The following is a 72089-nucleotide window of genomic DNA, read 5'->3' on the forward strand; positions in this document are numbered from 1 at the left end:
AATAACGTATCAAAGTTGGTTTATTCACTGTAAGAAACATACTAATGTAAGATGTTAATAAAAAGAGAAACTGGGTATAGAGAATACAGGTACTCTCTGTACTATTTTCACAATAATTCTGTAAATCTAAAACTATTCTAAAATTAAAAGTTTAGGAGTGCCTAGGTAGCTCAGTCGGTTAAGCATCTGACTTTGGCTCAGGTCATGATCTCATGGTTCGTGGGTTCGAGCCCCGTCTCGGGCTCTGTGCTGACAGATCAGAGCCTGAAACCTGTTTCAGATTCTGTATCTCCCTCTCTCTCTGACCCTCCCCTGCTCACACGGTCTCTCCTTCTCTCTCAGAAATAAATTTAAAAAACGCTGCGATTAGTGGCTACCTAGTGTGGATTGACTGACAAAACAAATGTCCTGGTTTACATAGGAAGAACACAGAATATGCAAAATCTCTATATCAAGTCTTTCATTATGGATAATATTTTTTTCATTTTTCAGTTTTTTATAAGTTTATTTATTTTTGAGAGAGAGAGAGAGAGAATGCATACAAGCAGGGGAGGGGCAGAGACACAGATTCTGAAGCAGGCTCTAGGCTCTGAGTTGTCAGCACAGAGGTCAACACAGGGCCCTACCCCTCTATCCATGAGATCATGAGCTGAGCCAAAGTCCGATGCTAAATCGACTCAGCCACCCAGGAACCCGGAGAGAATGATAAATTCTTAATCTTAATCTATCAAGTACCAACATCAATTCCAGAAAAATATTCAAACAGTTATTTACTCCAGGTTCAAGCAATATATTCTAACTAATAGAAAGCCTTTCTGGTATGAGGGATTAGCGGGTTTCTTCTCTAATTTCCTCAATCTGACTCCTGGGCTCAGCCCATACAAATGGGTTGTTAGTCCCCAGCTCTGTGAGGACAGTCTAAAAAAGGTGCCCTCTCTCCTTGTCTTCACCTTGCCCTTTGCATTCTTTTGCTCTGCCTTTTCTTTTGTTCCTTCACTCCACTTCCTCTCCCCAAATCCGTCCATGCCTCTCCTTTGATATATACAGAGCAAGTTTCTTTTGTTCCATCTCTGCTCCATGTTCAAGTCCAAAGAATGGAGGAGAAAATGGAGAGGACTAAAAGGCAATCAAACTCTATACCCAGAAATAGTTAACTTCCAGTAGCAAATCTTCTCTTATGTTATTGAGCCAATAGGGAAGTCCTCCAAAGGCCTCCTTCTACAACCCAGCCTCAGCAAGGGCCAGTCTTCAGCAAAGGAGGTGAGGACAGGAACAAGAAGGACCATCACTATAGATGCCATTTCTAGAAAAATAGAAATATTTTATGTGTAAATTTTTGAGGCATGGAACCTATACACATATGATTACAGAATTTTCAATCAAGAAAACTGCTCCTGGTTTATATAATACATGGAATATGGATCATTATTCTGTGATGTTCCCGGAAGTGACCCAGAGGGACCTAACCACAAGAACAAGCCTGAGACTCACCTCCTAAAATTAAGACTCACCATGCTGGTTTCAACATGTTCTTGCAGAACAGAAAACACAGCTCAGAGGGCTTCCTGGGCTTTTCCACATTTTCTGATCTTATGGGACCAAAACTCCCCAAAATCTAGGCAGCTTGGTATTTCCTATGGCTTTTACTACCATTATTTAATCGCAGTCATTGTCACATGGTTCCAGAACGTAAGCCCTTACTTCTCCCTAAAGTAACTGGTCTGATCTTTAACAAAGGAGGCAAGACTATGCAATGGGAAGAAAAAAAAAAAAACAAAAAACAGTCTTTTCAACAAATGGTGCTAGGAAACCTGAACAGCAACATGAAAAATAACGAAACAGGACCACTTTCTTACACCACACACACACACACACACACACAATTAAAATGGATTAAAGACCTAAATGTGAGACCTGAAACCACAAAAATTCTAGAAGAGAGCACAGTCAGTATTCCTCTGACATCAACCTTAGCAACATTTTTCTAGTTATGTCTCTTGAGACAAGGGAAACAAAAGCAAAATATATTACTAGGACTACATCAAAATAAAAGGTTTCTGCATAGGAAAAGAACTATCAACAAAACTAAAAGACAACCTGCTAATTGAGAGAAGATATTTTCAAATGACATATCCAATAAAAGATTAGTATTCAAAATATGTAAAGAACTTATACAACTCAACACACACACATACACACACACTCACACAAATAATTTTTTAAAAATGGGCATAAGACACGAACAGACATTCTTCCAAAGACATACAGATGGCCAACAAACACATGAAAAGATGCTCAACATCACTTATCACGGAAATGCAAAAACCACAATGAGATATCATCTCACACCTATCAGAATGGCTAAAATGAAAAACACAAGAAACAACAAATGTTGCCAAGGATGTGGAGAAAAAGGAACCCTCATGCTGTTGGTGGGAATACAAACTGGTGCAGCCACTGTGGAAGACAGTACTGCAGTTCCTCAAAATATTAAAAATAGAATTAACATATGTTCCAGTAATTCCGCTACTGGGTATTAACCCAAAAATACAAAACACTAATTTGAAAAGATATATGTATCCCTATGTTTAATTCAACATCATTTACAATAGCCAAGATACGGAAGCAACCTCACTGTCCATTCATAAATGAAGATATGGTGTGTGTGTGTGTGTGTGTGTGTATATACACTCAGCCATAAAAAAGAATGCAATCTTGCCATTTGCAACAACATAGATGAATCTAGAGGGTACAGTGCTAAGTGAAATAAGTCAGAGAAAGACAAATACCATATGGTTTCATCCATATGCAGAATTTAAGAAACAAAACAAATGGACAAAGAAAAAAGAGACAAACCAAAAACAGACTCTTCACTTTAGAGAATCATGGTTGCCATGCATAGGATTGTCAAATCACTATATTGTACACCTGATACTACCATAATATTGTACATTAACTAAACTGGAATTAAAATTAAAAGGAAAGAATATAAACTGATGTGTGTTAAGTCATCAAATTAAATGATTTTTTAAAGAACAGGAGAGACTGGCCATCACAAAACATTATTTCTTACCCATCATCATATACATATTCACTAACTTTATATGGTCCAAAGTTGATGGAAACTTAAAGGACAAAAAGTAGGGGGAATCTATCTCACTGCCAAGAAGATGAATGATGTTACCTATAAAATAAATTCAAGGACATGCCATACTACAATCCAAACACTGTACATTTCCCTTATAGTCAGGTCTTGTGCTTTGCTGACAGACAGGAAGGCATGAGGTAGGAGGCACATCCCCGGCAAACTGTATGACCAAAAATAAAAATAAAAATAAAAAAGCCAAGGAGCTCTTGGGTGGCTCAGTCAGCTGAGTATCAGACTCTTGATTTTGGCTCAGATCATGATTCCAGGGTTGGTGGATTGAGCCCTGTGTCCAGCTCCACGCTGAGCATGGAGACTGCATAAGATTCTCTATGTTTCCCTCTCTCTCCCTCTGCCCCTCTCTCCCACTCGCACTTTCTCTCAAAAAAAAAAAAAAAAGAAGGAAGGGAAGGAAGGAAGAAAAGAAAGAAAAAAAGAGAGAGAGAGAGAGAGAGAGAGAAAGAGCGAGCCAAGAGAACCATGGAAGCTAAATTCCCAAATGGAAACAGGCCACAGAAGGAAGACAAGCCACAAGGGACCCCTGAACCTAAAGTCCACTGCCCTGTGCAAATACAGCACAGTAGAGAGTCTCTCCTGTGTCTATGAGGGGCAACTCTCTAATAATATGGTACAGCATTACTTATATACATATTATCTACCTAATAACATACGAAATTTATTTGATTAAATACGTGGGCTATACCAAAGTCTATGCTAGAGACATTACCCAAATTATCCCATTTAATCATCACAGCATCCCTACGAGGTAGATAGTATTATTCCCAGGGAAAGCACAGTGGGGAAACTCCCCGAAAAGAATTGGCGAACGTGAACTCGCAGGCTCACACTGGGGTTCAAGGGAAATAGATTCGTGCTGGGGACGAGCCAATCATCCTAACTGGCCCCAGGGCCATCTCACCAGGGACTGGCTGCAGCAGAGCTGGATCGAGGCACTGCCCAAACCCTGGGCCCCCTCACATCTGGATTCTCGGCGGGGCTGGGGGAGGGTAAGTAACTCATCTCTGAGGAGGAGCCCTCAAAACAACAGAAGTCTGAGTTCCATTATAAAATACACCAGAAGTCTACTAATGGACCTTGCAGTAAAATGTCTTACTTCGGTTTAGTCTGCAGTCAAGCGCCACACGTTTTGTTACGCTCTTACCTCATTCCAGACGCCGGGCCACCTGCAGCACGACGACGGGCAGCGGCACGCGGGGCGGGACGGGCGCGGGGGGCGGCTGCGGCCTCGCGCTCCCGTGCCTCCCGGTGAGCACCATGGTCACAGGTCCCCGCGCCTCGTGGCGCTCGACGGCTGCCCAGGTGGCCTGGGCCGCCTCAGGGGTGGGCCGCTGCGACCAGCCTCCCCTGGGCGCGTCAGTGGCTGGCGACAGCGCGGAGTCTGCGCAGTGCGCGCTGACCAGTGGGGCGCCGGAAGGATGGTGGCTGCGTGCTGCCTGACGCCGTGTGAGGATAGCTGCGCATGCGCCTGGCTCAGCTCGCGTAGCCCGCGGGCTGACCCGTGTACCTCCCCAGCGGGGCGTGTGAGACTTACTATTACGAATGGCCTGAGTGTTACGTGGGTGTAAAATCCATTTCACGAGAGAAGATGGAACCCAAGGGAGCGCTTAGCTGCCAATATGCAAAAACAGTGCTGGACATAAGCTACGGCGGGCTGGTGACGAGGGTGGCCAGCTGAAAAGCTTACTGTCCTGTTGCTTGGAAGTGCCCACCGTGCCTCTAAGTGCGAGATGCTCACCCACCTGCATGTCACCGCCCTGCTGAATATCTCACAGGGAACCTCTGAAGCCTAAAGGACCTACCTGCACAGTAAATGGATCCTCGTGGAAGACAGCCAAATGGCTGACTTTAGCTCTCACTTTCAGGAAGCGCTAGACTTCATTAACCATGTCAGTGCATTGGGAAGCAACATCGTGGTCCACTTTGAAGCATGGATCTCCCATTGAACTACCATCTGTGTGGCTTACCTTAGGAAGACAAAGTAGTTCTGCCTCAAGGAGGCCTTCAATTAGGTCAATCAGATGACTGTGTCTAGGCCAACTTTGGCTTCCAGGGCTAGCAGCTCCTGCAGTATGAATCTGAGATCCTGCCTTCCATGCCCACCCCTCAGGCTCCCTCCAGCTGAGAGGAAGCAGCCAGCTCTTAATTTACAGTCTTCTTGCAGACACTGAGCCCTGATGTGCAACGTTCCTACTGCACTTTTCCCACTTAAATGAGGGTGCCCATGCCCACCAACTTGATGGTCTCAGCTCCCTAGGAACCCCATAGCCACAGCCACATCCTGCTAAAAACTGTGATGGGGAAACAGCCCAGCCCCAAGAACAATCATGTTTTTGTTTTTTAAACTCAGGGACATTTCGGGGCACCTAGGTGGCTCAGTTGGTTAAGCTGTGGACTCCTGATTTCAGCTCAGGTCATGATGATCCCAGGGTCCTGGGACTGAGCCCCACATCCAGCTTCACGCTGGGTGTGGAACCTGATTAAGATTCTCTCCACCCCTCCCCTGCTCATGCTCTCTCTCTCTCTCTCTCAAAATAAATAAATTAACATTATTTTAAATTAAAAAAAATAAACTCATAGACATTTCCTATCTGGGGAGAACTGAAGACCTCACTCTCTCATGCTTCCACAGTGGGATAGTGAGTGGTCACCAGGCTTGCAGAGAACTTCAGAGTGACATCAGGGATAGGTTCTTGGGATACAAGGAAGGCCAAGCCATGAGAGTGCAGCCTGTGCTGACTACTGTACTTGCAGATTCCCTGTCTTCTCAGGACTGCCCAGTCCTTACGCCTCAAAGTTCACTTTTTCATTTCAAGTGTAAGTAAGGCAATAAAACCTGAAGCAATGTGAGAGAAAGAAGTTGCTAGACCAGGAAAAAAGGCAGTTTCAAAGCCAATGCATTTTGAAGAAAACACAATTTCCACCTTTTTATCCCCCTTCACTTTGGCAGTCTTGGTACCTATCTCTGTTGCTTCAGGGCATAAGCTGATCACCACCTAGCCAGCAAAACAACCCAGTAGGGTTTGTAGGGACATGATACAGATGCTGATTTGACCCCTCAGTTGTTTTTCAGACTCCCTCTTGGGTACAATGAAGCAGTTGGTTCAAGTAGCAAAGATGTTGACATTTCTGGGTTTTCTTTTCACTGTGTGTTCTTCCCTGAGTTTGGACTTTGATTATTATTTGCACTTTCTCATTGCACCTCTTCACAAAGCAACTCTTGTTGTTAGTTGAAAAGAGTTCTTCAGACCATACACCACAAATGACTCCTTTAAGGTGGTGGCAATGGGTGCCAGGAGGAAAAGGGTCCCTATTGTCTGGGTCAGTGGCATCGAAACAGTCATCCCACCAGCTTACTGTCCCTGTATGTGCTTGTCTCATCTCTTGTGACCCTTGTTTTCTTCCTTGCCCCTGGGCTTTGTCTTCAAGCTGTTGACTTCTGGGATTTGCAGATTTCACAAGGTGGTACTGCTTTTTCATCTGTTAGTTCTCCGGGGGAAAAAAGAGTAATTTCCTAAAAATCCATACAAATGTGAAGAAAAACAGTATATTATTGGTTGTTCTTATTTGTTTTTTTTTAATGTTTTTTTTTTTTTATTTATTTCTAGAAGAGAGAGAGACAGCGTGAGCAGGGGAGGGTCAGAGAGAGAGGAAGTAACAGACTCTGAAACAGGCTCCAGGCTCTGAGCTGGCAGTCAGCACAGAGCCCGACGCGGGGCTCGAACCCACGAACCGCGAGATCATGACCTAAGTGAAAGTCGGACGCTCAACCGACTAAGCCACCCAGGCGCCCCTGGTTGTTCTTATTTGTAATACAAAATAAAAATAGTTAAAGGGGGGAAAACACCTCCCATCCCACATCCCATTCTTTAAGAGCCATATTCTCTCTTTTTTTTTTTTAATGTTTTATTTATTTCTAGGAGAGAGAGAGACAGCATGAGCAGGGGAGGGTCAGAGAGAGAGGGAGTGACAGACTCTGAAACAGGCTCCAGGCTCTGAGCTGGCAGTCAGCACAGAGCCCGACGCGGGGCCCGAACCCACAAATCGCGAGATCATGACCTAAGCGAAAGTAGGACGCTTAACCGACTAAGCCACCCAGGCGCCCCTCTTTTGAAGAAATGATAATGGCTATAAATCAAGTATGCCAAACGATTAATTAGAACCACCCCTCCCAAACAACATGTTTGCTTAGAGACAATGTCTAGACGCAAAGACTCATGTTAAGGGAGGAGTTTCTGGCGGAGCAGCAGGTGGAGGATGAGAGAAAAGAGAAAGAAGTTATTATCTGATCTCTGAACTCGTATAACATGTTTTTTGTGCCAAACAAACAAACTGTGTTATCATCTCTGAATTTATCAGTGCCTGGCTGGTTATTTACAGTAAGGCAAAGCAAGCAAGGGAACATGAAAAATGTTTCAAGTACAGGCAAATAATTACCCACGACAATGGAGAGACAGTAGGGCTCAGAAAAGTGACGGATGTTCCAATTGCTGGACAGAGCTCATTCCTCAAGAATGGCTGCCCCATTCTGTGGACATTCATTGATGAGGAACTGAACAAAGTAGGACTGAGATTGGAAGAAATGGTTCCAGGATACAGAGAAAAGGATCAAGCAAGCCAAGGGCTTCGGGTAGCTGGGAGATGGGGTTAGTTACGAGGGCAGAAGACAAGCTATAACAATCTCAACCTCTACAGGGCGAAGGTTATCAGAGCCAGGCACAATGCTAAGAACAGAGCATGCACCCCAAGAATAGCTCACTTCTCCCCAGAGAGTTATGGAGGCCACCAGATTCCCAGAAGCAGCAGGAGACACAGCTGGTTCAGTATTCCAAGCTCAGGCCAGCATAGGTCTGAAACGAGGGGCAAGCCAGGCCTGAATTTCCATGTGGAGATTTGAAGGCCTGGGCTAAGGGGAGAAACAAAAAGTACAGAGAATGGGAACAAGACTGACATTTCTTTTTTAAATTTTTTTTCTAATTTATTTTTTGAGAGCGAGACAGAGCATAAGCAGGGAAGGGGCAGGGAGAGAGGGAGACACAAAATCCAAAGCAGATTCCAGGCTCTGAGCTGGAAAAAGCACAGAGTCCATCATGGGGCTCAACTCATGAACCTCAATATCATGCCCTGAGCCGAAGTCAGATGCTTAAGTGACTGAGCCACCCAGATTCCCCAACATTTCTTATCTTATTCTGTATTTGTTAGTATTAAAGGTCAAATAGTAACTACATAGAAACTTCATATTTAAAAAAGTGGCAAGGCCACCTGAGTGATTCAACTGGTTAAGCATCCGAATCTTGATTTCAGCTCAGATTATAATCTCATGGTTCATGGGATCAAGACCCACTGTCGGTGCAGAGCCTGCTTGATATTCTCTCTCTCTCCCATTCTTTCTCTTTTTTTCAAAATAAATAAATAAACTGTAAAATAATTAAATATATTTTAAAAAGTCGGCTGTAATCCCACTGACAAGCTGAAAATTTTTTATTCTACATCTTTCTTTTTTTAAATTGATGCTTTGAAATCACTTTCTGTTGTTTCTCTGTTTTTCTAGCAATCTGGAATATGAGGTCCAGAGCACATCCTTCATTTTCCTCTCTTGTTTTATGACTCTATTAGGATCCTGTTTTCCTTACTGATTTACAAAATTTAGCTAACTTAGGCTCTTCAATGCACAACGTTAGATCTAAATTATAGAGCTCTGTGATGTCAGGAATACTTAGTATGACTTACCTGGGATAGATATTGTAGGTCATAAATGGAAGGAAGGAAGGAAGGAAGGAAGGAAGGAAGGAAGGAAGGAAGGAAGGAAGGAAGGAAGGAAGGAAAGGAAAGGAAGAGAAGGAGGGAAGGAGAAAGGGAAAAGACGGAGGGAAGGAGGGAACCCTGGCTATTCTGGTGATTAAGAAGACAATGGTATAGAATCAGGTAAGGATTGGAAAAAAAGGTTTCAACATTGGGCAGGGCTCCATTCCCCATTCACCTTGCCCAGCCACTAAGACCTTCCCAGAGATAGCCAATAATGTTATGGGCAGTTTTTGACCCCCTGTAAGAGCTCAGGACACTCAAGCATTGGGTGGAGACCAGGCTCCATCTCTGTCATCTGAACACTATCCTGCTCAGTCTCTGGAAAGCCAGCTGTCCAAAGGATAGGCTACTGCCTTCTTCCATTCACCCAGAACCATCACCCAGAACAATTTAGGCCTCTGTCTTCTTGAACTCTACTTTGAAAAATCAAAAGCCACTTAACTCTTTCAGAAAAGAAAGCCAGACTATCACTGCCTGAAGCCCAGCTCTTCCTTTTGAGGAGGAAAAATTGTCTCTTTCCTTCCTGATGTGCTTACTGCCAACAAAATAAGACCTAATTCTCAAATAGGTCATCCTGCCAAAATGTTAACAATGATTGGTTGTGGCTGAAGTTGCAGGTGATTCAGATTTTCTTCTTTATGCTGTTCTTTATTTTCCAGCTTCCTACAGTTATTGTGTATTCCTCTTGTAGCTCAGAAAAAAACACTGCAACCCCCTTTACTGCAAATAAATCTTGCTTTGAGGATTGCCTGTCACAGAAACCTTCAGATGTTTCATCCTGGGTAAGGATCAGCTGCTATGGACCCCCAAGTACCTCACCTGTGCCTTCATCAATCACAGCCCTTTCATTCTTCATGGTCAGTAATGCCTTGTTCCTTAAATATCCAGGGACTAGTTCAACCACTAGCACATAGTAGGTCTATCTATTCATTACATTAGCAAGCCAATGAATAAGTCAGTGACTGAAGTCCCATATTAACCTGCTCAACTCTAGATTTTAAAAATCTTTCTAGTCATATAGGAGTTCATATCTATTAGAACAAATGTGGTCTATTAAGATCAAATTGGTTCTCCAAAAACTCAAGAATCCATGGTAAAATGTGAAAACTGGGAAACTCTTTGTCATAAACACCTAAAACTTGTTAGAAATATTTCTCAGGTTGCCTGGGTGGCTCAGTCACTCAAGTATCCAACTCTTAATTTAGACTTAGGTCATGATCTTGCACTTTGTGAGATCAAGGCCTACATGGGGTTCTGTGCTGAGAGCACAGAGCCTGCTTGGGATCCTCTCTCCCCCTCTCTCAAAATAAATAAGTAAACATTAAAAAAAAAAAAAAGGAAGGAAACATTTCTCAATTCCTGATTCAAACCTCTTCCTAATCTCTAAATTAGTTTTTAGAAATGTACTTACAAGTATGATAGCCTTGGGCTATAATGCATTATAGCTAGGAAAGTTCCAATTTGTTATCACCTGTTGTTTAAAAGTAACAGCCACCCCACAGCCAAGTAGGGGGACATACTATATCTTTTCTGCTTTGTTGCTTCCTAACAGAAAACTGATTTTTCAACTACAAATCACCAAGTGGGAGAGGTGAAGAGGGCTTGTGATTATCATAAATACCTAGCTCATTTCTTCACTGCACTTTTAGGGATTCCAAGAAAGGTCTCTTGTACCCAAACATTGTCTAAGACAAATGGACAATAGGCAAACAAAATTTTCCTGTAATAGGCCATCAAAATTTTCATTCCAAGGTAAGGCTGACCCAATAAGCACACGTCCAGGAAAGGGACATGGGCTAACAGCCATACCAAAGTTTAAACAGCATCCCATAGGGGCGCCTGGGTGGCTTAGTCGGTTAAGCATCCGACTTTCGCTTAGGTCATGATCTCACGGTTTGTGCGTTTGAGCCCCGCATCGGGATCTGTGCTGACTTCCAGCTCAGAGCCTGGAGACTGTTTCAGAGTCTGTATCTCCCTCTCTCTCTGACCCTCCCCTGCTCACTCTGTCTCTCTCTCTCTCTCTTTCCTAGAAATAAATAAAAAAAAATTAAAAAAAATAAAAAGTAAAAAAATAAACAGCATCCCACAGACCTTAAAGGAGAGAGAGGGCCTGCAGAGACAGGAAGGGAAGCTTGGAGAACTTAAGTCCATCTTGACCAGCCCCATTTTTGCCCAGAGCTTACCAAGCGTTTAGACTAGGTACAGGCTATTTAAGGTTGGAAGTATTAGGTTTGGATTTCACCTAAATAAAGTGGTTTCTGGTTTACTCTCCCCATGCACTCTACTGTGGAGAACAAGACTGAACAGCCTGATTAGGGACGCATAGCTGGGAACAGCACAAATGCAAAAGAAGACTTGCAAACAGGAGAAAGTGTGCTTTTCTGTTTTAGGAAACCTGCTGACGTAGGAAATGCTTCTGTTTTTCTGCAGAAATGCTGCCTTCAGTGGACAAAATTCAGCCACAATCAAGCTAATTGAATGCACAAATGTAATATTTTTCCAGGGCACCTCCAATTTAATGCTTGATGAAATCGTGTCTTTCGCATATATTTACAAAAGCTTTTCTTCATCCAGAAATGTCTGTTAAAATTGCTTATAGATGCTGAGATAGCAAATCACTCTTCTAATGTAATGAGATAAGTCATCTCTATAAACTTTGCTTGCTCAAATGTACTCACATAAAAGAAATCAGGCTACAAGCTTTTCTCAATAAATAGAATGAACAACTAGAACTTGATGGCTATAGCATGTTCTGCCTCATTGCTAAGGGATGTTTAAAATTGCTCCCTCTCTCTCTCTCTCGAAGCAGAGTTTTCATTTTGGTAGTTGATGGAAAAAGGAGGTCAAATAAACTGATGTGGATAAGAAGCCAAAGCCGTTTGTCAAAACATGGGAAGAGGCCTGGAGATTGGAGTCATTTAAAGACTAAAAATTGATTTAAAAGAGTTCTGTCCTCAAATCATTTTTCTTGCTAAATGTAGCCACTCTGTGAGTCAGGTTTTCCCTGCTTTAGCCATCTTTACTAATAATTTACACTAGAGGAACTTCGCATGCTGGGAAGATTCATATGCAGAGCCATTCGTGTATAGCCCAGTAAAACAGACCCAAAGATCAAGAGCCTGGAAAAACCAAGGCCTTCAGAGGTTTAGCCAGCTATTTCCAAGTAAAATTGGTCCTTAATCTGGAAGCCACCTCTGTGACGGAAAACTTAATGGGCCATCTTACACCATATAGGGTCACCATAGAGGGCTGTCATATACGGCCAGATGTGTACTGCACAATTCAAAAGGAGATACCATGCATACAGACTACAATGTGAAGGGGACCATCTGGAGTTGTACAGTGTGACAGCCCTGCCTAGATCCACAACACAGGTCAGAGGGGGAAAAAAAGGAATCCTCTTGTCCACAGTCATAGTTCAGTAAGTTTCCATGGCTATAGTACATGCATTACTTTTAACTCTTCAAAGAATAAAATCAAAGTTCTTATTATCAACTGACAAAATGCTAAAGCCTGCCTGGTGCCCTCTTCCTTCTCTTTACAAAGTAAAATTGTTTGGGAGACTATTCACATCTCCAGATGGTTCTTTATTGCAAGAATTGGTTTGGAGAGCTTGAACAAGGACAGACTGGAATCCAGAAGAATAAGAGGCCAAAATCCAAGTGCCCTATCAGTTTTGGATAATAGACAATCATTGTTTTATACAGGGGAGAGACAACGGCCAGTGTTTGGAATGTTTCTCCCAGAGCCTTTCTGGTGGCAATCTGCCTTTTGAATTTTCCCTCATGCCTGCTGGAAGGTCCAACCAGCCAGACCAGGGGCCAGGGTGCCCTAGACACGGTGGGTGCAGAAGCCTCCCACATTCTGGCTGCACAGCCTTGCCTTCTCCTACCACTTTCCCCTCTGCAGCCCGAAACACACTTGATGATGGGAAGAAACAAAGCCCAGGTACTTGTTGATATGAAACATTGCTCCTGACAGCTTCTGCCCAGCCCTATCAATTTTGAGTTCAATACCATAATTTGGGATTAAATGTAAACTTCCTGCTTCATATACAGTTCCTTGAACTCTGCCCCAAGTACACAGAAATGTCTATTTTGGGATTTGAGCATCAACTCTAATAAGTATAGTGGATACATTTGAGAAAGCACTAGTTTTGCCTCGCATCCTTTCTCAAGAATAGCTTAGCGGATGCACAGGCACATCATGGGCCACACGAGAGCCATGTTGCCTCTGAGTTTCTACCCGAAGTTTGACAAAGGTCAAAACAGCGAATCATTCAGCCCACAGATATATTTTGTTTGGTCACACAGTGTCGTTTTCATTGAATTCGAAGTGCTCAACGTGGGGCAGGCATTCATTTCTTCAGCACCCCCACTTCCCATGTTCTGTCCAACTAGCCATTTCACACATTCATTGCCATTCATTACCTGCAGTCCCTGCAGACTACCGTGTCCTACATCGGCCAGGTTCAGGTATTAGCAGTTGACACAGCATCCTCTGAGGAGGAAATAAATCCATCAGCTCCCTCTGCCTCCGGCCCTACACCCTGCATAGGGAAAGTTCCTGTGTAACAAGCTGTCCACAGTGGCCTGGGCTGGCAGACCATAAACAGCATCTTTGCATTATGAGACACAATAATACATATCATGTTTGCTGCAATCTTTCCATGAAAGGGTGGACCTGACACTGGGAGGTCCTAGGAATGGCCCCTGGCTGCTGGGAGGTGTGGGAGACAGAATTATTGCTGCCCTGAGTCTTTGTGCCTATAGTACCACTAGTGTGAATCACCTACTTGCCATTTCAACTTGGATTTTTGGGCAGAGTTCAAACGCTTCCTTCTCCTCTGGGTCTTCTTTCCCTATCCTCTCCCAAGCAATCACTTTCTTCTCTGTGCTCCGAATCCATTTATGTTATACTTCCTTCCAAGAATAGTGTAGCCTGACTCAGTGACAGATGAGTCCTTGAGGTTAGGATAGAATGCTATTTATTTCTGTAAGTCGAATGGCTTTAGATATATTTGCAATTATTTGCTAAATAGAGCCCACCATGCCACCCCACTCCTCTTCCCAGTTTGAGGCCATCACTGATTATTTGTTTTCACATAATTTACCTGCAGTCAGACAAGCAGACAGAAGTTTTCCTCCATAGGTACTATCATCCCCTGGGCATGAAGAACTGCTCAGTAGAATTTTTCCACTATAACAGAAATGTTCTCTGCCCATGCTCTCCAATACACAGGCTGCTAACCACATGTGGATATTGAGCACTTGAAATGTGGGTAGTGTGACTGAGGAAGTGAATTTTTAATCGTGTTTCATTTACATAAGTTTAAACGTAAATCGCCACATCTGGATAGTGGCTACCACATCAGACAGCTGAGTCCCAGAGCTTTATTCCTCTAGCGGACAGCTTTACCAGCTGAGCAATACAGCCCTGACGCATGTTTGATTTTTATTTTTTATTTTATTTTTTCCTACGCATGTTTGATTTCTAAACAATTAAGTTGAAAGCAAGGTCCACAAAGTACTTGTTTATAAAGTAAAAATTCAGTTTATTCATCTGTTTATGACACAGTACACAAGAGGCAAAGTGTTTCACATCATAGACTTCACTTCCAACTCCTTGGAATGTTCATTTCTTTGGCTAAAGAGAATAGACATGAGAAGCAGGCAATGCTTAGGCAACTGAAATAAAGATGGGGAAGGGGCAATGCTAACGTCATCCTCGCAGGGATGGGCATAAGGGGACTGTTAGTCACAAGCTATTTTCTAGAACTGTTAGCTGGAAACAAAGGAACACCGATCCTGGCGCTCATGCTGTCGTGGGCTCAGTCATCCCCACCACACAGGTACAGCAGCGCTTTCTGGTAGTCGCCCTTCGTGTCTTGCTATAAACGGCCAAGGAGAAAAAAGAAATTCAGTATCAGAAAAAAGACCCAGACTCTGCAATAACGTACAAGCAGGCTCAACGCAGAGAGAACCTCCCAGAGCAGCAGCAAAGACCTGCCCTCAGGGGATCTGGAACGAGGGGCGGCCCTTCGAGAGACATGATCACCAGAAGGGTGGAGAGAACGGAGTTGCTGGGGATGAACACAGCACGGAACCAGACCCACAGAACCCAGCTTGCTCCTACTGCAAGGTCCTGTAAGCTCCACCGCTTTTCTTTCTGGCCCTAGTGCTTCCAGAGAAGACGAGGTACTTTCCTGCCTCGCCGTAGGGTTTCCAGGATTCACAGGGTCACGTGGGAATAAGCTAGTGAAGTGAGGAAATGATTACTAATGGGCTCACTGGTCCCTAAACTTTAAACACGTGCCCTAATAAACTTGGGCCCACCAAACCCACCTCAGAATTCATCATTAGTAACCACGGACATGGCTTTGATATTTTCAGGATCTCTTGGAAAGGGGGGGCTGCTATGCCTGTCTAAAGGACACACCAGTAGCTGTGCGGGGAGCTACTCCTTGCATATGAATGCTCTCTCTCTCCAAAATAGAGAGACTAAATGGATGGGAGAGATGAAAGTTCTGAGTAACCAAATGTTGCCAGGCCTATCACTGAGAACTTTCAAAAAATGGAAACAGGTGACCCTTGAACAAGGCCAGGGTGAGGGGCCCCAGCAACCCCCCCTCAACAAAAATCTACACGTAACTTTTGACTCCTCCCAGAACTTAAGTAATAGCCTACCACTGACCAGAAGCCATACCTGTAACATGAAAAGTCATTTAACACACATTTGTATGTTATATGCATTATATACTGTATTCTTGAGAAATTGAAATATTAAGAAAATCAGAAGGAAAATACATTTTACACACTGCACTATATTTATCAAAAAAGGCCTATTGATTTTCAACCAGTGCAGTTCAAACCTGTGTGGTTCAAGGGTCAAGTGCATAATAAAATAAAATATAAAATCTAATTGATCTCAGGCTCTTCAGGAGGATGTCAGCAAGTCTTGCAGGATCATCCTCATGAACACCAATTATCACTGTAGAATGGCAGGTGTGGGAAGTGTAAAATATTTGCCTATCTCTATAAGATTCTAGGACAAATCATTAATGGCACTTTCTAAATAAACCCCTGATACCTGAGGACTAGCATCTCTTCCCCAGTGAATTAGAAAACCACCATTCTGTCATTATTCTGACAGGCCACCAGCCCGGGGCTCCAGGGCCTTGAGGACGGCCAGGCAGGGCCAACACGTCACCGTGGGGCTTACCTGGATGCAGTAGTACAGGGACTTGCCGTACTTCCTCTTGAATTCAGACCTAATTTTCAACATGTCCACTTCACTGCGAGAGACCATGATTCTAATCAGGACTTTATCGCGAGTCCCCTTGCCCTGAAAGTCAAGTTCATGTTCCAAGTTACAATTCACTGACAACATGAATCAAGTAAGTTTTCTTATACATGGAGCTCATCTGGGTTCTTGAGGCTGCCCTTTAAGAAAGTGCAAAGGTAACAATGAACTTAACTCCTTTAAGAAAAATGAGCATCTTGGAATTTCAAACACTCCAGAATGAAATCACCACAAACTCCCACTCTGTGCATTCAGTAAACGTGTACAAAGCACTAACTACTGTATTCGTTCAGTTTAAGAAGTGTGAGAGTTTACATTTATAACAAACAGTTCCTGGCTCTCGGGGCTTAGAGAACACAGGCCATCATGTTTTCACTGTGGCTCTGTGCCACTGTGAATGGTATAAACAATAAAGACCACAGAATTTATTTTCAGAGTCTCAGACAAGAGGCACTGAGGACAGGTCATATTTGACCCAGAACCCGAGGACGGGAGAGGCGGTGTGGACAGGGGGGACACAGGAAGGAGTGGGAGGGCCAGGAAGCTGGAAAGCACAAGGGACATCTGAGGTGTGGAAAATGGGATGGGATTTTGGGAAGAGACAGTCCACTCAAGAGTCAGTTGCGGGGTCACCATTAGAGTCGGACTGACCTAAGTTCAAACCTGGCTATGTAACTTCAGGCTAAAGTTTCTGAGCTCCAATCTTCTGATCTATAAAGAAAATGACACAAGCCACATGGGCTTTTTGGTAATGATTTAAGATGAAGTAGTACAAAGTCTCCTGTACAGTAGGTTGCTTAATAATCTCTCCTTTCCGCACCCTCCTACACTGTTGGTGGGAATGTAAGCTGGTACAGCCCCTCTGGAAAACAGTGTGGAGGTTCCTAAAAAAATTCACAATAGAACTCCCCTATGACCCAGCAGTAGCACTGCTAGGAATTTACCCAAGGGATACAGGAGAGCTGATGCATAGGGGCACAAGTACCTCAATATTCATAGCATCACTCTCAACAATAGCCAAAACATGGAAAGAGCCTAAGTGTCCATCAACTGATGAATGGATCAAGAAGATGTGGTTTATCTATACGATGGAATACTACATGGCAATGAGAAAGAATGAAATCTGGCCATGGGTAGCAACATGGATGGACCTTTGGGGTGTTATGCTGAGCGAAGTAAGTCAGGCAGAGAAGGACAGATACCATATGTTTCCACGTATAGGAGGATTAGGAGGAACTTAACGGAGGACCATGGGGGAGAAAAAGGGGAAAAATGGTGGGGGAGAGGGAGGGAGGCAAACCATGAGAGACTCTTGAATGCCAAGAACAAGCTGAGGGCTGATGGTGGTGGGGGACAGGGGGAGGGGGGTGATAGGCATGGAGGAGGGCACTTGTTGGGATGAGCACTGGATGTTATATGGAAACCAACTGGACAATAAACGATTTTCTTAAAATTTTTTTAAAAATTAAAAAAAATAAATTTTTGAAGGGAGAGAAGATAAAGTAAAGTTTCTAAGGAATTTGAAAGCAAAGCTTTTAGGACCTTGAGGGGCTAGCCGCTGCTAACATACAGCTACTTATAGTTTTTAATAAAACATAAACAGTAAGGCACTTAGACAGCCATGAGTTCCTTAAGGTCACGCTCTGCATGTTTCAGGTATCTGTCAGTGGGCTGCAAGCTGTAAGGAGACCTAATTTAAGCTACATTTCTCTTGCTTTTGTTTCCCCATCAGAAGGCATCACACTTTTTTATTTCAAACTAAATTGCAAAGCTACAGTAATCAAAACAGTAACATATTGGCATAAAAACTAACATGTATATCAATGGAACAGAGAGTCAGAAATAAGCCCATGCATATGGTTAATGAATGAATGAATTAGTTGTTTGTTTAAAATGGGAAGTTCAGGGGCACCTAGGTAGCTCAGTCGGTTAAGCATCCAACTTCGGCTCAGGTCATGATCTCACAGTAGGTGGGTTCAAGCCCCGCATCAGGCTCTGTGCTGACAGCTAGCTCAGAGCCTGGACCCTGTTTCAGATTCTGTGTCTCCCTCTCTCTCTGCCCCTTCCCCACTCATGTTCTGTCTCTCTCTGTCTCAAAAATAAACTATAAAAATTTAAAAAATAATAATAATCTCTCCCTTCCTTGCCCATCTTTACTCGGGGGTAATGGAAGGCCATCGCTGAGAAGTCTGAGCAAGAGTCAGACATGATTACCATCTGGCACTTTCTTTCCTACCTGCACACGAACACATGTTCAAGTAAGTGGGAGACAGAGACAGAGAAGACTGACATGTGGTTCTCTCACCTGTCAAATATAACCACAGCTGACTAGTACATTCCTGCACCCAGACAGCGGTGTCCCTTCCACCAGCCACTAGCCAAGGAGACTTAGTTCGGGCCACAAAAGAAGAAAAGCCCACTATGCAAATACAGGCCTCTCAGCCGGCTGCCCTTACCTTCATGGAGTCATACAGCCGGTCAGCAAAATACAGGGGCTTGTTCTGAATGCACTGGACTGTGGAGAGAAGAAAGGGGGTCAGCTAGTCCTCTCCTCACCAGAGAGGGGTAAGGCCCTGACCATGGGCTACAAATAAGATAACCTAATGTAACAGGAATGGGCTGCAAAATGGGAAATGCTAAGGGAAAACCTGGATCCTCTGAAGCTCTGCTCCACAGTGATTTTAAACCAGGGGAACTTGAGGGCCGCAGAAACCCAAGTGGATATGGAAGTCTCCCCAAAGGGCCCTTTTTCTTGTTATTTTATTCTTCCTGGGCAACTTCTCACTCTACCAAAATAAGTCTCCCTCAGTTTCATATCTTAAATTTACAGTGAAGATTATTCAACTACCCAAGTCATGTAAAGGAGCCACACTTCCCCAACACACTTGAATTAACAGGATGGCTACTTGTTACTTCTGCTGTGGCACAGTTTACTGAAAGCTGAGGTCTACTATGGATGGGAGTAGAGGGCCACACTTGCTCACCCAGGTTCAGGAAAGCATTTTCCAGGTCTCCTTTGACCTCCTTCTTGATGCTCTCCAGCATGTCATAAGGGCTGTAGCTCTTGTACCTATCAAACACTAAGGAAAAGCAAAAAATAATTACTATTACAGAGCTGCTAATCAAAGCTGTCAATGATTGCCCACATGGTTATGCACCATGATAAAAATAAACAAACAAATGAGGATGATCACAGCATCTAAGAAGGTTAGGGGTTGCCATGATGGACCAGAGCTGACACTGCACCAGATGACCTGGGACAGCTGTGCTGAATGGCACTGTCCTATATGGCACCGACCAGACCACATATTTTGAACTTCTTCAGCTCTGAGTGGAGCCTATTCTATTTGGAAGCAATAAGAAATAGTACATAGTGCCCAGGAAAGTCTACTTACTTCAACAAATATGGCAAGACAAAATGTTCCTAGACAAGAAGGGACAGCAAGGTAAAGCACCATACATGGAAAATATTTAGGAAAAAGAAGGATCCACAATGGAAGAGAAGGGCCAATGGAGTTCGTGATGGAAAATGGGTGAGATTATGGGGTGCAAAGCAGAAAGTGAACTTTGTTCTGGCAGACCCAGCAGGCCTGGCTGAGAGGACCATCCCGAGGCTCTATGACCTCCTCAGCACAGCACCCACCTTTCTGGAGGTGACACACGCTCCGCTCAGTCATGATGCTGATCCACTTCGGCACATCAGTTCCTTTCCTCTTCACTCCGGCATCATAGAGATCCTACAAACACAACCAACCAGGAAGGTTGACTACATGATCCAGAGTAAGGTCATAAAAAAATGTCATGAAAAAAACCCAAAACCTATACACTGAAAATGCCAACTGAGAAAGAATAGTTGCACTGAAGACACGGGCAGCAATGTAATATTAGATTGTTTGTGAGGTGGGTGCTGACACATTGATTTCCTTGAATGCCAAAGGAAGAACCAAGAGCTTCTATTCCTATACAGAAGGACAAGCAAATGTTCATAAGCACATCTAGCCCTCCTTCCTTTGATACTTTTGATAGCAAATAAGCTAACGGTTGTCTGCTGAAGACAGTTACAGATCAGGTACCCACACGCATGCTTCTCAGAGACTGAGGAAGTCTCATTTTTAGTTTCTGGAAAATTTAGGGGCTACAAGTTATGCTAAGAATGGCAAGGAGAAAGGAAGAAAGATTCATTCGAGGTTAAGGTACTCTTTAAGTGATCACCCACCATCTGGGGGTTGTAAAACCTAACTTCTACTGCTTTATTTAAAAACCTTCTCTAATTCCTGCTGACAGTGCTGTGTGAAACATACTGAATTTTAAAACTAAAATGAATTTAAATTAATTTTGTTCTGCAGCTCTTATAAAATGCTTTGAGATAGTTGTTGACCCTCTGAGAAAGGCATGCAGTTCACAGTGATGTGAATCATCTTAACAAACAATTCTTGGTGATTCTGAGACTAGAACATTGAAAAGTGTTATTCAACCAGACAGGGTCTCTGCTTCCCTCCCCTTTTCCCTCACCACAAAGGCAATAAGCCTTCCTGTCCCTGGCTATGCCTCCACCATTTTCTTCCACTCTGCCATGTTGTTTATGGAGCCAGTGCATACAGCCTTAGCACACCCTGCAAAATTTGGTACTTCTATACAAGCAAAGCCTAAACAAGCATATGTGAGTCAGGTATTGATCCTGTAATTAATACCAGCATCAAGAGGGAATATCTTATAATAACTACTGTTCCCAGAAAGTGAAAATGAAGCCCACGAACTCTTTGACCTTCCTCCCTCCCAAAAGTGGTGGCTACTTCTCTTTATACTAACTACAGGCTACACACAATGACCCACTTCTAACGAAGGGTATAACAGAAGCGACACTGTGTGACTCCTGACAGGTGATAATAAGCATTTGGCTTCCTCTTTGCTTTCTCTCTTGGATCACTCTTGGATCTGGAGAAAGCCAGCTGCCAGGCTGTGAGGACACTGGAGCAAGCCCTCAGAGAGGCCCATGCAGAGAAATACTAAGGCCTCCCGCCAACAGTCCTGTGGATGGGCAGTCTTGAAAGGAGGTCCTCCTGATGCTGTCAGGCCCTCAGATGATGCAGCCCTGCTCCACATTTTCGCCCAGGCTCATGAGAGGTCCTGAGCCAGAACCACCCAGCTGAGCCACTCCCCAGTTCTGTCCCACAGACACTGAGAGATGTTAAGTGTTTGTCATTGGAAGCCACTAAATTTGGAGGTAAACTGTTACATAGGATCGATAATTGCTATATAGACTGTCTAGAGATTTGCTAGAAAACAAACTCAAACCAAGAAGCTCTTACCCGGGCATCTTGGTCAATCAGTTCATAATCAATGACGGAGCCATCCTCTGCTCTTCTACCCTATGAAAGAAAACAAAATAAAGAACATCAAACAGGTTTCTTTTCGTATATTTTAAAGTTGCAAATGATTATCTTCTCCCCAACTCATGTAAGCCATTATTTAATTTACTGAACAAACACACACTTAAAATTTTTCTGGACTTGGGGTGCCTGGGTGGCTCAGGTCATGTTCTCAGAGTCTGTGGGTTCAAGTCCCACATCAGGCTCTGCACTGACAGCTCAGAGCCTGGAGCATGCTTTGGATTCTGTGTCTCCCTCTCTCTCTGCCCCTCACCTGCTTATGCTCTCTCTCTCAGAAATAAATAAATAAACATTAAAAAATGTTTTTTCTCTTCACTTTGAAGTCCAGACAAGACCAAGGATTGGTACAATAACTGAGGTAGTGAAGTGGGTGGGGGAGGGTACCTCACCATCATCAACCTCCCCTCCTGGGATAGGCACTTTATAGAATTTCCTCTACCTCCAAAAGAAAAAAAAAGCTAATGATCTTTAGTTCCTTCCCTCAGAGAGCTTACAATCCCAATGGAAAAAGAGCATGAAACAAAGATAAAACAACACGGTAATCCATGGCTTAGGAGATACGAAATGCAAAAGAAGGGAGAAAGCTAACAGCACAGTCAGCAAAGTCTGCGGACAATGGGATAGCGCTGAGGTGAACACTGAAGGATGTGTCAAATGAGGCTAGTGACGCAGAGGGGGAGAAAGCCATTCCTCATGGGAGCAACAGCACAGGGAGAGGCTGAGCATGGCCACAGGTCAGTGAGGTGCCGCCCAACTACAGGGGAAGGGAGGCAGGGGGAATCCTAGAGGGAAGGTTACGTTAGGGAGAGGCAGAATATAGGGAACTTTTATTTGTTTTTTTTAGTGTTGCTGTCTGAGAGAGTGACTGCAAGCAGGGACGGGGCAGAGAGACAGGGGAGACAGAGGATCCAAAGCGGGCTCTGTGCTGACAGCAGGGAACTCAGTGCGGGGCTCGAACTCACAAACCATGAGATCATGACCTGAGCTGAGGTCTAACTTAAACTTAAAACCAACCAAGCCACCCTGGATACTGGGAACTTTTAAAGGCAGTGGAGAGTCTGGATTTGATGAAGCAGAAATGGGTTGGATCAAGGGAGTGAAATACTGAAGGGAGCTTCAAAAGATGGGTGAGTGGTGGCCCACGGGGAGGCCTGTATGGAGTTGTCACAGTAATGGAGATGTGAGTGGGCATAAGGTTCCCGGAGAAAGTAATTTCTCTTCCCTCCTCATGCACATAGGCCTTAACTTGCACACTGGTCAGGACTCGGACTCAGAGGGAAATGCCTTGCATCCACATATGTGTTAACATTAAAAAATAAAAAAGACCCCCTCTCCAGGCAAAGGACTACCTGGGCAAATCCTCTCAGACGACGTGAGAGCAGAGAATGAAAGGAAAACAAGAGGGTCACTTCCCATGGGGTCCTATGCGGCTACAGACAGAGGCAAAGTGACCTTCCCCAAGTCATGCGGCGAGGGCTGCCACATAGTCCAGGCCAGGACTTGAGAGCTGCCTATTCCTCCTCTGGCCCCAAAGTCCACTTGACCATGAGGTTTCTCAGGATAAGAAATCCTATTATACAAAAATGACATCTCTGCAGTGACAGTGCAAACCCACTGTCAGAAATGCAGCTGGGATTTCTGATGCAGGCACAGAGGATTGAGTTAATTCGCTCCCAGGTATAAAATGTGGGATGTGACTTGCCTTGGGAGGAAACAAGGACAAAGAAATAAACCGGAAACCAACCTTTGCAAGGGCAACCATCAGCTTGCGGAAGTCACCAGATGTGTCAGAAATGATGTCCTTCTCCAGATCGGTCTTGTACACTGTAAAACAACACATCTGGTTTTATGCTTCCTGCCTGTGCAGCCAGACAGCCACCCACCCTAACTGCCCCCTGCCCCACTAAGCCTCTGAGAAGCAGAAACAGCTGTGGTATCATGGATGTATCCACTCAAATGAGGGCAGATGGTCGAAAATGATTTTTAGCCTCATAAAATCAGAGCTAAATGTTATTATCAGTGACAGGAGATAGACCAGGCTGGATCAAATCAGGCATTCTCAAGCTCACCTTTGATCAGTGACCTCTTTTGTACCTAAAATACTGGTTCCCAAACTCCTTGACTAGGAATAATGACTTTGAAAAGGAAAGATTCGGAGGGCTACACACACAAGCACGCACACACACAAACCTGTGCTTTGTTATGCACTGAATGAGCAAATGCACAATGGCAAAAACTTGTAAGATTAAATAGTACTTTTGAATGAATCTGTATTTTATTATTCAAAATAGCTTCTATATTGAAACCCAGTAACAGATACACATGTAAGCTGCATCATTTATTCTAGCCACTGCCTCCCGTAGTGCTTGGTGCACAGAGATCCACATGCCTAGTGCAATAATTATCCACTATCCAGAGTCGGGAACCTCTTAAGCAGAGACTGGAAAGCACCCAATACATTAAATCTACATACACTGCTTTCTACTTCCCCCACCAGACCCTTACAAGAAAAAAATTGTTTTCTCTCCTTTCCCTTCTGCCTATCCTTTTATAGAAGTTCTGGCAGAATATAATAACCAAAGCCCAGGCCACAGGAAGGTAGAAGAGAGGGATCTGGACACTGGCAAACCCCTGGATGGTCCAGATGGCATTTCTGCATATGTACTACAGGCATCCTGTCCCCAGCACTACCCCAGGTAGCCATGACAGGGTTACAGAAATTGGGCTGACAAGCCGCATCACAGGACTGGGCTACTCACTTTCCTTGTAGACTCTGTTAATTTCCTGAAGCTCTTGGTTGGTCCTTGAGCAGATGATCTCAATGAGGGAGTCCTCATCAGTCCCTAGTCCCTGTGAACCAGGAGCACAGACATCAGCAGGGAACATCCTCTGGGCCATTAGCCTACTTCTCTGATCTCAATCAGGTAAATTGCAAACATGGAGACTGGGTCAGTTAGCATGCCCCTTTCCACACCCCTACTGAGGGGATCTGTACTGTATTTCTCAGCACAACATAATGTTACTTTCTATTTCTTTAAAAAAGGCTTCACCAGAATAAAAAATGGTATAAGTGACATGTCAGAGCTCAACTATTTTAAAAATATAGATAGATATAGAGAGATAGTTAGATAGATAGATATGTATGAATGTTAAAAATACATATATATATCAAATGGGAAGAGACAGTAATGGAATATACCAAAACGTTAAAAGTGGTTTCCTTTTTGGTGATGCCTTTACAAAATGAGTAGCTTTTTCTTCTTCCTAATTTTATTTTTCAAATTATTTTAATAGATGGAAAATTCTTCTTTATTAAACAATTCTGCTCAGTAATTTAAAATAAAGGAAGAAAGAGAGTTTGCTGTCCTTTGCAGACAGCACCACTGGAATGGAATAAGTCTTTGACCAGGGAAAGGTACAGATAAGATAAAATTTTTAGCTTCACCTCTTTGAAATGTAAAACTGGGTTAATGTTAAAATTTTCATTCTTGTACTTCCATTTTTGCTTGATTACTATGCACTCTTCAGGCATTTTAGGGAAGCAAAAGGAAATAATGAAGTGCCAAATAAACCTCGACACCAACACTTTATTAAGGAATAAGAATTTGATGGGTGATGTATTCAAATTTAATATATACACTTTTGAACGTGCCAGATAGCTTGAAAAGACTCAATGAAACATGTATTTCAAAGCTGGCCTCATGATCAAAGTCAAGATTTAATAATCAGGATTCTCTAATACTTGTCTTTCCGAATATGGAAATATTACTTTGAACTAAGTAGAATTACAACTGTTTAAAATGTAAATCAATTATAAGGTGTTAATACAATAAGAAACTTACTTATCCACATGAAAAGTGTGTCAGCTATTAATTAAACTTATTAGAGTTTATATGCCCCTGAAAAGTGGTTCACATAATATAAGCTAAACCTCAGGTTAATGGTTAATTTTGAATTTTATTTGTAATCTAATCAATGAGCAAATGCCTCTACTTCCAGAGTTTTTAATCATGGTTTGTAGAGGTTCGACCAAAGCCAAACTTTCTTTCTGTCTTAGCAAAAGGTCTACACAACATTCTACACAAATGTTATAGAATGACTACTGAGTGTCTTCAGATATTTAGGGAGTCTTTCAATCTTGAGATGATAAAAATATAGTCTAAAAATAATTCATGTATTGGAAGAAATGATATATCCTTACACTGTTGAAATGTAAAACAGGTATATCAATAGAAGATAGCTTCTTCCATCGCTGATATGCCAGTGTTAATATCTGGGAATTCTAATAGTGATTTTGTCTCTATTCAAAGGTGACCTTGGCCATTTCCAAAACTTGGCCCAAGCTTTCCACAGATTGTCCACAATTCCCATCACAAGGGCAACTTCTACCGTAACATATGGCTAATATTGCCACTGGTATTGCCAGAAGTCAAAACAGATTTTTTTAAAGCATAGTTCAGTTAATGTCACTTCGAGCTTTATGGATTTCAGAAGGGTACTCAACTGTGATAGCTAATGGAAGAGCTGGCACCAGGTCAAAGATTGAGTCCTCAAAGCACCTTTCATTGGGCCCAATTACAGAGATTACAATGGTGATGGACAGCTTGAACAGGTCCATTTCAAGTCACTAATACCTAGTCATCAATACTAGTAAAACTGTACAAATTACAACTAAATAGATTTTTGACGAAAATACGATAAACTGATCTGAAGTGATGATGGCCAGATGACTCCAATAAACCCAAGATTTGGTTTTCAAGAGTGTTCTTTTTATCAAGCAGGATCATTAAATGTTGTTGACATTTTACCATTTGTAATTCTACCTTCTCTACAATATAGCCTACTTAGGAAACTCAGAGCAAGTCAGCTCACATGAACTGAGCACAGATTGAACTAGGCTGGAGAAATGAAGGAAGAAAGAGATTTCCTAACAAATCTTTCAACAGTCCTGAGCTATCAAGTCCTGGGCAATGGAAGTGCCTGGTGTGAGAAGCAGCCTCACTCTCAAGGTGCTCTCTGGGGAAAGAGATGACATGAACCGTGACATCGGCTATGGTGACAGGCTTACAGCTTGGTCTTTTCATAATTCAGGAACGGGGCATCACAGAAAACGCACTCAGACTTAAAATAAAAAATGAGAGCTAGAGCATTCCCCTATACTCTGGAGGCTTTACCCAGTTTTATCAGCAGAGGGCAGTATCAGATTATTCAAAGTGTTACAGGAACACACTATAAATAAAAGGGATTATGTTTTGCTGTAAAATGCCTTTATGTTTGTGCATCTATTACATTTATATAATACTTAATGTTTTAGGGTATGCACAAAGTTCAGGGAGTTCCTAATCTGGAATTTTTACTATTTAATGTAACTGAAAATTCCAAATAACTTTGCAAAAGCAAAAAGCAAGCAAAAGGGCTAATCTGTGCTACAATACTTTGAACAAAACACAGGTACCATTCACAATCTGAAATAACCCTTTATATGCACTGAGATGTTCTAATTTTTGCCTGAATTTGAATCAAATAGCGAGACTGACAGAAGGTCAGAAAAAGAAACACCCAAGAGAACAACAGGCAGAATTTGCAAGCTTCGCTTAACAAAAGCTTTGAGTTTTACTTTTGCCTCAATATCAAAAATCTCTTTTTAAGGAGGAAGTGTAATCAAGGAAGTACTTTTTCCAAATGGTAATTCCAATTGCCCAGGTGCCAAGCAGTAGCAGCTGGTAACTGGCTTCTCAGCATCATGAAATTTCTTTACAGTCTTAAAAAAAAAGTAATTGAAATATTTTTGGTACAAATCCTGAGACTTATAGCTTCAGTTCATTAAAAAAAAATGGTTCCAAATGAGAATCCAACAAAACTGAAAATCACCTAATTATACTTAGAAAGCTGTAATTCACAAATATTAATGGCAGATTTGACAGAGATTACATCTCACACATGTTTACCTTCATGGAGGCTTTCAGCTCAGAAGCATCATACTGAGCAGGTGTTTTCAAGAGGCCCAAAATCACAGTCTCCAGGTGGCCGGACAAGGCTGACTTCAGTGCTGATGCAAGTTCCTTCAGGAAAACGGGTAAGAACATGGGAAAAAAAACATTGGTAACCAATGTTCCCTTTAAAACTGGTGAATAAAACAAAAGTGGGATATGTTTGTAAGGCAAGTTGTGATTCCTTAGCCACTCTGGGATCTCAGACCAAACTGTCCCTCAACTGCATTCCCCTCAGTGGATTCAGATGTCAGAAACAGACTTTGCTCTGCAAAACCCCTTAACATCCAAGCTGACTGAGCCATCTTCTCCCAGCCATTAAAAGGAAACCAGAGCAGTGTGCAATTTCTCAGAAAGCTAGGAGGGTGAGGGCACTTTATAACAGCCTTGCAAGTGATAGCCACTCATAGAAGACAAGGCACTTCGCAAGGTCAAGGCCTCTGCTAAGAAGGAGGTGGTTAGAATAGGGAGCCCCTTGTAAAAGATGTTTCTGCGGCTGCACCTGAGGTGACTCCTAAAAGTCTCCAAAGGAACCAGAGCCCCCACCATGGGTGGAAGTTGGATCATAAAGCTTTCCTAGCCAAAACACTTCATCCAGGACTGAGAGAACATCTATTTGTCCATACCAAACCAGGGCAGAGCTGACAGAGCCGATGGGAGACTGAAGTCCCCCTTTCATCCCCTTGACTTCCCTGCTCTGTGCTCTCTCCTAGGGTTTCCTCTGTCACAATTAATGTAGATTTCAAGTCAAGAGGTCTGAGTCAGCACCCATGCATGCAGACAAATACCCCAATTCAATGTGTCTTTTATAGCTGCTTCCTTGACGATTAAACTTCCTACACAGCATGAGTACTGAGTGATGCCTGAGCTCTCCCACTGTAATTATTTTCCTTTCTTTTCACATTTTCCCTCCTATTTTCTCCCTTCTTTCTTTCTCCCCTGCTTGTCAGCAGCACCCCATGGTATCTATAATGATGGGCACCTAGAAGTCCCTGCAGGTGCCACAAGATGATGTGCAGTCAGCTTCAGGCAGAATCTTCTCAAACCATTTATAGGTGGTGAGAACTGAGATGGATCTCAGCAATCACTTGGCCACCCTTTCCAACACCTACACTTTTCTGATTCCCAGTCTCCTAGTAACGCACGGTACCTAGAAAGGGACTTGAAAAGCAACCTCTGCCAGTTATAGCACCAATTTTCCAATGTGGAAAATTTGAGGTTAGGGAATTCCAAACTTGGCCTATACTTGACACCCCTCAACCCATTCATTCTCTGCTGAAACCTCAAATAGCATTTGGGTACCTACGGACTTCTTCCACTTCTATTATAAACTCCTGTTGGAGCTCAACTTCCTGTTTCTCACAGTGTCTATCTAGCACAGGGCTTTGTATGTAACAGATACCCCAGAAAAGTTTGGTTAACAAAACAGTACCATTCCTTATATGGAGAAATCTGGCATCTGCTTAAACATGAAAAAAAAACAAACACCCAGAAGACCAAGAGTCTTCCCCAGCTCCTCTCCGTTTCTATTAGCTCTGCCCATGCTCTTCAAAGCTCATGACGTAGGCAGCCTCAGCCCATACTCTTAACATACTCTACAATACAGGGCTTTCTCCTTGATTGTGCAAACAACTCATTCAAAACAATAAGGTCCTGCTTCCAAAATCTCCTTCGGAAATTATCTCAAGTATTTACATTTCTTTCTCCACACACTTTTCCTTAGTCCAAGACTGAGAGACATCACAAATCAGTAGAACAGTGACCTGTCCCCATCACACACAAAGCCTGTGCAATCAATTGAACCCTAACATGATTCTGGTAACATTTTCCTTCCAACATAATATGTGATTCTGGTAACATTTTCCTTCCAACATAATATGTGAGGGCTTTGTTCTCCATCTATTTAATTTGAAATCAAGACCCAGGCTTCTCTGTTTCTGTATACACTTATGTGTACACATCCAAGTATGTTCCAACACCCCACTCTGTAAGTGACAAATGAAGAAGCAATTATAGGCACACTATCCAAAGAGGTGAGGCTTCAGCTCCACCTGGAACTCAGGCCTACCAGCTCCCAGATCCTTTTAGAAAATTGGGGAAATAAAGCACTCCCCTCTAGCCTCACTACATAAGTCTAGTTGGAAAAAGAATTTTAATGCACATGAGATGATAGAAGCCAGATTCTTTCCTATTTATGTCCCTTCCAATTGCTTGAGTAGGTGGTGGTTGGATCTATAGAAGGCCTTGACCTGCAACTCTCAGAACCCTGGTGGCCACGTCAACCCCAAGAAAAGAAATGTCTTTTCCAGACTTCTTCCATCTCACCTCCACTGTGGCTACGAGTGAAAGCCGTTAAGTCACACAGGAGCTGCAGGAAGCCACGCTTACTGCACTGTCCAAGAATAAATCAAAAGCTTTTAATAGCAAGAAGTTAAAAATAAAACATCCCGTCCTTAAAAATAAAATTTCCTAACACTGCAACAAAATAAAGGATGAACAAATGCTGGGTTGTTCCTTAACCACTAGTGCACAAGCAAGGGAAAAAGTGCACAAAGCTCTTTAAATAGTAGGAACATGGCATGTTGAAGATAGCCTCGTAGACCAAATGAACTACTAACTAAACCCATTTGCTACAAAGCTCTTAAGAATTCAAGTACATTTTTTAAGAGTAAGGATAGCCTATCAGGATCAATATTAAGTGAAGTCTAGGGTCCTAATATTAAATTAGAAACATCTTATCAAGAGCTAGCAGAAGTCATGAAGATGAAATGAGTTGCTACATGTAGAGAACTACATGCCTGGCACAAAGCAAACATTCTAGAAATGATACCTGTTGTTGATGCTCCCTAGTCCCTCTTAACTTTCTGTTTCCAGCACTGCTCCCTCCGCACTCTGGTTGAAGGAGGGCATAGTCTTTATGATTAAGCTCCAAGCATTCCAGGGGCCATGAAGTGTGTGAGTGATGGCTCTTACAAGGACGTAAGAGGAAAACCTTGGATATTCAAGAGTTCTGGAAGGCTCTTGCTGGGATAAGCCAGAATCCATAAAAAGAAAAAGCAATGGCTAAGGAAACGAAATTGAACAGGGCATATCCTCCATCCCTGAAATTGCTTATACCTTTTTGGTCCTTCTCTGGTAGGCGAAGGCAATATCCTGTCTCTGTTCATTGCTGCGGTTGGTCAGAATGTTGACGATGGTGACCTCATCCACACCTACGGAGATTCAAGTTGTGAGCAGTTAAAAACCCATGTGCTTTAGTCCTCTGGGCTTACACTGAAGGTTTTAAGCAGTTTTTTCAAACTGAAATTTATATACTGTTTTCCAGACTAAAATGCCAAGACATCAAGATTTGTTCTTTTTGTCAGTACCCTCCACCCAATGTGTTTACCCGATTTTTATCCTGACAGCCTCAGACCTCAAGCCTAAATGGACCTTTTGAATATCTGCATAAAAAAAAAAACCTATTTTATTCATAAATTGGTTTCTGGAATCAACTGTAGGAGGTGTGTTTGTGGGGCTTTGGCAGTCAGATGGAACAACAAAGATTTAGGAGGATTTTAAATGAAGGTCCCCAAATTGCCATTTAACTGGAGATTTAATAGACAGTAATTGTGAACTGAATTAATAGAGACAATTATTTATATTTATTGCAGGATTACAGCTATATAAGCAGCTAGGTATAATTTTTATAATTATAGAAACTGTCATGACAAATGAGTCAGATTTAATATGGCAGTTGTATTTTAATAGCATAATTGATTAATACAATCATACTTATTGAAGACTAAATTGTTTTTTAAGGAAAATAAATGTTCCACTGCTTTTAATCTTCAATAGGCAATTTTAATAATCAATTTTATAACTTTATTAAAAAGAATAAGTGTTTTAATCTAAATTAAATCTAAATTGGGAGTTACGAAGTGCCACCAAAATATTTTAGTACCTATTTTAATTGGAACATGTGTATTTACAAAGATAAGCAATGCCTTCTTGTATCTGAAAGTTTCCAATTTTATATCAGAAATACCCCTAAAATGCCATTTAACTTAAGAAAGCATGATTTTAAGAATTCAGAAAGTGAAAGGCCTCCCTCCTGACTGATTATGAACTTTGTTCAGTAAAAGCAAGAGTCTCTGCCATAACTGGATAGGTAATTCTTGGGTGAAGGAGAGAACAGAAAAGCCCACAAAGGTCACATGTGAACGGCAAAGAGCCTGGCCTAAAAGAAATCAGAGGAGTCCCCAAAACAACAGAAATGTTAGAACTATAATGCTGTGAGGCAGAAGCAATGGGCCACTTGAGAGAAGGAGTCCTCAACTCTCAACCATGTTAGATCAAAATGCATTAAGGTAGATTTTCTGGGTATAAAAATAAGTTAACATTTATTTTTTTATTTATATACTCATTTCAGAGTGAGTTCATACCAGAATGTTGGTCACTTATCTTAAATGCAGCATCTATAACTTTAGTTCTGATTTTGAAAGTACCAATGTCAACAGAGAAACACAATTGCTGTATATGATATGCAGTTTTAAAGACACTTATTTCAGTATTGGAGAGAGTATCAAAAAACAAAGGGGAAAAAAAAGCCCTATGTTCAATAAGAGATTGATTACATAAATGTTCTTCTGTCCATACAATGGGATATTATCGTCATTCAAAATGATGGCATAAAATAATAATTGATGTGGAAAAATATCCATAATATACTGTTAAGTAAAAAAAAAAAAAAAAAGAAGGAAAAAACAACACACGTGCAAAGCAATATATACAGTATAACCCAATTTTTGTAAAATGCAAGTGCACATATGAGAGAATGTCTAGAAACCTTTATACCAAAGTGGTTTTTTTCCAATTTTTTTTTTTTTTTTTTTTTAATTTCTAGGAGAGAGAGAGAGAGAGAGAGAGAGAGAGACAGCGTGAGCAGGGGAGGGTCAGAGAGAGAGGGAGTCACAGACTGAAACAGGCTCCAGGCTCAGAGCTGGCAGTCAGCACAGAGCCCGACGCGGGGCTAGAACCCACGAACCGCGAGATCATGACCTAAGCGAAAGTCGGACACTTAACCGACTAAGCCACCCAGGCACCCCTATACCAAAGTTTTAATAGTGCTCATGTGAGTGGCAGGATTATGGATACTGTAAAGTTTTCTTTCTTATATATACCTTCAAAGTTCACCATAATGTCATAAAAAGGGTTCTTTTTTTTTTTTTTTTTTTTTTTTTTAAAAAGGGTTCTTTACATACACAGTGAGTAACACCCAATCATTGATCTAGAATCAACTAGTGATTTCCCATCAAAAGATCCCTAGCATGGCGAAATACTTTAATTAGAATAAAAGACAATATGCATAATAATTACAAACTATATCTATAGAATTCTCTTTGGTTTCCAAAACATCCTAACACAAACTCCTATTATTCTCTGCAACTACCCAGTGAGGAAAGGTATTCCTCTTCCTAGTGTGTAGATGAAGAAGCTGAAGCTCAAAGAGATTCCAACTATCACGTGTGTAAGCATCTGCTCTCTTTGGGTCTCAGTTTCTACATCTGTACAAGTAAGGCACTCGAACAATGACCCCCCAGTTCTGCTTCCAGAAAGCACTAACAGATACAATCTTGTGAGCCTACCCATACACCTGTGTTCTTTCTCATTCTCCTTAAATATTCTATGGCTCTAATTTCATGTTAGGAAAACCACTGTTTATAAATGTGTTTTTGCTTTACACTTAACTTTCTTAGCCAAATCTGAAAATGCTAGAAAACAACAAAATCAATCATATCCTCAAACCTCAATTCTAGTATTTCCTGAAAGCAATTTTAGGGCTGTTGACCTGAATGCATACCAACAACACTGACTCATAAAAAATCTCTCTCAGAAATAAATGCCAAATTTATGTTTGTGTCAAAACGTGGTCCTAAGCCCACGTGAATGAGAATCACATGAAGCACTTGTTAAACACAGAGCCCCTTGGGCCACACTACAGATCTACTGATCAAGACTCCCTAAGACTTTAGACCAAGGAAGCACCATTTCTACCAGCTCCCTGGTGATTTTTTATTTGAGTACCACCAAGAGATGGATAAGCATGAGGAATGGAAAGATCTTTAGTAATCTGCTTATGGAGATGACTCTTAAGTCACTTCAACCGACTGCTTCTGTGAGGTACAGGAACCACAGCAATTTCAGGGAAAGAAAGGCTTACTGTTGTCCAAATAACCCAGGTAAGAAATAACACCTGACGAGTTCACTGCACAAAATACGGTGCAGTCCCACGCTCTTAGTCAATGAAACAGCTTTTTACCTTTCTGTTCACAATAGCTAAGCAGCCAGTCAACAGAGTCTGAACTCAATCCAATTATTGGAAATCCCCGTAAAGAGCCTGAGTGGTTGACCTGGATCTCACATAGGTGGCAGCAGCTATGATAGTCTAAAGGAATCTAAATGTGTTTTACCTACATTATTTATCAAGCAAACAGCCTGCTGAGCATGCAACATGCTGGGACCCCTTACAAGTGAACAATCTGATCCATTACACAACGCTAATGCCAGCAACCACAAAGAAATAGAAGCTATTTCTGCAAGTGAATGCCTCCTAGCCCTTCTAGAACCTCATCCACAGAAGCTATTTCTCCCATACTTTTGTCTGCAAGTTTCAAACTGAACTGGAAAGAGGGGAAAAAAACATGGAGCCCAGGATCAATTGCCTAGTCAAAGCCACTTAAGGCATGTCCTGTGTCCTAACACCAGAATACACATTTCTGTCAGTGAGATTTAACCATCTTATCTTCAGAACACTGCTGCTTCCTCTCAACTTGCTATCATAATTGGTGAGGCAGTTTATTCCTGTGGAAAATAGTTCAGTGCAGGTTGAAGCTGCAAGGGTCATCCGGACACTCATCATTTCTGCCCAGGATGCGGCTGAAGAATGAGGACTGAGCACTCAGTTACCTACATCAGCACAATCATTACCAACAATGCATAGCAAGTGCCACTATACTAGGAAAGCTTTGAATTTAACACATTTAACATAGATGCAAATGCCTGGGAGATGAGGCTCCGCCCCCCTGGATTTGCACTTTCAGACTTCGTAGGTTCCAGTATGTAAGGAAGTGTTTGCTGGACAGAAGGACCAGGTTCTAATAGAAACTGTGTGGGCAGGGCAATAGCATAAAGGGAAAAAAAAAACCCTGAATAATGTTTCTTTTCCCATCCCATCTTCTTGTGTTTTATGTGGAAGGTCAAAGTAATTGAAGCAAAGGCTCATGTGATATGGGCACGGGAGCCTACAGAATGTGGCTTAGTTACATTCTGTGTTCCAGGCTGATTTTTAAAAATTTCTTTTCAAAGAAACACTACAGTAAATTTCATAAGCATTTATGCCGTTCATGAAAACGGTCGGCTAAACTCATCAACTAACTACAAACATGTTTCCACCTCTCCTTAGCGGGGGCATCCGAAAGGTCAGTCACTGTTCTAAATGTCAATCAACATGAAGCAGTCAGCATGCTGCTTACGGATAAGACTTTAAAGTCACTTTTACCAAATGTTTCTGTGAGGTACAGGGTCAATGACAATTTCAGGCAAAGAAACGCTTACCTTTGTCCGAAAAAGCCAGGTAAGAAAGAAAGAACCCCTGAAGAGCTGGCTGCACAAACTGCAGCACCACGTGATGCCACAGGGAGGCGCCGCTGACAGCGGAGCTCAAGCAGGAAACTCTGGGGTCAGGGGCCCCTTAAACCATCCACCGTATTTTTTAAAACATAAAGAAGACTTGCAATCTAAAATAACGGCCAACTCCAAAACCATAAAATCAGCCTCCTGGAGTTCCCTCCTCCTCTCTGCGGGTGGAAACCCCAAGTCAGCACCACATCTGGCATTCCATGGAAAATGCGTCTTTATTGTCCATGGCAAGGAACCAAGAGGCCATTCTGAACAGGATGCTGACTCACATCTGCCAAGACACACTGACTGCACAAAGAAAATGGATTTCATTTTGTCTGATGAAGGCTCAGGAGGCCCTCAGGGTGTGGCTGATTAGTTAGAAAATGAAGGAAAACTGCCCAGATGCCCTGCTTATCTAGGTGATGGGATAAACCATGCCTCAGCTTAGATTACTGGAGATATGGGTATCAAACCTCAGAAGAAATCACCTTTGTAACAGGAAGGTCAGCGGCAGGCCACAGAGAAAGGAGAGGGCCACAGATCCATGGGTGTGGACATATTTTTTAGTATAAAAATATCAGCCACTCACTGAATACCTACCATGTGCCAAGCATGTTCCTAAGTACTTCACACAATTCTACCATGAACTTTTCACCATATCCTTAAGAGGTGGGTGTCATTGCCATCCCTATCTTACTGACGAGAAAACAAATGCTCACAGAAGGCAAGGAGATGGTCAAGGTCACACAAGCAAGTCACTTGCAGAACTGGAATTCAAACCTGGATTAAAGACCCAGGCTCACTAAAATGGGCTATCCTGCCTCCTGTTATAGAAAATCATCCAAAATTTAATAATAAGGCAAGAGGAAGGCAGCATGTCCTCCCAGTGTGGCTAACAGGACCGTCCGAGATACTTCATGGCATGCTCACACTCAACCTGCAAGTTACGACTATAGGGCACAGGCTCTGTGGGGTTACACATGAACTTGGAGATTACGGTCCAGTCCAAAGGTTATGGCTTCAGTGCCCTATAGGGCATTAAAGGTCTTGTATCCAGCTCAGCAATCCTTATCCCAACACTCTTTTCTCAACGCCTATAAACACCCAGTCTTTTAAATGTCCCTTTGAACTACTCTTATCTCCTTTGAGTTAAATAAACATTTGGCATGTGTTCGGCCCAAAGCTGTATGAGTCATGTTGGTACCTTTTTGAAATTATACTTCCATACTTCTATATACCACTCTCTTCCAACTAGTTCTAAAAAGGATATGGGACAGTTATATGTCCATATGTCTATAGCACTGGACTTACTATTTATTACATTCAAATGTACACACATTTAATAACCTGTAGATAATGATTTGCCACCCACTAACAGTGCATGGCCACTGAAGAAATATCCCAACTGAGGTTTTTTCAACAGAAAGAGCTAGAGACTCTCTTCCAGATAGCCATGACCAACCTGGTGAGAGAGAAGCAGCCCCTTCCCAAAAAGGCTAATATGCCAAGTCATCTCAGGGACATCTCAGGAAGCACACAATGTATATAAATACACACACACACACACACACGCCCAGTTGCCCAAAAGCATCCTTCCCACCATCAGCCACAGTGCTGCCTGGCCCAGAATTCCTGCTCTCAGAGTCACTCCATAGGTTCACTCAGCAGACCTGAGCACTCCGTGTCCAGAGGGTCCCACCAGGAGCTGGACATTCACGTGAGCAACAGACAAAAAAGAGAGGCATCTAGATCAGTGGCAATGACAGATGCTTTGGAAATTATGTGGGGCTCAGAACTGTACTATCTGGGGCACATTAGTTATCTCCCTGGACTCAGTTTCTCACTCTGTGAAACAGATCATGAGAACATTTACTGGATGCAAAAAGAAAGGACAGGCTGAGTTAAAGACTGAGAATGTGTCTACTACCTTCTCCACTCAGCTTCTCTGTCACAGGCCTGGCTCTTGCCTGTATTCGGTTTTGAGTCAATGACAATATAGGGCAAAGAGAGGATGAGGAACCCTTTTGCCATTAGCGTACATTAGATTAGTTTTCATGATAACCTGTGGCAGCGGCCTGAGAGAAGAGACAAAAAACAAGTACAGGGTGGGAGGTGGCTGGGGAGCCCGGTGTCTCTCCCAAGACTGGCATCAACAGGGGAATGGTCCTGGCTCAAGCCCAAGTGCCGAGAAGGAGGTTTGGCCCCAAAATCAAATTTCTTCTATTTCCATTCTGCTCTGGTCTCACCTCTGCGGAGTCTCTTAGAAAGGATATCCATACCATCCATTGGTAATCCCATTGTACATACACTTCAACAAGCTAGAACCCTGTCTGCCTTCCATTCATTTAATTATATTTCTGAAATACTCTATAGGACCATCAGAAAAACACAAAGTAGCCACTATTCAAAATCCAAGCCAAATCAAACTGTAAATGGAGAACCACGCGTCAAATGCGAGCACCATCTTGTATCCTGCTACTGTATTAGCCTCATGAGAGAAAATTTTAAAATCTGAACAGACGCACTAGGAATCAGCATACCAGCATACCCACCCTTACCTCGACTGATAGTGAAGAAGTCACTGTTTACTGTCTTAGCATTGCTGACACCAGAAGAAAATCTGGTTTCTTCCATTGTCCCTAGGTAGCACTGATATTTGGATTTCCTCAGGGGAAAGAGGTAAATTTTTACAAAAAAAGAAAGAGCCAAGAGGCAGGCACTCAAAGCTAACGCCTACGGTCAGACAGGCACCAGAGACCCCTTCACCCATGTTTTATAGACTTCTTAGCTCAGATTTGGCATCTACACACCCAGGTAGACAAAAATCATTTTCAAAAATCAGAAAATCTGTGCTCAGAGCAAAGGTGGCCATGACTCAGCACTGGTACCTCTTTGTTCCCAGCACTGCTGTAAGATGAGAACTTGGCCAAAAGTAAACTTGATCACAAAGGGAAAAGCCCTCAGTGAAGAAAAGGTTTCCTTACAGGAGGGTGGGAAGGCCCTGGGCTGCGTGAGTCAGAGACCTTTCTCACTAGCAAATCCTCCTTCCTCAGGCTTCAGGGTTCTGGTAGGTTTGGGCCCTTACCTCCTACCCAGCTTTTAGGAGAGAGGCCACCTTTCAGAGCCAATCTGCCTCCTGGCATCCTCCAGAGAATATATTCCTAATTGCTGTCTCAACTGAATGAATATCCCTCCAGGTGTGCAGGTGAAACCAAAAATACACGTCCAGCCTGCTTTCCACTGGCATGGGATGTTAGTGTTTTGGGCCATGCTGGAAAACATGGTTCCTTTTCAGAAGTATAAAAGAAAAATAAGTGCAAAAACTTGCTGCAGTTATGCTTCTCTACACTGGTGCTTAGGAGAAGGGGGGAAAAAATCACCCGCTTTTGCATCCCTTCCGGAGAACACAAATACTGCTAAAATCAAAACTGGCAATAATAATAGGGCAATTCATTTCCCTCCCCTTCTAGAGAGTGAGAGAGAGAGAGAGAGACCGAAGCTGTAGCAGTCTATTGGCACTTACACTAACTCTGGGGCTGTGCTGCTTCTAATTACAATCTATTTTATAGAGTCTGGATTCGTCCTTTTCTAATTTAGCTGACTTTCCTTTCTAGTTATTTGGACCCATATGGTAAACCACTCACAGCTGTGTTGTACACTCCACAGTATATATTTAACCCAAGGCCAATCTAGACCAAGAGACTCCTACAGATTTAAGTCTCAGAAATCTCTTGTTAATTAAGCAATATTACTACTTTTACACGGCTTTATTCAGTTTCTAACTAGACATAAATTAAGGTAAGTAATTGCATAGTCTACCTCAAGACAGAGTATACACAAAGCAATCATGCATTTGGTTTAGGTAACATACTCAAGAGATACTAAGATCCTTCAAACTAAAAACAAAACAGACTTATGAGCATGAGCTAAATTCATTTTGTGAAAACAGATCAAAGCTCACTAGGGGACTATTATCCTTTCTGGATACTGTCCAGATTCTGGAACTGTCCTCTGCTGCCTCATCTCACTCCCTTCTCTGCACTCACCTGTGTGTGGTCTGGGATTTGTGCACATTTGACTACCATTTAAATATAAGTTAAATATCTACCTTCTCACACAGTCTCAGGGGCCGTGTAAGTAAGAGTAAATAAGTTTAATGAAATAAAGTCCTTGTCCTCAAGGAACTCACGTTCCGGCGGGGGAGACAAGTCCATACATAAATAACTATAATCCAGTAAGACAAGAGCTGTACATGACTTACGTGAAGTATCTGAAACAAAGACCAAGGAATAACTGCTTCTGCCTTATCCTCATAGAAAACTTGGAGAAGAGGCCTGGGTACAGGCTCATGCTGAGGTGAGTAAGAACTGCTTGGGTGTTAGAAGTGGGCTAACACTCCCACTAGATGAGGACTGCACGCTCCCATCAGACTGGAGGCTCTGAACAGCCTGGAGAAGAAGCTAGAAAGAGAATCTGCAATAGATGAGGCAAGAAGGCCCATTAAGGGGATGGATGCCATTACAGCCCAAGTTGAGAGAGGATATGGCTGAGGGAAAGGATGGCTAATGACTGCTTCTGGTCCTCATTGACCAGTCCAGACAGTACCAGCCCACTGATCTTATTCAAGCCTGCCTCTCCCTCAAATTCCCGCAACTTCAGGTCTGCTCCTGTTTACCATCGTTTTTTTTTTTAATTTATTTTTTAATGTTTATTTTTGAGAGAGAGAGAGAGCACAAGAAGGGGAGGGACAGAGAGAGAGGGAGACAGAGGATCTGAAGCAGGCTCCACGCTGATAGTAGAGAGCCTGATGCAGGGCTCAAATTCATGAACCATGAGATCATGACCTGAACTGAAGTCAGAGGCTTAACTAACAAAGTCACCCAGGCGCTCCTACCATCCTGTGTTTAACAGCAACTGAAGAAGCTACAGGTGACTTGTTCCCAGCTCTCCTTCCTGAGTACCCACACTAAAGGGAAGTCTGTGGTTAGTCAGATGGAGCAGGTAATGCCCAGTGAGCTCAGTACTTGGCACACATACACTTAAGATGACCTGATCTAGAAGGGGAGGCCCAGATAGTCATCTTTTCATGGTCCTTTGCCCTTTGTTTAGGTCAGCATTTGAGGTTTACCCTTTGTTTCCATTGATGTCAAGGAAACAGCAATTAGGGAGCATGGTTTTCTCCCAATAAAGGGCTTGAAGTGTGAGTGCAGTTAAGGTGTGGCACGAGCTTCTTAATTATACTTAAGGTAGAAGGAATTTAAAATGGGAAGCTGAACTATTAATTAACTAACTTTTTAAAAGTGGTATTAGTTATCTACAAATATCGAGAAGAAGGAAAAAGGGACAAAGGGATGTTACTTTCCCAACTACTGACTTCAATTCTGTTTGTAATTAAATGTATTGCCTTCCATTTATGAAGGTGATGTGTGCCACCATCACAAGTTTGGAGAATACAGAATATGCTGAAAGCACAATAGAGGAAAAGAATCAACTGTACAACTGACAACTTTAAGGTGAATGTATGTTAAAATGAGCATTCAACGGGTGCCTGGGTGGCTCAGTCAGTTGAGCATCCAACTTCGGCTCAGGTCATGATCTCACAATTCAGGAGTTCGAGCCCCATGTTGGGCTCTGTGTGGACAGCTCGGAGCCTGGAGCCTGGAGCCTGGTTTGGATTCTGTGTCTCCAATTCTCTTTGCCCCTCCCCAGCTCACGCTCTGTCTCTTTCAAAATTAATAAACATTTTTAAAAAGTTAAAATGAGCTTTCTAAAATGCTGGTGATGATTGCACAACTCAGTGAAGACACTAAAAACTGAATTGCACATTTAATATAGGTAAATTGTATGTATGTGAACTGTATCTCCATAAAAATTGCTCATAAATCTCACTTTCCACATTTCTGTGACATTCTACAGATACTCTATGTAATACTGAGGGAGTTACCACATCTTACTGAGTCATTCTCCAACTGGAAGATACCCAGGTTTTTCACTACCATAACTAATGCTGATATTAACATCTTTGGTACACTGAGCTCTGCATGAATATCATTTTCTTTCTTCTCAATAGTTTCCCAGATTTAAGTTTCCCAAAAATATTGACAATCCAGAAATTGTTTTAAGGGACCAAGAGAACTCAAGAAAATTCAGTTACTTGGTAAAATTACTAGGCACCAAAAATAAATAAATAAGTGCTCCTAAGTGGGGGATCTGAGCCTGAACCACAAATATGACAGGTATCCGATATCGATAGAATCTCAACTACAAAATGTTCTTCACGTCTGGAAATAACTTATGGCAAAGAAAAAAAGTCCAGTCCTTGCAGGTGGGTGGCACAAGATCATGGTGTTTAAGAACACAGGCCTGAGGCTGAACCAAGTTGTTCAAGCCCCAGTTTGAACCAAGGCCCAGAGACCTGGAGCATGTTAACCCTAAATTGTGTCATGCATAAATCAGAGAGGATACAACACTACATCAGGATTAATTTGAAGTTCGCCTAAGAAGAACATTCCTAAAGTGCTTGGTGCAATGTCTTCCCATAATGAGCACTCAATAAACAGTGGCAACCATGATATTGGTGATGTCAGCTGCTTTTGACCGCACTGGAATGCAGGAATCCAATTCTTAGCCCTCCAGACAGTTCTGTTTAGAAACTACAGTATTTTCCTACTAACTCAGAAAGGGCCTGAAGGTATTTTTATTACCATGGGAGTTTCAGCTGTTCCCAGAGTTCATTTGCACAATCTTTACATTCCAGTGTGCTTAAAAGCTTTCTCATGCAGGGATAAAAGCAGCCTTTGTCTCAGGCTTGTAAAAGCCACTGTCTTTGTCAGATGAGTTAACTGTTAGGTGAGCTGAGTATGTTTCTACAGTGGCTTGTTGAGAAACCCCAGGAATGTAGCCACACCCAAATGGGGAGATAGGGTGAGCATTAGGACAGTGGAGCCTGTGTGTTAAGGGAACACGTTTTGCACATTTTAAGCACTGTCTCTATGGCAGACACCACTTCATACATGACAACAACTGGGGGAGAAGGAAAAAAAACTGTGTGAAGTGGAGCTTTGATTAGCTCTACTTTCTATGAGGAAACTGAAGCTTAAGGAAGTCAAGTGTTTTTCCAGAGTCGGAAAGCTAGTAAATTAGTGGCAGAGCCAAGATGGTAGGTCATGATGGCACAGGTGCTCACCCACTGCACGCTCCAGCTCCGGGGAAGACAAAGATCTGTGATGAGGTAAGCCCTGCAAGGTTTTTTTTTCCATGTTTATATATTCATTTTGAGAGAGAGTGCTGGAGTGGAGTGCATGCACACACATGCACAAGTGCAGGGGAGGGGCCGAGAGAGAGAGAGAGAGAGAGAGAGAGAGAGAGAGAGAGAGAATCCCAAGCAGGCTCTGTGCTCAGTGGGGAGCCGTATGCAGGGAGATCATGAATTTAGCTGAAATCAAGAGCTGGAAACTTAACCTACTGAGCCCCGCAGGAGCCCCAAGCCCTGCACGTTGCAGTCTTTTTTTCTCATTAGTGACTTCCTGACTTCCCAATGTAGCCTTTGACAAGTATGGTCATTTAAAAGCATTAAGAAAAGAAGACTTCTAGGGGCACCTGGGTGCCTCAGTCTGTTGAGCGGCCGACTTCGGCTCAGGTCATGATCTTGCGGTTCCAGAGTTCGAGCCCCGCGTTCAGCTCTGTGCTGACAGCCCAGAGCCTGGAGCCTGCTTCGGATTCTGTGTCTCCCTCTCTCTCTGCCCCTCCCCCACTCACACACTGTCTCTTTCTCTCAAAAATAAACATTAAAAAAATTTTTTTAATAAAAAAATTAAAAAAAAAAAAGAAAAGAAGACTTCTATTAAAGGTCTAATTTGGATGCTTCCTTATTCTCCCTCCAGTTGTCCAGGCAGCCATTGTGGGAGGTTCCCAGTGTCCTCATAGAACGTGAGGCTGCTTTAGGCAGATGGTGCAAATCCCTGTGTCTTGTTAGAGCCATAAGACATTAAGGCTCTTTCTCTTTATCATCCTATTTCTGGAAACAAAGTCACCAGCTTCTCCAAGGGTTTTAGGAAAGATGACCATGTAATTTATCCCGCAAAACAAAACAATTCTGGAAGTGACAAAGGGCATAAATGGTAAATAATACATACATAAATAAGCCAGGACATATGATCACCCTCGTTTTAGGTTCCTAGGTCATCCTGTTTGAAGTTCCCAGTTTGTCAGTGACCTGTATGTGACTTAGACAAAAGTGTCCCTAAGTTGAAACAGTGTACTGCGAAGAGAAAACTGCCCATGGCTCGTCAGCAGAGATAGGAACCAGCAACTGTTCAAGTTGCTGGGTCACATCCTCCTCTCACTCTAGTCCCTCAGTGAAAGGAAGTGCTTTGTCCAAAAGGGGGAAGAATGTACTGAATCACAAGCATCATCACACTAATCACAATGTTCCAGGGATTCGGAGGATGGAGGGACCCCAAAGACACGTGCTTCATTAACATAAGCCAGAGTCTGAACAGAACAGCACGATGATGACCTGAACAACTTCTTGCTCAACTCCGCCCAATTAAATGCTTTATCTACTATATTTCTAAGGGAAGCTCTTATGCCTCTGGGCCCTTTCTTACTCATCCTCGAACTCCAGGAAACACACTCATTCTGACAGCTCTTCTAATTCAAGCTCTAGGCAGAAGGAGGGGAGTAACTAGTAGGGTTTAAAAAAAAAAAAGGTCTGAATTTTTTGTTCATTAGATCAATCTAAAAGCAAAGCTGTAAAAATTTCCCAGCATTTTCCCAATAAATGTAACAAAATTCAAGGGGATTCAGGACAAAAAAGGCCCTTTCGGATCACTATGAGCAACTTCTTCTTCATAAAGGAGGTGCTGAGGTCTCCAAGTGAAGAGCTGAGCGCAAAACACACATCCAGGGGGTCAGGCCTCCAGGCTCTCAGCTTGGGCCTATCCCCATGTTACTGGGCTACATGGTTAAAATACTTTCTTGTGTTTTAACTCTTCTCTCCAAAGAGGGGAAGGAAGAGGAAGGGAGGGAGGGAGAGCAGGAGAGGAGGGATGGAGTGGGGAAGGCATAGATCTGCTCCATCAAAGCTTGCTGACAATTTCAAATGGCCAATATATGGAGATTAGAGGGTGAATGAAGAGAAAACTAAAAATACTTCAGTCAGAGCCTGACGAGAGAGGACAAACATCACCTACCTTTGGTCTTGATGGCTGTCTCAATGTTCAGCGCATCACGCTCAGCATCAAAATTGGTGTATGCTTTGACCGACCCATATGCGCTTGGGGGCGTGGAGTGCTGAGGTTAAAAGACAAACACACTCAAGTCATATACATTTCAAATCCTCCAGCTGAAACAGTCCTAAAATAGATTTTTTTGATTGTTTCTTTAAACAATTCAAATCATTCATAGACTAGGTAACTAAGGAAATATTAATGTGCCCATCACACAGAGGATAAGAAACTTCATCATTTCTAATGAGAATTCGTCTGCAAAGACTCAACTAGTTTAGAATATGCTCTCTGTATTTCCACTTACCCTACTTCTGGTGCACGCTCAAAAGCAGACAACCCAAAACTGGGCACTCGAAACCACCGTTTATCTGGGAAGGCTTTGGAAAGCATTAAACTGGGCCGGCAACAATTTAAAACAAGCTGCAAATGTGGAAATGTCTGAATGACACGTGTGTTTAGCCAAGTTTTTGCTACAGGCATATGAATTTCCACTGGGCCTGTATCACTGAGCTCACAATTGGTTAAAATGCAAATGTAAAATGCTGGCCTGCTTATTTCAGACTATCAGATAAGCAAGGGAAGCCACGGGCATCAAGGTGGTCAGGCCTCAGCGTCCACATCCTCTTTCTGCTCACCAAGTTCCTGCTCCTCTCTCTCTCGGTTCCCTCTCCTCTACGGTCTTTAACACTGTGCACCTTGAACCTTATGCCTACCACTCTTCCTATTTTTTTCTTATTGCCTTTTAAACAATACCCTCTCTCTTTTCCAATGTTTTTCAAAGCCCATTACCCTGCCTAATCTGATGGACCCACTCCCACCCCATCCCACACCCCAGACTGAGGTAAGGCAGTAGAGTACATCTACATCAGTTCTCTTTTCCCAAGTGTTAACTTCTCTCCTTCCTTGAGAACTCTTGGAGCTTTCCTCCTGCTGCCTGGTCCCAAAGCAAAGGGCAGGCAAAAGAAGATGAACACTGTGGTTTAGGTTGTCAATGGAACTAACCACCTTCAACATCAAGACTAGTCCATCCCCACCACCTCTTCCAAGTACATAATACCCATAATGATGTGATGACTTTGCCTTAGTTCACTTTCTGGGAAGAGTCTACGACTGAGGTGCCCTGACTTACCTCTCCACCCACAGGCAACACATTATGAGGCATCCCAGCACCCATTTTGTTTAGTTTTATTAGCAATGAGGTTATATAGATGGGCAACTCTGATGCCATCCTCTCAAATATCTCCCAAGGCAAACCAGAAATCTAAGTTCAAGACTGGACAAAATATTTCAAAATGTACTTGTGACCATCTTGGCCAAATACTGAATCCAGTTAACATTTATAACTTAACGTATTTTCCATCTAATTGTACTAAACATTCCTATAAGATTTAATCAATGGAAATGAAATGTACATTCAGGAAAAGGTAAGGACAAAATGCTATTCTGAAATAATATATTTATTATGGTGGCTACAAAATGTGTTTGGAAATCTAAGAAAAACAGATTATTAGATTATTATTATTATTAGATTATTAAAACACTATTGACAATAAACGATTATTTACAAAGGCAAACAGTGTGGTCACTGAATCATATCATATAAGGCTTTATTTCTTAGGTCCTATGTTGTCTTGGGGCACCTGGGTGGCTTAGTCGGTTAAGCGTCCGACTTTCGCTTAGGTCATGATCTCGCTGTTCGTGGGTTCGAGCCCCGCGTCGGGCTCTGTGTTGACTGCCAGCTCAGAGCCTGGAGCCTGTTTCAGAGTCTGTGACTCTCTCTCTCTCTGACCCTCCCCTGCTCATGCTGTCTCTCTCTCTCTCCTAGAAATAAATAAAAAAAAAAATTAAAAAAAAAAAAAAAAAAAAGGTCCTATGTTGTCTTATTCCAAAAACAACAGTCAGTAGGGGAAAGTTTTGCATAATATATAAGATTTCTGGAAACAAAACTAAAAGGATAACTGAACCTATTACCTGTAAAATCCACTTGTCTGAAAATCAAATTATTGAGAAAAAGTGATTTTTTTCTTCCTCCAAAATATGGGGGAAACGTATGATGTTTTCTATTGCAGGCCCCTCTCTCCACACAGAGAAATGTATCATACTAAGGCTACATGAAAGTCATCTTCTGCAAACTGATACTAAAAATAATCTAATGATTAGATCCATTAAGGAATAAATTATTTGGCTCTTAGACTTGTCTGGACCTCAACATGCAGCTTGAAGTGTTGCCAACTACAGTGTGCACAAGTTCCAAGAGGAAAGGTTAAAAATATATACAGTATTGGGGCACATGGGTGGTAGTTAACCATCTGACTCTTGGTTTCAGCTCACAGTTCTTAGCTCTGAGCCCCGTAGCGGGCTCTGTGCTGACAGCTCAGAGCAGGGAGCCTGCTTCAGACTCTGTGTCTCCCTCTCTCTCTGCCACTCCCCTGCTCACACTCTGTCTCCCTCTCTCAAAACTAAATAAGCATTAAAAAAAATTTTTTTAAACAATAACAAACATGTAAGTCCTTGCCTAGAACAACTTTCTATATACTGTAAGAAGTCCAAAATACACAAGGATCATTTTCAAGATGGCTGTAGCTTATGACAGTCATTAATAAAATGCCAGGGCATGACATTAAAAGACATGTATCATCGTTAATAGTTACTACCACTGCCATGCTAAGTATACAGCAGGATAAAACTCCAGCTGCTCCAGTGTCACTAGTGTACGTTCAATTTTAACATGACGCCAAAAAAGTTTCTAGCACCAGAACATTTCTATCAAATTGAACCACTAGGAAGAGCAAAAGTAACAGGGAAGAAAAGGGGAGCAAAAAGGGGGAATGATTGTCTATATTTTGTCCTCATTTTCCCTAGATGTACAAGGAAAGAGAGTAGCACAGTTATCCAGAGAGATGTCCAATTTGCAAAAATTACACAAAGTGAAAATGATATACTTACATCACCCTCCAAGCTGAGCTTGCAGAGAATTTCGTGAACAGTAGACATTTTGAAAGAAGCTGAGGAAAAAAAGTACAACAAAAAAGTATTTATGAAGAGGCTTTCCTTTCCCCTGAAGCTCAGTGATTCATTATACTAATCTCGATTTCTTGGACCATTTCATCTGAGGATATTAGAGTAATTTTTGCAAACAGATTCAATTCCTGTCTTATGATTGGGCAAATTAAAACTGGGAGATGGTTTGCCTTAGACTTGGGATGGACTACAGAAGTTGCCAGTCTTTCTTCTGCTCTGTGTAAACAGAACCTGGAGAGACTGATTTGTGAATATAAAAACATAATGCTCCCCAAGGCTAATGCAACCTGTTCAAACAGGATAAAACGGAGTCTTCTACTTCTCATAAGAAGTGATAAGCCTGTCAAACCAGTCATTGCTTCTGTATTTCTCACCAGTACTTTAACCTATTGAAAAGGACCTGAAAACCATGAGAGTGACCTGAAATCAATAGTATTTGCATGCTGGCCCATTCCTAAGGGGAACCCTTTATTACCATCCGTAATTATTTTCTTAGCTCACTGATGCTTAGAAGAAATTAAACTGTTTATGAAAAAGACAATGGACAGATTTTCTAACATTAACTCATTCCATAAAAGACTGATCCTTGTATTTAAGATTCAAAATGGCTGAAATGAAGTCACCTTTCAGTTAATACACTTAATCAGGCAGTGACACTATAGCCTGATGAATTGGCTTTCCAGCTTTGCAATCGCACAGTTCTCGGAATTAATACACCAACCTCTGCCAACAAAGTGTGCCCAAGTAGCAGGAAATTTATCTCAACTGAGACAAGAGAGGTCATTCAGCACCACCGTCCCAAAATAAAGAAAACAGAGCAGAGCTGTATCCTAAAACAGTGGGATCAACAACTGTACTACAGCAACTTCCACTTTGATCTCTTTGCGCTTAATATTCTTTGATCAAGGAAATTGTGCCTATGCAAATCCTGCTTTCCATTCTCTTCCAATACTTTGCATGGTCTGAATATTTTCATAAAACTGGCTTGGAGGGAGTATTTGACACACACATTTGCTAACTCTTCGGAACGCTTTGGACTAAGCAGGTGCCAAGCTCTGTGTTGGGTGGAGGTGTAAGAAATGTAAGAAAAGAGGATTCACCTTTATTTGTGCTTATGGATCTATTTCTGAAAGATGTGCATCCTGAGCTCTCTCCTAAACCACCCCTCTCTCTTCCTGATGATCACAGAAGCTTTTTAAACACGGCAAAAAGAAAACCAAACACAGCTATTCCAAGTACCCCTACTCCCACAGTCCTCAGACACCCCTACCCCAATATGTCCCACCGCTGGGATGGAATTCTGACTGTAAGAGGTCTTGCTCTATAAATAAACTGTGGTACCCAGACAATAGAATATTATTTAGAACTGAAAATAAATGACCTATGAAGCCATGAATAGACATGGAGGAATATTAAAAGCATATTACTAAGTGAAAGAAGCCAGTCTGAAGGGCTACCTACTGCATACATAGTATGATTCCAACTAAAATGACATTCTGGATAAGGCAAGACAAAGGAGACAGTAAAAGGATCAATGGTTGCCAGAAATTAGAGGGAAAAGAGGGAGGGATGAATAGAGGATTGTTATGGCCATGAAACTACTGTGTATGATATTCTAATGGTACCCATTATACATTTGTCAAAACCCATAGAATGTACAGCACCAAGAGTGAACCCAAATGTCAACTATGGGCTTTGAATGATAGTGATATGTCAAGGTAGGTTCATCAGTTGTAACAAATGCGCCATGCTGGTATAGGTGGTCATGCATCTCTGTAACTGAACTGTCCAAAACATAGCTACCAGCCACACAAGGCTATCAAGCATTTGAAAAGCATCCCATCCAAGGTGAGATGTGCTCTGAGTGTAAACTACACACTGGATTTTGAAGACTTACTATGAGGAAAAGAATATAAAATCTCTGTTTTTCTATATTAATTATACGTTGTATTTATAATATGTTGGGTACATTGGGTTCAACCAAATACAGGATTTAAATTTAATTTCACCTGTTTCTTTTCCTTTTTTAAATGTGGCAACTAGAAAATTTACAATTGCATGTGCAGTTCACATTCTATTTCTGTTTGGCAGTGCTGGTCTAGAGGATCCCACGGTGCCATGTTCCAATCCTAGTTCAAAAATGTTTTGGTAGCCAGGTCATTGGAAAACCAAGTTTGAGATTTCTTATCAAGACAGGCAAGTCTGAGTTGGCCTTGATAGAGCAAGAAATCTCCCACTTCTACTTGGGCCAAGAAACATTCCAAAGGGCATCGCCGGTACCCATGAGCCTGAGAATCAACCTAAGCAGAATTCCCTAAGACACTAACCACCCAATCCTGATCTTGACTACCACACCTGAGGCTTAGTCAACACTGCAGGAGGTCTGCAGTGAGGGGCTGGACTGTTGTCACTCACCTTGAAGAATTCTAGTCCCAACTGTAAACAGCTAAGAAATAAAAACATCAAAACAAAAGCAAAACCCCAAACAGAGGACCGCTAAGTCAGACTTGCAGACAGAATTTTTTCTCCTCACAACTAAAGTGGATTACAGTCCACTTCTTTCTTAAATCAGTCACCTCACATTGGTTCTAATGTTTACGGAATCTCAACCACAAAGGCACAGTAAGTTTTTATTGCATAGTTCCTTCAAGTTGCCTTTCCAGCCATGAGCACTGGCTTTGCAAACAGTTGCCTAAGCCTGTCTCACGTGGGACCCTTGTTACCAGGTAAGTCAAAGGCAATCTGATATGCACTCTCCATTCCTGTTACTTCTCCTACAGCCACAACACACTGAGGAGAGACAGAAAATATGGGTTTTTTTAAGCCCCACAAACTTTCATTTCTATTTTTTTGTCCATAGTTGTGCGATTCTTTCATCAAATCAATCCGACATGCTACTATCAATTAAATTCTTGGGGCACCTGAGTGGCTCAGTCAGTTAAGCGTGTAACTTTGGCTCAGGTTATGATCTCACAGATCATGAGCTCGAGTCTGGTCTGTGAGTTTGAGCACCCCATAGGGCTAGCTGCTGTCAGCACTGAGCCTGCTTCAGATCCTCTGTCCCCCTCTCTCTGCCTCTCCCTGCTTCTCAAAAATAAACATGTTTAAAAAATTAAATTCTTCTATTTCATGCTATGGAAATAGTTAAAAATCCATCCTCCAGTGGTATTCTCTTATTCCAGCTCAGGCCAGCCGTCAAAGACTGGCACAGAAATGTCATCTCAGCACTCTCTATGTACTCCCCAGGAAAAGTGGACTTGAATCCAATGCTTACTTGCTTCTCCCCCAACACTGTACTCCTTTCATCCACAACACCCTGATTCCTGTTTCCTCCCCCATCTGCTTACCTTCACCTCTTCTTCTAGTTATGAAGACCATACCCACTCCTGAAGTTACCACTACTCTGGCATCTGCTAATGGGGTGGCTGCAACTGCTATCCCACGTGCTCTCTCCCACCTTTCATGCCAGAAGCACTTTCTGATGCTGATACCACCAAACTTCTTTGCTGAGCACAATGTACTGAGTTCCTGCATGTACCAAGTATTCAAATGGCAAATGCCTAAGTACCATTCAGAATGGCAAGGAGTGTGTTTTACCTCATCTCCCTCATTGAGTCCTGGTCCCCTGCAAATTTAAGAGTGCCTTTGCACACTCTAGATGCTAAATAAACTTTCAGAAATGAGTTGGCATTTGGCATACTTAACATTGATATTTGTATTACTTATAGCCATTCTGCAGAAAAAGCAAAAGAGTCACAATAACCACCAAACACTACCCACAACGTTTAGCTATAACTCTAGGCAAGTTCTTTTCTATCCAATAAATATTTCCTATTTTGTACAAGCTTAATGACAAATACCTTTTCACCTCACAAATAAAATATGGCCTTCGTTTCTTCATCCAATCCCCTGGCAATGCAAAGTCATTTTGTGAACGACTACCTAGAAGACTAACTTCCTCTCTAGAAGAAACAGTCAGCTTTGCCACGCATAATTCTTGTTAAGACATCAGCTTAACATAATACGTTTGATTGATGAGAACGTGTCAGTGCAGAGCGACCCTTGGAAGCAGAAAAAGAAAGCCTTGGTAGGTTACAAACACTGGTGACATGCAAATAGTCAACCAACAAACCCTGAGCAACCACACACCCGGTCTGCGCTGCTCTGAGGGCCATGACAGACCCACAAAAAACTGAAACGCAGGCTCCACCCCTGAAGGGCTTTCCAACTCTCTTCCCTTCCTGCCCCAGTGAGGCACCTGAGACATTAGCCCAAGTTACTCAGCTAATGAGAATGGAGGCAGGGCCAGAGTCTGGGTCCTCTGACTCTTGGGCCTTCACCTTTGCAATTTCACCACAACAGTTCTTCATTCCAAAGATTAAGACTCAGAGAGAAAGATAAAAGTAATAAGAGTGAGATCAGCTAAGAGCTTCTGGGTGAGGTACTGACTAGTTAGAGAAGAGCAATCACTCTGGAAGGCTCCAGCCAGAGAAACATGAGGGAAAGTCTAGGGAGAAGAAATGGAAGATACAGTCTGTCCCAGGGTGGTGGGAGAACCAAGAAGACAGGTTTAAAACATGTCTAATGTGGGACCCTGTGGGGGGGCCTAAAATATTGGATTTTGAATGGTGCAAAATTAAGCCTGGCTGTGGAAATACTGGAGAACCAGTGTTTGTTCACCAATATTTATAGTATCTCTTCACCACAACATTTGGTCTGGAGGCTGAATTTTTTTGGCGGGGAGTGATGCAAAAAGGAAGAGAGAGAGAGGGAGAGGGAGAGAAAGAGAGACTCTTACATAGGCTCCATGCTCAGCATGGAGCCCAACATGGGGCTCGATCTCACAACCATGAGATCATGACCTGAGCCGAAATCAAGAGTCAGACGCTTAACCAACTCAGCCACCCCGGTGCCCCTGGAGGCTGAATTATCTCACTTAAGCTCTGCCTTAGTTTACCTAATGCTTTGAGAATAAAATGAAGTCTACGAGCCATGAGACAATGCCACTCCCACTGACTCCACATCACAGTGTAAAAATTCTGAAGTGTGTTAAAAGCAGAACAACCACTCCTTGCCTGGCAGACTTCTTACAGAACATGAAAATGGCAGTCTGCATCACTCTTTCCAGCACTTCCACCTCACCCAGATCTCCAACTGGTTTCAACTTGTAAAAAAGAAGGGGAAAAAAAGTCAGCAAATTCAATCCGTTGGTGAGTTAGGATCTGCACACACCAGTACCTTCCATTCCCCGGGAAGGGCTGGGTGAGGAGACAAGATCATTAAAGTGACTCTTTATCAGGTAAAGTTTTTTTCTTTAAGGAATTAACAGAGGTACAGAGGGATTTACTGAAAGAGCCACACCTACTTCAAACTGGTTTGAAATAATTCACCACTGGGGTGAATCTGTGAGAAAACAGACTCACTTGTGCCCCTCCCCGCGCCAGTCATAAAGGGAACAGTTTTCTCCTCTGGCTTTGAAAATATTAATGAATGAAGACGGTGAACTGCCTGACTGGAAAAACTCTTAAGAGTGCAAAGCTAGACATTAATGAAATCTGTGCAGCTGTCGAAAAACAATCGTTTACATTTAACATAAGGACTGTCTTAAAGATACTTAAGGGGGCGCCTGGATGGCTCAGTTGGTTAAGCCTCCAACTTTGGCTCAGGTTGTGATCTCACAGTTCTTGAATTCCAGCTCTACACTGGGCTCTCTGCTAAGCCCACTTCAGATCTTCTGTCTGCTCTCTCTCTGCCCCTCCCCTGTTCATGCTCGCTCTCTCTCTCTCTCTCTCTCTCAGAATAAATAAATAAACTTAAAAATTTATTTTAAAAAAAGATGCTTAAGGATTTGTCCTTTTTTAAAAACCCTACATTATTTTTTGTATTTTATTGTTTCACTTCAAACACGCAATAATAAAAATAGTACAAGTGAAACAGGTTTAACTTCTTCCCAAAAAAGGAAAGTACAACAAAATTTGCAAAAAAACAAACAAAATCAAAGTTCAAACAAACAAAGCAAAGCAAACCCAGGAGTCAACACTACAAATCAAAAACAAGTCCTACTGAAAGGAATTAGGAGGCAGCTCCAGAAAACCCAGATACTAATTCGCACAAACAAACAAACAAAAACATGTTGCAACAGGGCTGGTCTGCACAACCAAATCTGAAATGGGAGTATAATCCAGCAGTTTCGTAGACACACCCACTACAGTTTTACGTGGCATGTTGATGTGTTGCCACAAAACACAGCCCTAGCAACCATGATGAATCAATCAGGAACTGGATGATACAAATGAGGATTTTTCAAGCGAAAATGTGTGGGGTTGGGAGTGTGGAGGGCTGGGTTCCCCCACCAAAGCCTTCCCTGTGCAGAGTTCCAGGTCCACAGGACCAGACTGGAATTTTAAACCAAAAGAGGGAAAAAACACCTGAGTGGGGTTGGGCGTGGAATTCACAGTGTACTCTGTCCACTCTTTACCCCCACCCCCTCCAAAGCATTTCTACTGAACAGAACATTCCTGAAAACACATACTTTTCTCCTTGGCTTTATGGTCTTGATCAATGCCTGAGTCACAGGGCCAAGTCATTCCGCAGAAATCCTGGCATTCTGCCCAGTGGCCTTGATCTAACTGAGCAGGGCGGACCCAACAGCACTTGCTCTGGCTTGCCCCTTTGCTGCCAGACCTGAATCAGGATGTGTCTGTTTGCTACCTACAGACCTACGTGGCAGCCTCCTGTTCTCAGAGATTCTCTGTCAGTCCCCTGACATGGGTTTGGAGTGGGTGGAAAGAGACTGGCAGGAAGAATGAAGTCAGCTGGCACGGAACACTTTCAGGGTTGGGAAATCAAAGCCTGCACCTCTACAGCTCAATTTCAATGTTTTATGGCCCACTTACTGTATTTCTAATGGGGCCCCGGTGCCTACAGAAAAAAGTCTAAACTCAGTATTCAAGATCTTCCGGACTTTACCTACCTTTCCATATATATCTCCTACACAGCTCCCACACGAATGGACACACGTTAGTACGTACATGTACACACACACACACGCACACATACACCCCCCTAGCATTGCAGTCACACTAGACTGGTAATTCTTTTCCAAATACAATCAGCACAGTTCTACTACCTCTATGCCCAGGTTCTCCAAGTTTCCCTCCTCCGGGAACACTCAATTTTGATCAGCTGACATCCACATGAGACTTCAGGATAAAAAAAAATCATGCGTTTTCTCCTGCACCTCCCCCTGCTCTGTGCTCCTGCCTCCTGTATATAAAGGTGGTCCTCCACTGTATCTGCCCACAGGGTTTCTGTCACACTCACTTCTGTTTCCTCACAGGTCTGAGTGCACTGCCTAGCCAACAGTAGGCGTTCAATTGCACTTATGGATGGTTTACACACGCTGGGTCTTTCCATATTATGTCTTCTATTTCAATGCAGTCTTGCTCAGTTTTCTTTCCTTCAGACTAAACATCCCAAATGCAGTTCCAGTTCCACACATTCTGAGCTGGATGCTTAAGCGGCCAGCTTCCGTGCAAATCTTCGAAGAGCCTGGTGGATCACGTCAGAGGCAGCCTCTTTCTCATCTTGACATACAGCCCATTCCCACCCGCGGCACCCCACGTCTGTGCTGTCAGGGTCACTTGGGCCCTAGCTCTGGCCCCTAGACAACGTGGATATGTAACCTGCATCTCCTACAGCATGAAATGCAAGGAAGGAGGTGGAAAGGAGGACCTACAAGTGGCCTTGGGACTTGATTTCCTCTGAGTTAAGAGTGTCCACAGTGGGACTGGCCGGGAGCCAAAGAGCAAAGACTCTAGATCACAGCCACTCCCTTGAGTCCGAACTTCCCACATCAAACCTGGGATTAGAACTCAGACTACTTGGAGGCAACCGACTTCTCTCTCACAAGACTGAGAGCAGAGGACTTAAAGTTTCAGGGTGTACCACAGAAGGGAGACTCAGAGGTAATCTCAGTGGAACCACCCAAAACAAGCCTGGGCATCTCCTGACCCCTACTGCCCACATGCTTCCCCACAGAACAGATGGAGACTGGCTCTGGCGACGGAAGGAAAAGTGTACCAGTGCATGGGTGGAAAGAATTTTTTGAAAGAACTGGAATTTCCTGATGTAGCCTCTAACTAGAACTGGGTGTGGCACCGGGGAAAATGAGGGAGGTGGAGTCCCATGTGCAGAAAAAGAAAAAGAGGAGCATTCCATTTCCATTTAATTCTAACAGTCGAATCCAGAAGGCAGGTTAAGTCACTATACCGTTAAAAGGACAATGACACAAGGCAGGCTAAATACAATCCTCAGGTTTGTGGAACAGCTGGATTAAAGGGGAAATGAGCTCTCACCAAGTTTGGAAATAAAATCTTAATTTAAGAAAATGTAAAGTTCGAAGTCCAACTTACTATCTATATAATTCACTTATTTTATCTATTTTCTTTCACTTCCTGCCAGACTTGAAGTCTAACAGCAGGGTTTGTTTTGGGTTCTTTTTTTTTTTGTCTGTTTTGTTCACTTTTTTATACCCAGTGCCTATACCTGTGAGTAGAACATAATAAGTGTTTAATAAATATTGTGGAATGAATGGATGTTCAAAGCAGCCCAGGAGAGATTGGTACTCCTTTTTGTGACCCGCCCACTCTCCATTAACAAAAAATGCCTCTGCAGGCCCAGAGCCCTGCATGAGGCAAGCTCATGGCAGTGTGTTATTGCAAGAGCCCAGTCCCAAGGTGCAGAAAGAGCCCACAGCCCTCGAAATCAATAGCAATTATAGAAGGATACCTACCTTGCCAAGAAAACTACTTAAATCAGAAATTATCCAGGAAACTAATGGCCATGACAGCCAGCATAAAGTCAATCAATACAGTACTTTAATAGCTCAAAGACACAAAATGTTAAATACTGAAATGCAATCCAAGACCAAGAACCTAACCAAAGTCAGTGAGCAAGCAATATTTCCTGGGCATTTGCCACAAGCAGACCGTCTGGCCCTGCGGAAAATTACAAAATCCAGGAGGTCTCCAAATCTGAGACCCTCACCTAAAAAAATGCACATTGATGGTCACACCCTTTTACTACAGATGTGATGGATACTTTTGGAGAAACCCTTGAAGGGTCTAGGTAAGAAGAGAGGAGAGAAGTGCTGAACTGAAATGTGTTAATGTCACTGGCCAGAGGACTCCTCTCCAGAGTTTGCCTCTCTGAACCTGGCCTCATCTGAGGTCTTCCTTCACAATGTCCAGATGTTGTAATTACGTGCCTCCTTAATTCCATGGCCTCTCATTTTATAAAGGGTGGATGTGTTTAGGTTAACAAGGCTTTCTTGGTTTTTAAATAATACAACCCCTTTGTGTTGCTGAGGATTTCAGGATCACCAACCATTCCTAACTTAATGAATATTGATTCAATTTGCTAGTCTCTAGCTGGGTGTAAGTACACTGAAGTGGGAAGACAGTAGAACTGGATTAAGCCTAATGGCTTCTGTAGTTTGTCAGAGAAGAGGCGCACTAAGGACACAGGAGGAAGGTGAAAAAAACAAATTGGGGGGAGAGGGGCAAAGATATAATTTTCCAATTAAAATAATAATCAGAGCCAATCTTAAAATTAAGGAAAGTTCCAGAATAACATTTCAGCGATTTATCCTCCCGTCTTTCCTCCTCACCATCACCCCCTACCAAATTAAGCATGTACTATCATCAGTACAGAACTTACAGTGCATGTTAATTAGGAACCTAAGCACCTCCATAACATTCAGTGAGAACGTGCATTCTACATTCTAAACCACCAAGTTTAGACCAGCACAGTGGAACAGTTTGGGGCAGAATCCATCAGTAGCCTCAGTCTAAGTTCAGGGGCCCAGGCTCCTTGACTCTAAGATCTTAACGGCTTTAGGTAAAGACAGTTTGCACCCATGAGGCCACTGCTCTTCTAGATTCAGAATATGTACAACATAAAAATGGCAAATCTTGACCCAAATGTGACAATATGCATTTGTGGGGCACTTCATGTTTTAAGTACGCTTTACATATTTACTTTTGAATGTGTTTTTGAAATCTTCAATGATAACCCCGGGTAGGTAAGAACGGACATCCTGAAGCCACTTTCATGGGTAAGGAAACTGCTGTCCTCTCTGCCTTCTCAACAGCCAGTTGATGGAATCCAGCCCCTCACATGAGGGGCTGAGGCCGGCTTCGGAGCAGCCCAGGGGGCCACGCCCTTTTCTGTATCCAGGTCCCTGACTCACTGCTGCATCACCGTGAGTAACAGTCAAGGACAACCCTCTTCCTCCCCTTCCCCCAAGCTTGGGGGACACTTCCTTCCTGACGCAAAAATGGTCAACCAAGTGGGATACTCTCCAGACAACACTGAAATCAGAATTTGCTCTCCTACAAGATAATCTTGGCTGAGGAGAATGAGCTGAGGTTTTTTTTTTTTTTCTCTTCTTTGTTTCGTGTTATCGGGGAGAGAGGTTGCTACTACAAACCCCCACCCCTTCCGCTCCCCTCCCCCCGCGCCCCGCCTCCAGCTGCTTTCCTCCAGCGGGTCGGTACAAGTTCCACAAACGTTGTTTTTTTGTTTTTTTTTTTTTTCGTCCAAGTAAAGTAACTTAAAACTGCTGGAGGTTACTTTCTAGATGGCCGTAAAGCTTCTGAGAAACGGAGACGGACGTGACCCAACAGCGCCCCGCCTGGGACCCGCGGCTACCAGAGCAGCCACACCCTGCCCACCGCCCGCGCCCGGCGCGTCTGGAATGCAGGGCCTCGCTCCGCTCCGCTCCCAGGCGCCCCTCTCCGAGCTTCCCGGGAGCACTCCGGGGGGATGCCCGACCGCTCGCCCTGCCCGCACCCCCAACGCCGGGACGCGCCGGGACGCAACCGGCCCCCCTCTCCCGTGCCGAGACCACCTTGCTACTGCGCCGCGCTCCACCCCGTGTGGACCGCCCCTCCAGCCCCCTCTCCCGGACGGCCTCCCAAGGCCGTTCCTGCAGCCCAAGCCTCTCTGCCAGGCCGTCTTTCTCCTTTCCCGCTTCTCCCCGCCCCGCTAGCGCGGCGGCCCGGGGGCCATAGCGGGCGGCAGGGGCGCGCCCCGCTTACCTGGGCCGGGCGCCGAGAGCAGCGAGCGTCCACACTGGTGCAGCAGAGCTGGCTGCCCTGGGTGGGGCTTTTATAGCCGCCACATCCTCGCGGTGGGGGCGAGGCCCGCCCCGGCCCGCCTCCCCCGGCCCGCTCGCACCCGGAGTCCGGTGACTCACCCTCCCCGGCCCGCCCGCCTACTGGGGCGGCCTCGCCCAGGAACGTTCCGGGGCCGCGCCACGCGGGAGCGGCCCCCGCGCCCACGGCCCTGCCCTCCACGAAAGCACCGCTGAGGCTTCCTTGGGGCCCATGTTTCAGCCTCCTTTCTCCTTCCTCCCCTCCTTTTACTTTTTTAGCGCCACGTCGAGTTGCCAGCCCGAGCTTAAGTTAATAAATTAGAAAGTCTTCGTAGGCTCGGAACTTGGTTAAGTCACTTTTTTTTTTAAGGCGTCAATGCAATGGAAGCAAGAATTGTTCCAAGAAACATAAATCGAGATTTCCCTGAACAGGGGCCGTCGGCATCCAGCCCCAGCTCTCCGTTACCGTCTGCAAACATATTAGCTTAACCTCTGACCAGCAGTTCCCGGGAGGAGAGTGGGCGGGCGATGCGCCGGGTCCTGCCCTGCAGAGTGGCTCGCCGGGGCCTCGCAGCGCGCAGCCGGGCCCGGAGCCAAGGTTGGGTGGGGGGAGAGGGTGGGAGGCCGAAGCCAGGAGCCAAGATCCCACCCCGCTCCCGCCCCGGGAGGAGCCCGTTTTCTCTCCACGCCTCGCGCGCCCGAGCTCCGCACCCTGCGCGTCCTCGTGGCAGGCCCTCCGGGGCTGGGTGGGGCCAGTGGCTTTGAGCCTCGAGTTCCAACAAAGAAGTTTCTTCCCTTCCCTCTTTGTTAACTGCCGCTCTTTCGCTGCCTTTTGGCCAGCTCATCCCGCTTGTTTTTCTCAGTTTTTTGCTTTTTCTCCCCCGCTCTATTTCCACGAGCCACAGTGGCACCATGTAAGCAAACGTGATTTTGTGTGTGACTGTTCCCAATACTCTATTCAAACTTCCAACTAGCAGGAATGTTTGGCTAAGAATCCTGCGGACGTCTCCCTGCACCTTTTTTGCATTACTTCCTTTCACGCATCTCACGGATCTCTTCTCTACTGCTGATGCTTTTGTGTTTTAATCTTCCATCTACCTAAGGTCTGTTTTCACTTGAGCATCATTTCACTCGTGGGAATCAGAAAATGATAGGAAAGCCAAGAGACACTGGTTGCCATGCTCACGGTTCACCCAGCAGGCTAGCCACAAAGGGGGTCTCTGGACACTCACCCCTGAGCTCCCGTTACCCAGTTCATTCCCTTGTAATGATACAAAATAGGCCCTATCAGAAGGACAAATAGAATAAACCAATTCTGTTGGTACAATTTCTGATTTACATGTTTTAATGATACTACTTTTAAGTCATCTCTACACCCAACAGGGGGCTAGAACTCATGATCCATGATCTCAGGCTCCACTGACTGAGCCAGCCAGGTACCTCCCCCACTTTACATTTATATATAGCTCTTCAATTTATGCTGTAAGCCTTATAGGCAGAAATCGTGTTTATCTGCCTACTCCTTTGAACATTTTGGGACAGAAGGGGAACACACTATAGTGGTGGACTGAATTCTACCTCTTTTCTATTCTTCTCAGGGCCTGGTGCACAGCCGCTTATTCCTACTTGTGTGTGGTGGGCCCTCTACAGAGCCTAAGATTTAATTCAAATCACATGAACTACATCAAAGCCACCAAGTATCCAAAAGAATGGTTGTTGGTTCTTGTTTTTGTTTGTTTGGTTTTGGTTTTTGCTTTGTTTTGGTTTTGCTCATCTTAGTTAGGACTTTAGCAATTTCAAAAAGATCTGTGCAATAATCAGAGTTTGCTTCAAGCTACAGAAATTCACACTGATGTTATCATAAAACTGAAGCTATTAGAAGTCATGGTTTGTTGTTCTGAGAAATGTGAGGCCAATTCTGCCACTGTAATAGAACTTTTGAATCACTTAATGCAAAGATTCTCTTTTTCCTTTCTACTCTCCCCATAGTTGGGAAGGATGTTTACTACAGTGGATCTCAGATGATGTCTACTGCTGTGCATACTGACCTCTAAAGCCTCTATTGTATTCATACTTTGTCTGCTATAGCTCAACCCTGCTAATAGTACCTAACTAGCAATGATAGGCACTCACAAAAAGGATAGAATAATAGAATAGAATTATTCTCACTGTAACAGAATGTTAGGGCAGAGAGTCTTAAGACCAACTTGCCCAATTCTTAATTTTTATAGATGAAGAACCTGGAACCCAAATAAAATCTCCTACCCAGTCCAGAGATTAAATAATGCACTCAAGTTATTTATTGCAGTGTATCATATTACCACCAAAACTTAGTGGTTAAAACATAAATAACCACTTATTTGCTCATGATTTTGCAATTTGGACAGGATTCAGTGGGGAGAGCTTGACTGTTGCACATGATATTGGGTGGGGCAGCTCAACTAGGGTTGGAAGATCAAAAGTGGCTTGACCCATTTGACTAGTGTCTCAGCTGGGGTTGCTAGTATGTCTGAGAGCAGGCTAGGTCTGTCTCTTGGTTTCATCCTCCAGGTCCTCATCTCTATACCAGGATAGTAATGGTGCTGTCTTTTCTAGAAGACAAAGCTAAAGGTGCCAGGGCTCTTAGCTTGTAGACTAATTTTTTTTTTAATGTTTTATTTATTTCTAGGAAAGAGAGAGAGAGAGACAGCGTGAACAGGGGAGGGTCAGAGAGAGAGGGAGTCACAGACTGAAACAGGCTCCAGGCTCTGAGCTGGCAGTCAGCACAGAGCCCGACACGGGGCTCGAACCCACGAACCGCGAGATCATGACCTAAGCGAAAGTCGGACGCTCAACCGACTAAGCCACCCAGGTGCCCCTAGCTTGTAGACTATACAGAAACAGCAACAAGCTGGATTGGCATCATGGGATGTAGTTGGCTGATCCATGCTTCAATCCATTGTCTGATCAGTTTTGAGCTTTGCCTTCTGGCCTCTTGACTACACTGTCTGAGATGTCTTTCCTTTTCCTTAAGAATGGCCCATATTTGTAGCCGAGTAGCTCTCTCAACCTGCTTCATGCCAGTAGAAACTCAAAGGTCCAGAAACTTTTCACTTTGTCCTGTTTCTGTGTCCAAGCTGGTAGTTCTTTCATTAATAAAAATTATCTTCAAAACTCTGTGGATTTTCTATAAATCTTAGTGGAGTTCATTCCATGCTCCAAAATTTATATCCAATACAATTTTCTCAAAAACATTATGGGTCTTCTGTAAAGCTTAATGAGGTTTAACTCCTTGCTCCAAAATTCACATGTATAATGGGGGGCCTGGGTGGATCAGTCAGTTAAGCGTCCAACTTCAGTTCAGGTCATGATCTCACAGTTTGTGGGTTTGAGCCCCGGGTCAGGCTCTGTGCTGACAACTAGCTCGGAGCCTGGAGCCTGTTTCATATTCTGTAGCTCCCTCTCTCTCTGACCCTCCCCTGCTCATGCTGTCTCTCTCATCTCAGAAATAAGAAAAACAAAAAACAAAAAACCACCCCAAAAATTCACATGTATTATGCTTTCTAAAAATAGACCTCTCTCTACTTTGTGCTTGTCAGGCTGGAGCAAAACACTTAAGATTCCTCGAAGACCTGAGATAGTTCAAAGTACCACATTAAATCTCTCTGACATCTTCAAAACAAAAGGTTTTGTAGCCACACATGATTTGATCTTTATTTTGACGCCATTTTTTACTTTGCAAACCTTGCACTGGCTAATGATTCCACTTGAAAACCAAATATCTTTCATCAGTGATTTTTTTCCCCTCTTTTTTTTCATTGTGTGGCAAAACATTTTATTTTGTTTTATTTTTATTATTATTTTTTTGCTGCACTTAGTTGGCATATTTATTTTTTAATTTATTTTATTTTTTAAATTTACATCTAAGTAAACATATAGTGCAATAATGATTTCAGGAGTAGATTCCTTAATGCCCCTTATCCTCTAAGCCCATGCCTCCTCCTCCCACAACCCCTCCTGTAACCCTCTGTTTGTTGTCCATATTTAAGAGTCTCTTACATTTTGTCCCCCTCCCTGTTTTTATATTATTTTTGCTTCCCTTCCCTTAGGTTCATCTGTTTTGTATCTTAAATTCCACTTATGAGTGAAGTCATATGATATTTGTCTTTCTCTGACTGATTAATTTCACTTAGCATAATACCCTCTAGTTCCATCCATGTTGTTGCAAATGGCAAGCTTTTGTTCTTTTTGATTGATGAATAATACTCCATTGTATATATATACCAAACCTTCTTTATCCATTCATCTGTCAGTGGACATTTGGGCTCTTTCCATACTTTGGCTATTGTCAGTAGTGCTGCTATAAACATTGGGGTGCATGTGCCCCTTGAAAACAGCACTCCTGTATCCCTTGGATAAATACCTAGTAGTGCAATTGCTGGGTCATAGAGTAGTTCTATTTTTAATTTTCTGAGGAACCTCCATACTGTTTTCCAGAGTGGCTGCACCTGTTTGCATTCCCACCATCGGTGCAAAAGAGATCATCTTTCTCCACATCATCGCTGACATCTGTTGTTGCCTGAGTTATTAATTTAGGCATTCTGACAGGTGTGAGGTGGGATCACATGTGGTTTTGATTTGTCTTTCCCTGATGATAAGTGATGTTGATCACTTTTTTAATGTGTCGGTTGGCCATCTTTATGTGTTGGTTGGTTTTCTTTGGAGAAGTGACTATTAATGTCTTTTGCCCATTTCTTCACTGGATTATTTGTTTTTTGGGTGTTAAATTTGGTAAGTTCTTATAGATTTTGGATACTAACCCTTTATCTGATATGTCGTTTGCAAATATCTTCTCCCATTATGTCAGTTGCCTTTTAGTCTTGCTGATTGTTTCCTTCACCGTGCAGAAGCTTTTATTTTGATGAGGTCCCAATAGTTCATTGACTTTACCCCCCCCTCTTATACTTATCATAAGTGGCAAAAAGATGATCATTGGCATTCTCAGGATTTTGCCTGGAAACCTCCTTGGCTAGATTCAGAGTTCATTAGGTACATTTTCTATCATTGATGTTACCACAGGCAACAGTACTGTTAAACATTCTGCCAATATATAGCCCTTTTTTGCAACCTCCTCACCAGTCTTTCAACATCCACTAACTGTCTACTGTCTGGTTACTGCCTGGTAGTAGTGTCAGTGTCACATATTTTAGGTTTTTGTTACAGCGACACTCCACATCTGAGTACTAATTTGTTTTAGTTACTATTGTTAGGAAATAAACCACCTCTAAATCTTAGAGGCTTAACGCCACCACCACCATTTGTTGATGATTCTGCAAAGGGCAGAGTTCACTGGGTCAGCTCATCTATGGTCTATTTAGCAGTGGCTAGTGAGACCCAGTAGAGTCTAGAAGATCCAAAAGACCAAAAAGACCTCTCTGCAGCTGTTATTTCTTTAAGCCCTGTTGTATACAATCAGTGTAAAATAATGTCTTGTATTTGAAGACGTGGCCAGAAGAGGAAAAGAGTATTTGTAAAATCTACCATCCAAATAATAGGAGTTCCAGAAAGAAAAAATAGACAAAACAAAGGGAAGAAAATCATCAAGAAATAACCAAAGACAATTTTCTAGAACTGATGGCCATGAGGTTTTAGATTGAAAAAGCCACAATAAATCAAAAAACAAAAAACAAACAACAAACATCCAAAAAAAAAAACAAAAACCCAACAACAAAATAACAAGCCTAACACACAAAGACACATTACCATCAAATATCAGAAAACTGGATGGAAACAGGGAGTTCCTAAAAGATTCCAGAAATATGTAAAGATCATATATGAAGGATAAGAAATAAGAATGGCATTATGTTCAGCACTCAGATCTTGGTTTCTAAATACTATTCTCCAGTAAATGAAAAACTGTTCCTAGGAGAAGGTCAAGTTCCAGAAATGGGGCAGAGAAAATACATGGTGAATTTTGTGTTTAACAACTTATCAAAAGGACACAAAAGCCAATTTGAAGGCGCTCTCCTGGTTAAATTTTGGGATAATCTGAGAATTATATTGAGAAATGATAGGAAGTGACTAGAGTACAATGAATTGTCTAAACTGATAGTTTAAAAAATACACAAAAGATAGGATAAGGAAAGCTCTTATTTACAGAGGAATGCCAACTTATAAATGTATTAGGAAAGAAATATAAATCATTATTTTCCAACTAGAATTCTATACCCATCCTAATTATAAATCAAGGATGCATGCATAATAAACATTTTTCAAAAATGCTGTCTAACATAAACATGAAAAAATGTTCAACATCACTCATCATCAGGGAAAGACAAATTAAAACCACAATGAGATACCACCTCATACCCGTCAGAATGTTTAAGTTAACAACTCAGGCAACAACAGATATCGGTGAGGATGCAGAGAAAGAGAATCTCTTTGGCACTGATGGTAGGAATGCAAACTGGTGCAGCCACTCTGGAAAACAGTATGGAGTATCCTCAAAAAATTAAAAATAGAACTACCCTATGACCCAGCAATCACACTACTAGGTATTTATCCAAGGGATACAGGAGTGCTCTTTTCTTTTTCTTTTTTTTTTCTTTTTGAGAGAGAGAGAGAGAGAGANATCCATGATCTCAGGCTCCACTGACTGAGCCAGCCAGGTACCTCCCCCACTTTACATTTATATATAGCTCTTCAATTTATGCTGTAAGCCTTATAGGCAGAAATCGTGTTTATCTGCCTACTCCTTTGAACATTTTGGGACAGAAGGGGAACACACTATAGTGGTGGACTGAATTCTACCTCTTTTCTATTCTTCTCAGGGCCTGGTGCACAGCCGCTTATTCCTACTTGTGTGTGGTGGGCCCTCTACAGAGCCTAAGATTTAATTCAAATCACATGAACTACATCAAAGCCACCAAGTATCCAAAAGAATGGTTGTTGGTTCTTGTTTTTGTTTGTTTGGTTTTGGTTTTTGCTTTGTTTTGGTTTTGCTCATCTTAGTTAGGACTTTAGCAATTTCAAAAAGATCTGTGCAATAATCAGAGTTTGCTTCAAGCTACAGAAATTCACACTGATGTTATCATAAAACTGAAGCTATTAGAAGTCATGGTTTGTTGTTCTGAGAAATGTGAGGCCAATTCTGCCACTGTAATAGAACTTTTGAATCACTTAATGCAAAGATTCTCTTTTTCCTTTCTACTCTCCCCATAGTTGGGAAGGATGTTTACTACAGTGGATCTCAGATGATGTCTACTGCTGTGCATACTGACCTCTAAAGCCTCTATTGTATTCATACTTTGTCTGCTATAGCTCAACCCTGCTAATAGTACCTAACTAGCAATGATAGGCACTCACAAAAAGGATAGAATAATAGAATAGAATTATTCTCACTGTAACAGAATGTTAGGGCAGAGAGTCTTAAGACCAACTTGCCCAATTCTTAATTTTTATAGATGAAGAACCTGGAACCCAAATAAAATCTCCTACCCAGTCCAGAGATTAAATAATGCACTCAAGTTATTTATTGCAGTGTATCATATTACCACCAAAACTTAGTGGTTAAAACATAAATAACCACTTATTTGCTCATGATTTTGCAATTTGGACAGGATTCAGTGGGGAGAGCTTGACTGTTGCACATGATATTGGGTGGGGCAGCTCAACTAGGGTTGGAAGATCAAAAGTGGCTTGACCCATTTGACTAGTGTCTCAGCTGGGGTTGCTAGTATGTCTGAGAGCAGGCTAGGTCTGTCTCTTGGTTTCATCCTCCAGGTCCTCATCTCTATACCAGGATAGTAATGGTGCTGTCTTTTCTAGAAGACAAAGCTAAAGGTGCCAGGGCTCTTAGCTTGTAGACTAATTTTTTTTTTAATGTTTTATTTATTTCTAGGAAAGAGAGAGAGAGAGACAGCGTGAACAGGGGAGGGTCAGAGAGAGAGGGAGTCACAGACTGAAACAGGCTCCAGGCTCTGAGCTGGCAGTCAGCACAGAGCCCGACACGGGGCTCGAACCCACGAACCGCGAGATCATGACCTAAGCGAAAGTCGGACGCTCAACCGACTAAGCCACCCAGGTGCCCCTAGCTTGTAGACTATACAGAAACAGCAACAAGCTGGATTGGCATCATGGGATGTAGTTGGCTGATCCATGCTTCAATCCATTGTCTGATCAGTTTTGAGCTTTGCCTTCTGGCCTCTTGACTACACTGTCTGAGATGTCTTTCCTTTTCCTTAAGAATGGCCCATATTTGTAGCCGAGTAGCTCTCTCAACCTGCTTCATGCCAGTAGAAACTCAAAGGTCCAGAAACTTTTCACTTTGTCCTGTTTCTGTGTCCAAGCTGGTAGTTCTTTCATTAATAAAAATTATCTTCAAAACTCTGTGGATTTTCTATAAATCTTAGTGGAGTTCATTCCATGCTCCAAAATTTATATCCAATACAATTTTCTCAAAAACATTATGGGTCTTCTGTAAAGCTTAATGAGGTTTAACTCCTTGCTCCAAAATTCACATGTATAATGGGGGGCCTGGGTGGATCAGTCAGTTAAGCGTCCAACTTCAGTTCAGGTCATGATCTCACAGTTTGTGGGTTTGAGCCCCGGGTCAGGCTCTGTGCTGACAACTAGCTCGGAGCCTGGAGCCTGTTTCATATTCTGTAGCTCCCTCTCTCTCTGACCCTCCCCTGCTCATGCTGTCTCTCTCATCTCAGAAATAAGAAAAACAAAAAACAAAAAACCACCCCAAAAATTCACATGTATTATGCTTTCTAAAAATAGACCTCTCTCTACTTTGTGCTTGTCAGGCTGGAGCAAAACACTTAAGATTCCTCGAAGACCTGAGATAGTTCAAAGTACCACATTAAATCTCTCTGACATCTTCAAAACAAAAGGTTTTGTAGCCACACATGATTTGATCTTTATTTTGACGCCATTTTTTACTTTGCAAACCTTGCACTGGCTAATGATTCCACTTGAAAACCAAATATCTTTCATCAGTGATTTTTTTCCCCTCTTTTTTTTCATTGTGTGGCAAAACATTTTATTTTGTTTTATTTTTATTATTATTTTTTTGCTGCACTTAGTTGGCATATTTATTTTTTAATTTATTTTATTTTTTAAATTTACATCTAAGTAAACATATAGTGCAATAATGATTTCAGGAGTAGATTCCTTAATGCCCCTTATCCTCTAAGCCCATGCCTCCTCCTCCCACAACCCCTCCTGTAACCCTCTGTTTGTTGTCCATATTTAAGAGTCTCTTACATTTTGTCCCCCTCCCTGTTTTTATATTATTTTTGCTTCCCTTCCCTTAGGTTCATCTGTTTTGTATCTTAAATTCCACTTATGAGTGAAGTCATATGATATTTGTCTTTCTCTGACTGATTAATTTCACTTAGCATAATACCCTCTAGTTCCATCCATGTTGTTGCAAATGGCAAGCTTTTGTTCTTTTTGATTGATGAATAATACTCCATTGTATATATATACCAAACCTTCTTTATCCATTCATCTGTCAGTGGACATTTGGGCTCTTTCCATACTTTGGCTATTGTCAGTAGTGCTGCTATAAACATTGGGGTGCATGTGCCCCTTGAAAACAGCACTCCTGTATCCCTTGGATAAATACCTAGTAGTGCAATTGCTGGGTCATAGAGTAGTTCTATTTTTAATTTTCTGAGGAACCTCCATACTGTTTTCCAGAGTGGCTGCACCTGTTTGCATTCCCACCATCGGTGCAAAAGAGATCATCTTTCTCCACATCATCGCTGACATCTGTTGTTGCCTGAGTTATTAATTTAGGCATTCTGACAGGTGTGAGGTGGGATCACATGTGGTTTTGATTTGTCTTTCCCTGATGATAAGTGATGTTGATCACTTTTTTAATGTGTCGGTTGGCCATCTTTATGTGTTGGTTGGTTTTCTTTGGAGAAGTGACTATTAATGTCTTTTGCCCATTTCTTCACTGGATTATTTGTTTTTTGGGTGTTAAATTTGGTAAGTTCTTATAGATTTTGGATACTAACCCTTTATCTGATATGTCGTTTGCAAATATCTTCTCCCATTATGTCAGTTGCCTTTTAGTCTTGCTGATTGTTTCCTTCACCGTGCAGAAGCTTTTATTTTGATGAGGTCCCAATAGTTCATTGACTTTACCCCCCCCTCTTATACTTATCATAAGTGGCAAAAAGATGATCATTGGCATTCTCAGGATTTTGCCTGGAAACCTCCTTGGCTAGATTCAGAGTTCATTAGGTACATTTTCTATCATTGATGTTACCACAGGCAACAGTACTGTTAAACATTCTGCCAATATATAGCCCTTTTTTGCAACCTCCTCACCAGTCTTTCAACATCCACTAACTGTCTACTGTCTGGTTACTGCCTGGTAGTAGTGTCAGTGTCACATATTTTAGGTTTTTGTTACAGCGACACTCCACATCTGAGTACTAATTTGTTTTAGTTACTATTGTTAGGAAATAAACCACCTCTAAATCTTAGAGGCTTAACGCCACCACCACCATTTGTTGATGATTCTGCAAAGGGCAGAGTTCACTGGGTCAGCTCATCTATGGTCTATTTAGCAGTGGCTAGTGAGACCCAGTAGAGTCTAGAAGATCCAAAAGACCAAAAAGACCTCTCTGCAGCTGTTATTTCTTTAAGCCCTGTTGTATACAATCAGTGTAAAATAATGTCTTGTATTTGAAGACGTGGCCAGAAGAGGAAAAGAGTATTTGTAAAATCTACCATCCAAATAATAGGAGTTCCAGAAAGAAAAAATAGACAAAACAAAGGGAAGAAAATCATCAAGAAATAACCAAAGACAATTTTCTAGAACTGATGGCCATGAGGTTTTAGATTGAAAAAGCCACAATAAATCAAAAAACAAAAAACAAACAACAAACATCCAAAAAAAAAAACAAAAACCCAACAACAAAATAACAAGCCTAACACACAAAGACACATTACCATCAAATATCAGAAAACTGGATGGAAACAGGGAGTTCCTAAAAGATTCCAGAAATATGTAAAGATCATATATGAAGGATAAGAAATAAGAATGGCATTATGTTCAGCACTCAGATCTTGGTTTCTAAATACTATTCTCCAGTAAATGAAAAACTGTTCCTAGGAGAAGGTCAAGTTCCAGAAATGGGGCAGAGAAAATACATGGTGAATTTTGTGTTTAACAACTTATCAAAAGGACACAAAAGCCAATTTGAAGGCGCTCTCCTGGTTAAATTTTGGGATAATCTGAGAATTATATTGAGAAATGATAGGAAGTGACTAGAGTACAATGAATTGTCTAAACTGATAGTTTAAAAAATACACAAAAGATAGGATAAGGAAAGCTCTTATTTACAGAGGAATGCCAACTTATAAATGTATTAGGAAAGAAATATAAATCATTATTTTCCAACTAGAATTCTATACCCATCCTAATTATAAATCAAGGATGCATGCATAATAAACATTTTTCAAAAATGCTGTCTAACATAAACATGAAAAAATGTTCAACATCACTCATCATCAGGGAAAGACAAATTAAAACCACAATGAGATACCACCTCATACCCGTCAGAATGTTTAAGTTAACAACTCAGGCAACAACAGATATCGGTGAGGATGCAGAGAAAGAGAATCTCTTTGGCACTGATGGTAGGAATGCAAACTGGTGCAGCCACTCTGGAAAACAGTATGGAGTATCCTCAAAAAATTAAAAATAGAACTACCCTATGACCCAGCAATCACACTACTAGGTATTTATCCAAGGGATACAGGAGTGCTCTTTTCTTTTTCTTTTTTTTTTCTTTTTGAGAGAGAGAGAGAGAGAGAGACAGCATGAGAAGGGGAGGGTCAGAGAGAGACCCTCCGAATCTGAAACAGACTCCAGGCTCTGAGCTAGCTGTCAGAACAGAGCCCAACGCCGGGCTCGAACCCACAAACCATGAGACCATTACCTGAGCCAAAGTCGGCCGCCCAACCGACTGAGCCACCCAGCCACCCCACAGGAGTGCTGATCCAAGGGGCACATGCACCCCAATGTTTATAGCAGCACTACTGACAATAGCCAAAGTATGGAAAGAGCCCAAATGTCCACTGACAGATGAATGGATAAAGAAGGTTTGGTATATATATACAATGGAGTATTATTCATCAATCAAAAAGAACAAAAACTTGCCATTTGCAACAACATGGATGGAACTAGAGGGTATTATGCTAAGTGAAATTAATCAGTCAGAGAAAGACAAATATCATATGACTTCACTCATAAGTGGAATTTAAGATACAAAACAGATGAACCTAAGGGAAGGGAAGCAAAAATAATATAAAAACAGGGAGGGGGACAAAATGTAAGAGACTCTTAAATATGGACAACAAACAGAGGGGTTGTGGGAGAGGGATGGGCTACATGGGTAAGGGGCATTAAGGAAGCTACTTGTTGGGATGAATTACTGGAATTTACTCCTGAAATCATTATTGCACTATATGCTAACTCACTTGGATGTAAATAAGGAAGTAAGTAAATAAATAAATAAATAAATTTTGAAATGCTATTCATACACCTGGACCCTGTGTTTTTTTTCCCTAGGACGGCCACAACAAATTACCACAATCCTCGTGATTTAAAACAATAGAAATGTATTCTCTTACAGTTCTAGAGGCCAAAAGTATGAAATCAAGGTATCAGCATGGCCCTACTAACTCTGGAGGCTCTGAGAGAGAACCATTCTTTGTTTCTTCCAGCTTCTGGTGGCTGTTAGCATACCTGGTGGCTGCAACACTCCAATATCTACTCCTCTTCACATGGCATTCTCTGTTTCTGTCTTTTCCTCTTCTATCTCTTTAAAAAATTTTTTTTAAGTTTGTTTATTTATTTTGAGGAAGAGTGCATGTGCATGCACAAGGCAGAAAGCAGGGGAGGGACAGAGAGAGAGGGAGAGAGAATTCCAGGCAGGCTCCACACTGTCAGTACAGAGACCAATGTGGGGCTTGAACTCACAAACCATGACGTCATGACCTGAGCCGATGTCAAATGTTTAACTGACTGAGCCACCCAGATGCCTCACCTACCCCCAGCTCCTGTCTCTTATTAGATCACTTGTCATCAGATTTGGGACCACCTGGATAATTGAGGATGCTCTAATTTTGAGATCTGTAACCTAATTACATCTGCAAACATCCTTTTTCCAGATAAGGAAATAATCACAAATTTTGAGGGTTAGCATATGGACACATATTTTGAAAGTCACCATTCATCCCATTCCACATTACACACCCTTTCTTAGGAGGCTCTTGGATGACGTGCTCCACCAAAACAAGAGAATAAAGCGAAAAACAGGAAGCACTGGATCTAGAGAACTAGGGACCGAATGCAAAAAT

The 72089-nt window shown here is 42.4% G+C and overlaps 1 protein-coding gene and 1 pseudogene across 1 annotated transcript; one reads left to right on the forward strand and one right to left on the reverse strand.

Moving 5' to 3' along the window:
* Positions 1-3625: 3625 nt before the first annotated feature.
* Positions 3626-5451, forward strand: LOC120230867 (annotated as a pseudogene).
* A 9047-nt stretch (positions 5452-14498) lies between these two features.
* On the reverse strand, positions 14499-58756 carry ANXA2 (annexin A2). The gene is made up of 13 exons (XM_039230629.1): positions 58666-58756; positions 47489-47547; positions 44507-44606; positions 30768-30862; positions 27609-27722; positions 24420-24510; positions 23405-23484; positions 21580-21639; positions 19914-20007; positions 19255-19350; positions 18727-18785; positions 16190-16312; positions 14499-14858 (listed from the first exon to the last, which is right to left on the reverse strand). The coding sequence occupies exons 2-13, from the start codon at positions 47534-47536 to the stop codon at positions 14799-14801; spliced, it is 1020 nt and encodes a 339-aa protein (XP_039086560.1). The 5' UTR covers positions 47537-47547; positions 58666-58756; the 3' UTR covers positions 14499-14798.
* Positions 58757-72089: the final 13333 nt, after the last annotated feature.

Source organism: Hyaena hyaena, unplaced genomic scaffold (assembly GCF_003009895.1).
Source record: "Hyaena hyaena isolate Hyena2069 unplaced genomic scaffold, ASM300989v1 scaffold_49, whole genome shotgun sequence".
NCBI lineage: Eukaryota > Metazoa > Chordata > Mammalia > Carnivora > Hyaenidae > Hyaena > Hyaena hyaena.

Bases quoted from the DNA above. Each gene is read 5' to 3' on its own strand.
- ANXA2 (XM_039230629.1), bottom strand. From the start codon at position 47,536: ATGTCTACTGTTCACGAAATTCTCTGCAAGCTCAGCTTGGAGGGTGAT. The intron at 44,607-47,488 runs GTAAGTATATCA...TTTTAACCTCAG, and splicing joins AGCTCAGCTTGGAGGGTGAT to CACTCCACGCCCCCAAGCGC. The intron at 18,786-19,254 runs GTGAGCAAGTGT...TTCTCTCCACAG, and splicing joins AAATGCTTTCCTGAACCTGG to TCCAGTGCATTCAGAACAAG.